Raw genomic sequence first — 72089 nt, 5'->3', positions numbered from 1 at the left:
TGTTAACCTTGGGAAGCAACCAACAATTAACGATTTAGCACAGTGGTCGTGCCGAATCTTGCTTTTGAGGCAGTGGGTTCCATGACACAATGACGTGATGTTTCTCTTTTTGCTCTTACAATACGTTCGGGAGATGTGTTTAGAGTTAGAAGTAGGATGTATGACTTATGGAGTTTTAAGATCGGTATATTTAGAAGTCCTTTAGAGGTCGTTAAAAGCTTATTCAATAAAGTGTGTACTTGTTATAGAAACTAGATATTGGGTTCTTAATTAATGAGGAGAATCAACATGCGTTTGGGAGAGGCAATTATGAGATTTTAGGGTTCTTGGACTATAGAATTAATAGTTCATTCATTCTTGTAAAATTAAGTAATTGCTTCACAGATTCAATAGATGAAATCAATTCCCTAGGACATTTCTTCCCGTTGTTTTTATCTTTATTTTAGTGCATGTTTATTTGCTTTGATTCAATTCTCCCATTTGATTTTGGTTCTCTAAATAAAATTGATCGATTGTATCTATGGTACTTGAGTGAGCAAGAAACCTAATTCAAAAGACGATATCGGTATTCACTTACCAACTATATTAAACTTGACCTATACACTTGCGATAAGCAATTTATGCTACAACATTCATTAGACCTATCAAAGTTGTTTCATTTGCCACGGGACCAGCCACGTTTACCAATAAACACAATCTGATTATAGGCAACTGCTTATTTGTCCATCTCTTCCCAATCTTCATCTCTCATCCCTGCTGGTAGATTCTTTAAAGTTTTACTAAACTTTTTGCAGGTCAAGAAATCCTTAATTTACATCTTCAAATACCTGAAATTAGCCCCATCGAACTTCATAATTCATTCAAAATCGGACTTCTCTGCTCATCCCGTGACCATCTGAACCAAATGCTCTAATACAATTGTTGGGAGAAAATATACACCAATCAATCCTCCTTTAATTTCTTCAAACAATACCTACTTGATTTTCCTTTCCACAAGTTAAAAGCATGTAAGTAACAATAATAAAGAAATAAGAGATAGAGATAGAAAATCTTAACACCATAGCGATTATATTGGCTCCCCCAATCTTGGGACTACCTCCAGTCTTCTACAAAAGTAAGTTCTACAATAATTGGGAATATTACAATGGAGATTTCACTTAATAAACACCTACAATGACTATCTTGCTTCTAATTAAGCACCCTAACAATGGCTACCTAGTGCTGAGGTTGCAAGGAGTACAAACAAAGTTTCGGATTGGTCAAGGAAGAGATTGATCAACGATATATATATATAAGGATAATTATCTCTATTGGTATGAGGTCTTTTTGGTGAAACTAAAAGTAAAACCACGAGGGTGAAGCCCAAAGTAAACAATATCATACCATTGTGAAGACTCTTGAGGATACTTGGGTACCATTACCCTCAACTAGTGGTATCATAACCATGGTAAAAAAGCCTAGCTATATGGGTGGAAAATCCTTGGATGCTGAACAAGAGTGACTGGTGAGCCTTATAGTCATTATAGAGTTGTGGATGGGGTGCGTAGTGGTCGACCTCCCACAATGTGATCCGTGATTAAGAATTCTCGATTGTCAAACAAAGAAGCCTAGTGAGCTTCGAAAGATGTAGTCATGGTGTGATCTATGGTTGAACTCTATCGAAAGCAGACAAACAGTGTGCTCTAGAGAAGGGGAGTTAGCCTGAATAGGAGTTGGATGAAAGGATGACTACTTAAGGGGAGTCTCGGTAGTAATTTGTTCAGGGAGCATTTTAGACGGATGAATGACTATTCGAGCAAGATACAAGTGGTACTTTGTTCGAGAGAAGAATTGTTGGGGTTGCAAAGAATGCAAACAGAATCTCACATTGGTTAGGGAATAAATTGATTCATGGTATATAGATGAGGACAATTATCTCATTGGTACGAGACCTTTTATGTGAAACCAAAAGTAAAGTCGTGAGGGTTATACGCAAAATGGATAATATCATAACATTGTGGAGATACTTGGGGGGTAATCGGGGTACCATTATCCTCAGCTCCTACACTAAATACAAGTCCCAACTCACCTATTTATAGGGACTTCTAAGCCAAATCGAAAAAAGACTTAGAAAATTGAAATTTGTGCAGAGTCGATTTGTGGATCTGTTCTCTCTCATGTTTTGGCTCCACTATCTCAATAGGATATATGTCTTAACTAGTTAAGCTATGCTCAAATAAAATCTTATTCATTGAAAATGATGTAAAATAATTGTTTGGCATGAAGGCTTGTCTAAACTAAGGTTTTAAATGTCAATTTCGATGAAACTGTTAAAGTCTCAATTTTATGGAAATGTCGATGAAAATATAGATAAAATGTTGATGTTAATAGATATCTGTATATACTTAAAAATTATTCGTATTAGTATAATGTCCCTGATATTCTGTTCATTATCTTTAATATTTTGTCAATTCTAATTGTTTTTTAAATTTAGCTAAAAATTAAAATGTATCTGTAAGAGTGATTAAAAACACATCAAATAAATGGAAAGGAAGTAGACATATAATTTTAAATAATAGAAAATTAAAAACAAAATTGTTGTCAAATCCGACCTAAATAATATCAAATGTGATAGCTTTAATTGGGGCATGTGTGGTATATGTTGTGTGAAATTTGAATGTAGAGATGGAGTGTACTAATAACTTTCCGAGGTGACTGGACCTGAAAAAGAGAATGAGCAAGTTTAATTTCGACGCTCAAGAGGGTAAAATTTGAGGTGTTCTTTAAACGAGTTATAAGAAATACACATAGTAATGTATGGAGGCTGTTTTTCTATTTATACTATTGACAACTAAGGTTCACTTAGTGGTTATCAGATACTACTACAAGAATTTAGCCAAAGTCATAATGATCAGGTCCGAGGTATTAAACTCCTCAACTCCCTCATTTATTTTTTCTTCTGCCACGTGGAAGGTCACCTTCCGCTACCGGTTTGGAAATCTATTATTAGTGATAAAGTTGAAATATACTGTCCACTCTTATAAAGGTTAAAAACAGTCTTATCTAGATCATTTATATCGAGTGGAGGTATAAATATGCAACATATATATGATTTTTTTAAATATGTAAATAATATATACACAATTTTGTAAGATCATTACAAAAGATACAAATATATCACTAAAATCCCTTAATAATCAACTCTTAAGTGTGTTATGAGTCATTAACTCTTGAATAGACGATCATACCTCAATCGAGAAATAAACTCTTGAATAGACGATCAAACCTCAATCGAGAAACTTATTTATTTTTTAAATTAGTATTAACATAAGTATATTTATAAAAACAAAAACAAACTCTCCCTCACAAGGCATTTCCCATATCCCCATAGAATACCAATCACTATTATTCCCCTAATTTTACCATGCTTTGGAGGTAGAAATTAAAATTGATTCATGGTCACATTTGTCTTTTCCATATATATACATTCATTCTATCAGAGGCTTTGAAAAATCAACTATATATATATATTGCAAAGGAAAAATCATTTAAATTGCTAAATAATAATGTAGAGAGAGATCTTAAGATCTGATCCAAATCTTCAAATCCCTTTTTTTCTTTTCCCCTAAAAATAAGATTTCTTGGATTGCAATATGATAAGAAAATAGAGAGAGAAGTCTAAAACACCCAAAAGAAGAAGAAGGAGGAGGAGGAGAAGAAGAAATACACAAATTAAAATGCATTTTGTGGAAGTGAAAGAGAAAGTAATGGAAATAAAGAGAGCCATCAATCTTCTTCCATTTACTCAAATTTTATTTTGGGTCTCACAGATTGAGATCGAGAGAGAGAGGCTCCCAAAAACTACCATTACAGAAACTTGAAAATAAAACGAGAAAAAAAAAGTTTCTTTTTTTTTTTTTTTTGAGAGAGAGATAGAGGGTTGAGTTATTCAAGTAGCAGACGGCGGCGTTTTGGGAAGCTGAGGGAAGTGGGCGGCGCCAGTGGCCTCCTGACCGGCCGGAGTTTGGGACATCTGAAGCGTGGCGGCGGCGGCGGCGCTTGCACTGCCAGCTCCATCTGCCTGATCACGAGCTTGCACGGAAACTGCTCCGGCGACTATTGCTCTGCCCAAGTCCAAGATCGGCGGCGGCCCTTCACCGGAAATTAGCTCCGGCGGGAGAACTTGGGAGGGCTGACGCTGGTGTCGCGACCGAGGCATAGTTTTAGAGAGAGAATGAGAAGAGAGAGAGAGATTGGAAGGTAGAGTGATAATGGTTTGGATTTCGACGAATTTAAGAAGTGAGGACTCCGTGGGAAAAATCATACGCGCCCGCGCGTGGGGAGAGTGTGCAATCATCGTCAAATACTTACCTACACACCTATCACTTAGAATTTTTATCTGACCGTTGAATATGTGCAAAGTATTTGTATTGGCTCTAAAATTTTATTGGATACATCGGATAAAAATAGACCAATAAAAATATGTCATATTAATATATCCGATATATTAGTGAGTGTTGTTATCTACAAATTTATTTGATGGTAGTAGTAAAAAGTAGGTGTTTACTCGAGTAAGTACCTAAGTATATATCTATTTTTTAATATATATCATCTTTTTACTTAAAAACTAGTCAAGGCAGTTTGAAATTTGTACCACTTAATTTTTGAATTTTAGCATTATGATGACCTAATTCCAACAGTAAAAAATCTCGATCGGTCGTGTGAAGTATTGAACTTTAGTACCATATAATGATTTATTATATATAGTTTAAAAATATAGAGATTTAATATACACCCTCAAGAAACCTCTTTTTATTTTTTATCTAAACTCTTAAAAAACTTCATTATATTCTAATGAAATTTTTTAGAATAAAAATTAGTCAAAACAATATAGACATTAATCATTATTCAAATGAAAATACAGGAATTTTGTTCGTCTTCGTACTTTTCTCTCTAAAGGATAAGGACTATACTTGAACATTTAAAAAATAAAGATTAAAATAAAATAACTCTCAAAGTTGAGGACCAAGATGATATTTTAACTTTTTCTATAAAACAAACAAAAACAACTTAACGTACGATTTTGAAATTTTGTGGACAGTGTTATATGGGAAAGATGTGACAAGATTCCGTGAGCATAATTTTTTATCTTACCATTTTTACACTAAATTTAGAAACTATTTTTTTTTTTCAATAAATCATTGTTCTAACCACTCGTAAAATAATATATAAGTTAAAAAATAATAATATATAAGTTAATACACTTTCTAACTTTTAACGAAATGTTGAAATTAAACCTAACCATTAATGATTTTTAGGGTTTTGTGAGCACTCTTAAAAAAAATTCAGAACCCTTGTATTAAATTTCCATCCACTGATTTATACAGTATCATAAAAAAATCAACAAAATATATGAAAAAAAAAAGCCAATAAAATATACTAATATAGATATAATATTAACGATTTTAACTTATTTAAAGAAATGAAATACTTATTTGTTGTTAATGTTTTATTTTTATAAAATTTTCTCAAATATCCATCGATGTCAATATTTTATCGATATTTCTATCGACGTTTTCATAAAATTGAGACATCGACTTTCCATCAACATTGACTTCTAAAACCTTTACCATTTTATGTATTGGTTTTTTGTTTTTGAAATTTTAGCTTATAAATATCTCTTCCACTTATATGTTTCTTTACTTTATTATTTATTTTTTAAAGAATGTTTTCAAAATCACAACTAAATTTTAAAAACTAAAAAGGGTAGTTTAACTCAAATGTGGAGGATGATGAAAAATATACTAAAGAAATGGAAAGAAAATAGACACAAAATAGACAGATTTTTAAAATAAAAAAAAAAACAAAACAAAACCATTATAAAACATGACCTTGAGTTTAATCTCTAATTGAACCCACATTGCCCCTAAATTCCTCCATAAACGCACCATAAATAAGTGTTTTTTTTCCAGGCAGACTAAATCGCTACATAATCGTAAAAATATTATTTTCAAAAATACTAAAAGTAGAAAAAAGACACTGATACTTTTAAATGAAACTTTATGTGTCGTTTGTTTTTCGGGAAGGTAGATGACGACACCTAGAGATGTCCGGAATTTTAGATGTCCGATATCTTCAAATAACCACGTTTTTTTCGTAGAAATGTTTTTAAATGTTTTTAAAGATATCCACGAATATTTGGATAGCCACATTTGTTTTGCACGATTTATTCTGTGTTAAATTTATAGAATGTTCCAAAAATGCCCTCACAAAAATTTATATAATTTATTAATTCATTTGATATTTGATATTTGAATTAATTTAATATTTGTATTTTTTATATGTTATTTTGTAGAACAAATTAATTCATTATTAATTTAATGTAAGTTTCATTTTCAACTTTTTAGAATAGGAAGATAATATAATTTATGTTATCTTGGATAAAATTTATTTATTCTATTATCACATTATATTTTTTTTAGGAGGAAAAATATCACGGGTATATTGGCGGTAAAAAAAAATGTTGCTTTACAATTATATATTAATGATAATAAGTATTATTAATAATGTAATTCATTCACAATATTAAAAATAAATGAAGATATTATATACTTTAATTGTAGTTTATTTTACATGTAAATATAATGTACAAATATACTTAATAGCATAAAGTTATTTATTAGATGATGAATATATTAATTTATTTTAATTATAAATTTAAAAATAAAAATAAAGAAATTTTTTAGGAAAAATTTAAAAAAATTGATGAAAGAAAATAGATGGAGAAAAAATGGGAGGGCAAAAATGTAAAAAATGGATGTCATCAATGCGAGAATCTTGGAAACCTTGTTTCAAAAGGGCATCTAATACTCGTAAGATGCCTCCCGTATGGACATTATAATATGAGATACCTGGGTATCTTACATTACTACAAAACAAACGTAGCAATCCAGATGCCCGTTTCACATGAATCTTAAATTCTCACGGTACAAACGGTCACTTATTAATTACATCAAAAAAAGAACTAATCGCTCCTCTAAAAACTCTAATTAATACTTTTAGTTTCTTTTATAAGCACTTTTCATCATGTAGCCAAGCACCATTATATTTTTTTCAAGTGTTTGAAAACACTATTTGTGCTGATTCTATGTCAAATTCACTAAAAATTTATAATTACTGCATTGTTTGGGGATGAAAAATTCTATTGCCACGTGGAGGACGGAGATTCGTCGATTGGTAGAAGACTCTAAGGAACAAGTTTATAGAGCTCCATCTCGAATCCTTCCGAGATGGGAGTCTTGCCATTTCCCATTAGGGAATTAACCTGTTGTTGCGCCTCAGCTTAATAGCTAGAGGATAAGTGCAAGTGCACACTGTCACAAGTAATAATCTGAAAATATTCCAAGTTCGTCTCCACAGGGACTAGTTTTCTTTTAAAATTGATTTTGTAAACTGCTTGAATGAGCAATCGAGTTTGAGAATAAAAATTGGTTGAATTGTTGGGAACACGAAAAACACACGAAAATAATAGAATTTAAAAGGTCAACCCCTTACTACTGTTTAGTTCTAAAATGATGAATTACACCTACCAAATGTGCCCGTAATTACACCTAATTTATGCAAACTTGTTCAACTCCTATTCCATACCGCTTTTGGTTTGTTTAGAAGTTTAGGCTAGTGTTTACATATGTCTATGCAACTCTAGAATCGTAAATAAATTAAATGCCAACTTACGTTTAAAGGGTAAGAGAGCCTATGTCTAATATCTTGTTTTAGTTCTTATTTCTAAGTAACTTCCCGTTTTACCTTGATGAGATCCGTTTGACTCTAACCTTCTCAGAATTAAATTCAAACTAGTGTGATTTAAACCATTACTTTAAATCAAGGCTTATCACACCCCCAAACTTAATATTTTGCTTGTCCTAAAGCAAAAACAACAATTATCAAATCAATAATAAGCATGCAAAATCGAAGAATAAACCAAACATCAAGCAGTCGAGTAATTTGCTCATATGGTGTCTCAGGAGGAACGTCAAAGCTCTAATCGCTACTAATCTTTTCAAGCAAAATCATCATAAAGTCACCTTTGTTTAAAAGATAAAAGCTTTTCAAATTCTTCTATTGTCCAACTCAAAAAACTTTTTCAAATCCAGTAGAGACTATGCACACTTCCTTTAATGAAAATTTTCTAGCACAAAAATGACTCGAAAACAGGACCGTCACTCAAGGGATTCTCTAGGCTGGCAACCAATCTGAGCTTGTCGATTAGTGAGTTACACAAAGTCAAGCTAGATCAAAATTACTACCATAAAATTACGAGTATCCTTAAGTGAGACTCTTTTCGCAAACAGGGTGGGAACTGAGTTAATACAAGCTTTCTTACTTTTTTTTCTCTCATTAAGTTCCCTTGCCACACATTTTTTCCTTTCACGCTTTTGTCTTTCCACTCTTATTTTTATTTTGCTTTTCTTTGCAAAATTTTCTATCACTTTTTTCTTTTGCCACTCTTCTTTTTTCAAGAACACAAAAAATTTTCTTGTTTTTCCACACTTTTTCTTACCTGCCTTAATTTTTGGCTCACTGCATCTTAACATTCTATTAGGCTTGCTTAAGCTACTCCCCCAAACTTGAAAGAGACAGTGTCCTCACTGGTTTTAAGTATGAAAAATTTGAAGGTGCGTAAAAATTTTTTACCACTAAAGGACAAGTATCCTCTTAAAAGATGTAAAAAGTTTAAAGGTTAAAACTAAAGAAGCAGAAATGAGTTTATCTTAAAACAACGTGGCAAATGACCATGAGTTTCTCTGTTCTCCTTCTGCACAACTCTTCTGCATAACAAAAACAAAAAAAACCAATGACGTGGGGAGTTACCCCCACGTCATTAAACTCCCCACTCCCCTGCTAAAATGCACGGGAGTTATTTATTAATATTAATTAATTAATATAATTAATATATATATTAAATAATTATTAATCAAATTAATAATTAAATAATATTAAATAATAATTAATTAATTAAATGTAACATTAAATAATTAACAATTAATTATTTAACATTTAATTAAATATCTCATATTTAATTAAACCATATTCTCTCTTATATAATCTATAGATTTAATGTACATCTTATGTGCATTAATTTATAACCTATAATTTTCATATGAATCATATTCATATTATTTTTATTTGAATCTCATTCAAATAATTTCTCTCATAATATATAGTTTGAATTTAGAATTAACTATATATTATAATATATCAATATACATATAATCCCTTAAGAAATTTGAACAGTTCAAATTCTTTCAAAAACTTGATCCTCGTTTTACATGTTATGAGCTAGCAAGGGGACCTAACGGACCTACAGATCTGAAGCTCCAACGATACGAGATTAATCGGTCAAACTCATTGACCTAGTTAATCAACATTCGTTAACTATGGGTCACTCCACTAAAGACCCGCAGTTGCACTCTTCTCACGACCATAAAAGACGAGTCAATCCTTCACGAGTGCTCGTAACTCAAGTTGGGTCAAATTATCGTTTTACCCCTGAGTTACATCTTACTCCTTAAATACCACTGCTCCTCTAATGAACAACCCGGTTATGGTCCGACCAATAACCGGAAGTCCCTCTCGGGCCAATGAGAGGGTGGGGCCCCTTATTCAAGTCCCGGAGTCAGCATTTAAGGGAACACTCATCTACTCCCCTAAAGTCGGAGAGAAGTGAATTCCATCTTGTGAAGTTATATTCCCAGCTCCCCACTCGGTCTCACCCATACAGATCAAAAGACGAGCCCTCACGGGTAGGAGTCCATAACTCACTCAGGATTGAGAATGAGTTGTCTGGTCATCCTAAGGAACAGCAATCTATTAGTTAACGGTGTTACATCTAAAGATTGGCTATTTCGTGGTCCGGTCTTATACAAACTCATTGTATAGGATACCCCCACTCGCATGTCTCCACACGAATGACCTGGATCGAGTCGTCTGTAACCTTTACAGAGTGGGCCGTACCCATAGTGTTGCTAGGATAAGATACCCAGCCTTATCCATATACTATAGACCCTTTAGATTATTCACGGGACATTATCCAGTTGTATATCAGGGTATATCAAATATATACCCAGTATATCAAATATATATCTAGTACATATACTGTCCCGGTTACACTAAAATAACCTCGGATGTTTAGTTTATTGGATTTTGGACGATGCAATGCTATGAATTCAACAACAAATTTATTGAATAAAACTTTATTGAATACAGATTTATTTTTACACAAAATACAAACTACGAGTTTAGGGCAACACACCCAACACCATCCTGTTCTCACAAATACTCAAACTCTAATCTCAATGACCAGTCGAAATATAAGTCGTTGACACCGGAGGCCGTGATTACGAGGGAAGAGTTCGAGACGGCCGTGTACTACTTTCTCATCGGTCTGGCTGAAGGATTGTTTTCCACTACCAATGATTGATCAACTTGTGGATGCCACGGTCTGGCACGAGCTGCTCACCTTCATGGACACATATTCTGGATACAACGAGATAAAGATGCATGAACCAGACCAAGTCCACACCTCTTTTATAACCGATCAAGGCCTGTAGTGCTACAAGGTCATGCCCTTCAGTCTGAAAAATGCAGGGGTAACCTATCAAAGGATGATGAACAAAATGTTCGCCAACCAGATCGGACGTAATATGGAGGTATACATGGAAGATATGCTTGTTAAGAGCAAGCAATCCAGGTCACACTTTGCCGACCTGACTGAAACCTTCGAGGTCCTCCGCAAGTATCAGATGAAGTTGAACCCCATTAAATGTGCCTTTCGGGTTTCGTCCAGCAAGTTTCTGGGGTTCATGGTCAATAACCGTGGAATAGAGTCCAACCCGGAGAAGATAAAGGCCGTGCTTGAAATGCAAGCCCCAAGGACACTTAAGCAGCAACAATGTCTTAACGGAAGAATTGCGGCCCTTAATCAGTTCGTCTCTAGGTCCACAGACAAGTGCATCCCTTTCTTGAAAATATTAAGGAAGAAGGGGCCTTATGAGTGAACAACTGAGCGTGAGAAAGCCTTTGAGGAACTTAAGGGCTACCTTTGCTTGACACCGTTGCTTGCAAAACCTGTGCAAAGAGACAAGCTTCATTTGTATTTGGCCGTATCAGACAATTCTGTCAGCTCGACCCTGATAAAACAAGATGGAGTGCGACAAAGTCCTGTTTATTATACGAGTAAAGTCATGACCGAGGTCGAGATGAGGTATCCCCAAATTGAGAAACTGGCTGTCGCCTTAGTCACCTCGGTGAGAAGATTGAGACCGTACTTTCAAGCTCATACCGTGACTGTGCTTACAAACCTGCCTTTGAAGCAGGATTTTCATAAGCCAGAAACATCTGCAGATTGATGAAATGGGCTGTGGAGCTGAGTGAGTATGATATCTAATTCGAACCCCGAATGGCCGTGAAAGAGCAGGTTGTCGCAGACTTCATAGTCGAACTCACTATGAAGTCTGCGACAACCTGTAATGGGTACCGTATTATTTAATTTCATGTCTCCTAAGGGATGAGTTCGATGTGAAATTAAATGGGGGCCAAGTGTGTATTAAGGCTTAGGTAAAATTCAAACCTTTAGAACTTACGAGTTCGAGGTAAGAAGTGAACTAAAGATATGCATAAAAGTGGAAAGATTCTAGCATCAGGAGCTTACGAGTTCGAGGTAAGATGTGAAATGAAACTTAGAAAATTTAGAGCATACTAGGATTAATAGGCACGAAGTACGAGGCAGAGTAAAAGGGGCAAGTTCAAAACGTGCAACACCAAGCTTAAAGATAGAATTAAAACCATTGTCATAGAAATCAAATTTTCGGCCAAGGTATTTAGGCCTCGAGGCCCGGTACATGAAGAGAGCAAGAAAAGTAAACAAAAGCATGAGTAAATTGGAGAATGGGAAGAGCAGGAACGCGCCAGCCGCTTCCGAGGTCTGACCCGAGTTCACCCTGAGAGGCCAGGATGTCAAGCTCTTGGGAGCCCCCTAGCCCAGCCTCCTAGGAAGAAATTACTCTAGGACCAGTAAGGCTAGCCGCATCGACCTCTTGAGATGAGAAGCCGACATCCTCGCCCTCATCGAGTTCGGTGTCGGAATCAACGTCTCTCAGGTATCGGTCCACCACGTCCTAGGGGTCGGGAGTGTCGTTAGGGTTCAAAGCCCATTTCTCAGCGTACCGGAGCTTGATTGGCTGGAGGTTGAGCTTTGGAGCTGTCTCCTTAAGCCCCTTCATCAGGAACTTGAAGCCTGCATCACTAAAATCCTTGGCAAATCCGTCAAAGTCGGGATGTTGGTGAAAAGTTTCCTCCAAGAGGACCCCATCGTTGAGCTTGGACTCTACAACCGCGAGCTTGGCCCTCAACGCCTCCAACTCGGAGCTCTGTGTCTTCAGTTTTTCCTCCAAGTCCGGTTGAAGGCACTCAAGTTCATCGTTCCTTTTAGCAATGCAAACTTTTCCTTCTCCAAGCCCTTCGACACCCGTAGAAGATCTAGGTGGCAAGCAGCCTCCGCCTTCACACTCTCGAGCTCGGCCTTGTCGGCCTCCGAAGTGGACTTCCATGCTTGGGCTTCGGCCCGAGCCTCCTTCAGTTCTTTTTCCAAGGTCGTAGTAGCCTCCAACACAGCCAAGGAGGCTTCTCACTCCTTTACAGTCAGCAGCTCACGACCGTCCAGCTCGACCTTCATCATGATGGCCACCTGGCAGACGGCTACGTGGGTCTAAAAAAAAGTGAAGAAAAATGACTTAGTTTGAGAAGCTCGTGCAAAAATAGCAAGGTTAGCTCTTACCTCGGCAGAGTAGTCCAGCATGCGCTGGATGGCAGACCCAGAGGCACTCACGAACTTGGAAGCCCTCCTCCAGCACCGGTCGAGGCAGAAGCTCGACATTGCCATGAACTTTTCCCTCACCCCAGCACAGGAAGGTTTGATTTTGAACCTTACATCGATGTCTAAGGTGCCACCCATCCTGGCCGCTGGATCGTCAACGAGGTCCCCAAAGGGATTGACCCCGGCTGCTGCTCGACCCTCACCCAGTACGTCCTCGGAAGAAGGGACCTGTTGTTTCTTCTTCTTCTTCGACTTCTTAGGGGAAACACGTCTTCGGACTTTCCTAAGAGGAGAAACGTCTAGAATCTCCTGATCATGAACGACGCTAACTCCCTTAGGGCTAGGAGCATCCCAATGAACCTCCACCACCTCCACCTTGGCCTCAGAAGGAAGGTCGAGGGCCACTTGGGTGGTCGCCCTCTTGGAGCCAGAGGCGACCCCCTAGCTAAGACGCTTCTGTTTCACGCCTGGGAAAATCCGCAAATCATTGCTGCACGAAAAGGCATATGCAAGATTAGGTTACTAGCCAAACGGTGAAATCAAGTAACATCTCTAAGTCAAAGTTCGAGCGCAGCTTACCGAACTATGAGTTAGACCTGTGGGCTTCAAGATGAATGAGCAGGGGATTGTAGTCGAGCAGACCTGAAGCTAAGAGATGCTTGTCGGTTAAAAAGCCACTGATTTTCCGGCCACTCTTGAATCTGTCCTTATTAAACTTTAGGATGTCGAAAGTAGCTTGAGAGAGCTGAAGAACGAGTCGAACAGCAACTGAAGGAGCCAAGTGTCAAGAATTAAAACATGAAAAGAAATAATGAAAGCAAACAAAGACTCTATTCCTTACCTAAGTTCCCAAACCTATATAGAACGTGGTGGAAAGGCTGGCCGGACTCGTCCCTAGCCAGCCATACTCCGTAGGTGAGAACCATTTTTCGACCCATTTCTTTATTGAGGTTGGACCTTTGAGGATGCCTCCTGCACCCTTCCTAGCACACAAGTAATATCGACCAGGCTTCCTAAAGATTCGTTTGACCTCGAAACATGCTAAAAGCTGGTCCACCCTAAGGAGATCTAACTATGTCACCTCTCGACACCTAAACCAAAAAAGCATGGCTAAACTAAAAACTACGCCCCACCCATTGGGGGCCACTTCAACAAGAGCTAGTCTAGTTCGAACTAGGAATTCCTGAGCCAAAGGATGAACAGGTAGGCGAAAGCCGTACTCGAACATCTTCAGGTACAAGGTCACACATCCCTCTGGGGGATTATCTGCTCGCTCCCCTCCCTAGGAAGCCTAAGGACGATGTTGTCCGGAATACTATACCTCTTACGAAGGGAACTAAGGTAACTCTGAGGCATCTGAGAGGGAAATTCCAAACCCTGGCCCGAGATGGAAGTATCACTACCACCCTCATCCTCCTCAGGGAACCTAAAATTATCTATTTCTTCCTCCAACTCGGAGTCTAGCCTACTAGCAAACTTCTCAACAGAATCGGCCTTTCCAGGGGAAGGGTTCCGATTCCGATCTACACTACCAGAAGAATTTGAACTAAAAGAGCTCGATGAAGTAGAAGAACTAGACATGATCTGAAATTAAAAGGAAAGAACGAAACAAAAGCAAAGGAACGAGACTGACCTAAAGCAAAGATTCTGATTTGATTAGGTCAGACTCCAAGATTTTAGAGAGCGTAAAGAGTGGAGATCAAGATCTAGAGGTATTTATAGTGACCCGAAATTTAATCCTCGCCACACACGTGTCCAAAAAAGGACGACCCAAATCGGAAGGAGTCCGAACGACATATGTACTCGAGTACGCGCCGGATGACGATTTCGTTTTCGAGGTCTCCAACGATAATAAACATTATGATGGCGTCGGAAGTAGCCACATGGATTGATTTCTTTACAAAAAAAAAAGAACTTCTCTGCCAGATCGAGATCGAATCTGGCAGAGAGGGGGCCAACGTTTGGGTATGAAAAATCCTATTGCCACGTGGAGGACGGAGATTCACCGATTGGCAGAAGACTCTAAGGAACAAGTTTATAGAGCTCCATCTCGGATCCTTCCGAGATGGGAGTCTTGCCATTTCCCATTAAGGAATTAACCTGTCATTCACAGGAGTGAGTCCGAGTTCGATCTACTCAAACCCGACACATCTGACCTCAAATCCGACCAAAGTAACGCCTATCGCAACCACTGTCGGAACCTAAACCTATAAATAGAGGGCTCCATTCCACCGTCAGGTATCGAATTTCTCCTCAAACCTAATATTGAGTCCGAGCTACTTATTGACTTGAGCGTCGGAGATTTTGCCCTCTTGTGCAGGTCTTCCCTTAGCGTTTCGAGTTGGAGCAAGGACCGGGTTCGATCTGGGTTAACGTTGTGTGAATTCCTGCATAAACATACATAATTTTGATCATAGCTTAGGCAGAAACCTTGTTTAGAATGCAACAATGATCTCTTATATGTGCATATTCTTCAAATTATTCATCATGGATCTCCTTTTATAAATCAAACAATTTACATGATTTGGTAATTACATACCATAAACTATGGATGAAATATCAAAGTTTCAATTTTATAAAAACGTCAATGGAAAATATTGATAAAATGTTGCTGTGAAGAGACATTTCTTGAATAATTATAAAAATAAAAAAATTCATGACAATTATTTTAATTAAGAAATATTTGTTTTCTTCTTTTTTAAATAAGTTTAAAAAATTATTAATACTATGTCTATATCAACAATATTTTATTTGACATTTTATTTATATTTTTTCAACTTTTTATGAAATATTATGGAAATTTCAATTCATCTCTCGTTTTTTTTAACGATTCTCATTATTAATATTAAACATATAAACAGATAGATATGTTAATGTAGATGTCACCATGTATAAACATAGAGGAAAATGGATCTATTACATGTTTTTAGTACAACAAATGGGTGGGAGGATTTGAACTAGAACCTCTTGACTAAAAATAGATGTCAACTACCGTTGAGATGCTCACGTTGGTATAAGGGGCATGTTGCTGGTACTGTAAAAAAATAAATATTTTTCACATAACTGACACAAAAATACTATATCTTTTGAAGTATGTATACAAAATTTGCTACATTAAATAATTACTCATGAATATTAAACTAAATATACAGAAAGTGTCATATATGCATCATGAATATTTATCTCCAAAAAAATAACTATTGGATATTGTTGTTAATTGCCGGGATATATTTTAAAATCAAAACTCTATTATAATATATTATATTCTCAGAAGCACTATCATTCAACTGTCTTATTTTTATAAAAATCTTTTACAATATACACCAAGTATCACTTGATAGTTAAGTTGAAGGTTGAAATTTTTGAATGGTGTACCAATATTTATAGTGTGTTCAATGCCTTTAAAATATGTATTTTTAGCGAAATTAATTTAATTATAAGCGCTTCAATTAAAAATATTTAATAACAAATATTTTAAGGTGGTTTTAAGCCTTTTACCTATTCAAAAAAAAAAAAGGTTTATTTATGTCCAACAGGAAAATCTATTTTGGTGCAAAGTGCTTTTTGTCCTCGTGAATTGCCAAGAGCCACTCGCAAAACATGGTGTTATTAATTTTAGATTAAACTACAAATTCAGCTCTTATAGTTGGGTTGTCATGATTTATTACTTCTTTTATATGTGTGTATACACACACGTAAGTGTCCAGTCCAGTGTACACGCACCTCTACTAATTTTATGGGACAACGGTCTGACCCTACAATATTTGGTACCGAAAATTATATAGGAATTAATTTTTAGGTGATCGTCATGGTGTTTGAACCATTCTCTCTCAATTTACCTAACCTCTGTGGACCAATGAACCCATCCCTGATGGTTCTCATGATTTAGTACTTAAACCTCATTAATCATAATTGTTATTACCATATTGAATACCTGACATATTTATTATAAACCTGACAACAAACTAACATTTTCAATTTGAAAGCTGTGTAGCTTTATTAATTTACCTATTAGGGTTTACATCTGAGTAACAATAAGGAAAATTTGATCAATTTCCTAGCGGTTAAAAAGTAGTTTGACCACTATTTATGAGTGTTAGCTAAAATATAACGACGCAACAAAACCCAAGTAGAAATCAAAAACTAACTTGAAACTTTTAAAATAATATAGACCTAGTTTGCTTACGTGGCTCGTTTTCCTCTCTCTCCTCCTAACAAAGAGTGTTCTTTGTAATAAAGAATTCACAACCACCAAACTCCTCGAACAGAACCAAACCCACACCATATTTTACTACGACCACATAAAGTTTATCCAAACAAACTTTTAATAACTACTATATATATATATATAGGGAAGAATCAGATTCTAACGGTCAAATCTAGAACAGTAGGAAAAATATAAAAAAACCAAAAAACAGCGCCACGTGTAGATGAGGACCCTCGGATTTTGGAGGATTGCTCCTGTAGGTGGTGGGAGTCGGGCTACGGTCAAGAGAGAGAAAAAAAAGGGACCACAAACAGACAAAATAGCCAATGAAACACGTGGACCACATGAACCCATGTAACTGTTAAAAGATCACCGTAAACTCTCAAATGTCTCTACACTGATATTATATTGTCCGTTTTGAACATAAACTTCACTACTTTGTTTTTTATTTCACCTAAAATGTTTTGTACCAATAGATTAATTGTCATCAACTATATATTATGAATCACTTCCTTTCCTACCAAATGTGAACTTTATTTACACACTTTACAAACCCAACGGTAATAAAATCGAGAAAATTTCTAATACTCTAGAAGTATGAATATTTTTTCTTTTAATTTCCCATCAAAATCATAGAATCAAGCCAATAGAATATGATACTATCGTATTACTAAAATTCTTTTCGAGCATACTATATATTATATATAGAACAATATTTAAGTGTTGGCTAATCAGTACCTATCTATTATAGGATATAATTAATTTTTTGACAGGTAAGGATAGAGAAATTAAAATAAATAAAAAGGGAGTTTTTTTTCATACAAATATTGAACGGTCAATTTTATTATTGGTGGTCAACATGACAAAGATAGATGTTGGGTAAAGTACCTAAATATTGTTTTAATAATATATATATGTATATTCCATTTTCATATTTTTGTATTTATATTATTCTAATTTCTATCCCACACAAAGACATTACGCAACATCTATGTTATCCACCTACCATTATATATATGTATTATTCTTTGAACCCTTCTCATTTTATGTGTTTTAGACGTCTTGTCCTTTATAACCTATATAATTTTTTGCCACATTATTCTTCGTTCTTGAGCTGATCTTCGTGATTAATGAATTTTACAATTGTTCAAAAGAAAATTAAAAATTTTCACATACGTTTGTTTGCAAATATGCCTTTTTAATTCGGATGGTCGTTCGAAGACACGTGGCAAATTGTGAGTGGTAGTCTAGTGTTGAGGTAGTTGCGTGAAGTGATATGCAAAATTAAGTTTGGTCCCACCTCTTGCATGGTCTGGTTTGACGGGTCTAGTTAAGGAGTGTTTAGGCATGTGCTTTTAGAGGACGAATGTTTTCAACCAAGATATATATATATGAGATCTTAGGAGCCGTTGTAAAATTGATGATTAAATTTCTCTTACACGTGTTGAGCTCTCAAGAGTAGTAATGTCAATATTGTCCACAAAATTTTCGACATGTGTCTGATGACGAGAGATGCAAGTTATTCTAGATTATAGGAGGTGTTTGAAAGTGATTTTAGCATTGGCTAGAATCACTTTCACTGTACCAAAATAACTTCTATTTTAAAATAGACATGCTTGGCGAGGATTTATAAGTAATTTTGAAAAAATCTAAAATTATTTCAAGTGATTTCTGGTTGTGATTTTTTGTCAAAAAAGTTAGGGTGTGTTTGGGATGGCAAAATCAATTTTGTCATTGTCAAAATCAATTCTATCTCTATTAATCTATTTGACAAATAAAAAATTTTATTTTAGAAAAATATAAAATCACTTAAAATTGATTTTTAAGGTATTACCGGGTGGTGATTTTGGAAAATCAATTATTCTTAAATCTCTTTTTCCAAAATCACTTCTTCTATCATCACTCCCAAACATACCCTAATAATAAATGGTGGTAGTTTTAAATTTTAAATTTGTCTTTTTTACCTCACCATAGATTTTGAGAAAATTTATATTTTTCCTTTAATTTTTTTTTTTGTCTATCTCTAACTTTATTTATCTTTAATTTTGTTGGTTTTCTCTAACTTTTCCTCTTTAAAATTTTTTTCATCCCTCTAAATTTTAGTTATTGATATTGATTATTATGTTATACATATATGTGTTTTTTCATCACAGATAAGTGAATTTCTTTTTTCTTAATTTTTTTAAAGAAAAATTTATATGTAGATATTCAAAATTAGATTTAAGATATAATTTTCAAAATTCAATTTAAAGCGTCAATATTTATAAAGTGGGCTTTTAGAATGCACTCTTAGTAAAAAAAAAAAAACTCCTATATAAGCCATGGTTGTTTTTGGACCACGATGTAAGGTGAGATTTTAGACCACAGATGTAGTAAAAAATATATAAATATTTGGTCTACAAACCCCGATTTTTATAATCACGGTGTAAAGGTATGCTTTAGACCATGATTTTTTTTCCAAGGCCGTGGTTCTTTTTAGGCGACTATAGTTGCATCAATTTCTTGAACATTAGATTGCATGTCATTTAAAAAAAAACATTATAGTTGAATGCCTAATAACTAGCGTAACCTATTCCATATTTTGTTGTAGTGGTATTGGTATTTGGTATCTTTTTATTTTTATTAATTTTTATTTTTTGTTTGTGCAGTAGTGGGAGGCGGATGCTCTCTAAGCTTACCACCCTATCTATTAATGGACTATGAGGAGGTAGGCGAAGAACAGAAAAACCTACCGAGAACCTAAATCACTTGACTAATTGGCTCATGAATACTCAATTTCATTGGAGTCAAGAATGGATACTCAATTTCATTGGAGTCAAGAATGGATGACACATGTGCATGAGACTCTAGTGGATAGGCATTGACCAAAAAGAGCAAATCTTTCTTTTACCAAAATATCTATGAATCACTACAACAAATTGGTCTTTTCATGACCGGCATTGCCCGTCATTAACGAGTAACCATGTCGGTCAGTAACCGACATCTATTCGAGTGTCTTTGTTTCTTTTCAATGACGGACAGTTTTAATGTCGGGCATTGCCCGTCATGTAAATCTTCTTTGCCATGACGAGGGAAGGATAACAATGACGGGCGTTGACCGACATCTTTACGAGTGTCGTTGTTTCGTTTAATTTTGCATGACGGTTTTTACCCGTCATTATATGTGCGACATTGTTTGTACGTCATCGTTTGTACGTCATTGTTTGTACGCCATCATTTGAGCGTCATTGTTTGTACGTCATTGTATCTACGTCTCGTATGTGCGTCGTGGAATGACTATATTTCATGACAGACATTGATCGTCATTATTTTGTAAATAATTTAATTAAAAAAATAGTTGGTTGCCGAGACATGGCTAACCAACTATATTTTCTTCAGATCTATGATAATATTTCAATATTGCAATTAAAATTAGCTAATTGATATGCAACTAAAACTCTTAACATGTTCATATCAAATGCAATATCTATTCTAAAACTTAACTCAAAAACTAGCCTTAGACTCAAAACACACAAATAATAAAAAGTACAAATTTCAACATGACCTCTCCATTTTAGAATATATAACTCAAAACTAACCAACCATAAATCTCCTACCAACCTAATCACACAAAGTAATATCTCAATATTATTGCAACTCAAAAACTAATATGTAACTAAAACTAACTATTTCAACATCATGATCTATTTGAAAAACTTAACTAAAAAACGAACCTTTAGATTCAAAACACAAACAATAAAAAAAGTACAAATTTCAACATGACCTCCCCCATTCTAAAATGGAACTCAAAACTAACCAACCAATATATCTCATTCGCACTTATTGACACAAAATAATATCTCAATATTATTGAAACTCTCAAAACATAATATGCAACTAAAACTAATTTCAACACCATGATCTATTCTAAAAGTACTTAACTCAAAAACTAACCTTGAACTCAAAACACAATTATTTAGGAGTTGATCAAACAAGTACAAATTTCAACATGACATCTCTACTTTAGAATAACTCAAAATTAACTTGGAAAACAATAATATACTACATTCAGCAACAATCAAACACTTCTATATTAACACCCTTCTACACATCAACAAATGGGACTGCCCGTCCCTCAAACAAAACTACATTCAGCATAACAATCCAAACTTCTATATATTATAAACAAGACCAAGTATTTCAAATCTACTAAGTACTACTACAGAAAGTAACCCGAACCAAATACTTACATCAAATAAACAAAAGTAATGAATCCATCTGTACTACACAAATCGTCCAACAAATGATGTCCATTCTATTCGAACTTCGTCGATTTCTTCTTGTTTGTAGGCATTTTTTTGTATTAAACTACAAAAAAAGAAAGATGATACTGATTAATATAAGGATAAAGCATATATAAACACATAAAGGTATATGATAATACATACAAGTTTAGTTATGGGAGTATTAGGATTCCACACTATTTCTCGTATATACTTTTGCAAATAGTATCCACACTCGATAGAACCTAGTTGCCGAGGACACTACATATAGAAAATTTGAAAAATAACATAATTATGAGTTAACAAAGATTTCAATGCAAATTTGAGCATATTTAAAATGTAATCAAATGCAAGTTTACCTTCACAGGTTTTCAAATTGTAGTACTGCGACAATGTTAAATAGAGTTTTGAGCTTGCCACATTTTCAATGATCTCTAAATAACTTGAAACATTAGAATGACATAATTATAAAAATTATAACTATAAGAGTTCAAGGCACCTACGTGTTTTTGATTCCCTTATAATTTTCTTTAATCTTACTTCTTAGAGAGTCCAATACATAAACACAATTCTCTCGAAGATGTATAACAAACAACTTCCAGTGAAAACTATTAATAATCAATATGATAATATTACATTCATGGATGGATAAAAGAAACTATAAATAAGTAAAATCAAGTTAAATTGCTAGCTTACCCGCCATTACGTGGGATGAGTACTACTTGTTCCAAGTAGGGGTGCAACAAAAAACCGACTAAACCGCCCAAACCGCTTAAACCGCCTGAAACTGAAGTCTATTCGGTTTCTGTTTCGGGTCGATTTGTCGGGTTCGGCTTGCTTTTGCGGTAAACTGATGATCTTCGGTTCGGGTGCGAGTTTGGCAGTACAAAACTGTCCACACCCGAACCGACCTGTCTCTTTTATGTTTTTTTTTTAAATTCTCCTGCTCTGTTTCTGTTCCATTCCACGAGTCTGCAATTCCGCATGGTGGGCCGCCCTGTGCGTGTGTCGTCAGCGGTGAATAGGTGAATCCGTGGTGGAGTGGAGATTTTGTTTTCTAATTCAATTTAAATTTAAACAATCCTATTCTTAATTTCCTATTACGTATTATATCACTTACCTTACCCGATTTCAGCAAATCAAAATTACAAAATAGCCAGTGAAGATTTCAAAGATTTCAATTTGAAAACTGAAAAGGAAAATACAGTACATTTTAATCTAAATTGAAAAGATATTATTTATTTGACTTTTATTTTATTTTCTAATACCAATTATCCCTCATCAAATCAAATCTTTCATCCTTATCATTCTCGACTTCTCATTCCGTCGCTCTAAGCCTCGAACTTCCTTTTGCCATAGTGCTGTTATGAACTTCTACGTGTTGGTAGGGTAAGGGTAGTGCATTGTACGTTGTGCGTTGTACTGCTTAGTGAAATCTTCTCCATTCTAAACTTCCTTCTCGACTTCTCATTACGCTGTTCACCTTGGGTCGACACTCAGCATTCAGCAATCACAAACAATCAGCATTTGACTTGGGTAAGAAAATAATATTGCTAAAGCCTAAAACTTCTAAATTTTGATGAAGGATATAAAATAGAAATTGGGTTTTAAATGTTGATGTTTTAAATTTTAACTTCTAAACTTAGTTAGAAGTTACTAATTAGAATAAAAACTTGATTTTTTTCCCAAATTGTCAATTGTCAAAGGTGATAGACAAATAGAGTATATATCATGTCAAAATCAATACGGAATGAAGAAAGTAGACGTGATTGTTGCGAGGATGAGAATGACGATATGGATGAAATTGGTGAGATGCCACCTCCACCCCTCGAAAAAAGGAGGAAAAGAACTTCAATGGTATGGGATCACTTTACTAGATTGCATGATTGTACTGAGAATAAACTACAAGCCAAATGTAATTATTGTGATACTATATATGCATGTCATACAAAAAGAAACGGGACAGGAACGATGAAATTACACATTGAGAGTTATTGTAAAAAGAGCCCCTATGTGAAGAAGAAAGATGCGTCTCAACAAAAACTGGTGTTTAAAAATAATGAGAATGTAGGAGTAAACATCTCACTAAAATGCGTAGCTTTTAGTGTAGAGGATGCAAGAAAGCTCCTTGCTGAGATGATCATTATTCATGAATTGTCTTTTAGATTTGTGGAGAGTGAAGGTTTTAAGAGATTCATAGAGGGGACCATCAATTTATTAGAACCGAAGTTTGTTCTCCCTTCTCGAACTACAATTGCTAAGGATATTTTAGAAATATATGCTAGTAAAAAATAAGAAATTAAAGAACTTTTGGTGAATGAAGGGTATAGAATTTCACTTACAACAGATACTTGGACATCTTGTCAAAATATCAATTATATGGTCTTGACTGCACATTTTATTGATTGTAACTGGAAGTTGCATAAGAAGATCATCAACTTTTCTCAAATTGATAATCATAAAGGGGAGACTATAGGTAGAGAAGTTGAAAGATGTTTGAAACAATGGGGGATAGAAAAGGTGTTGACATTGACTGTTGATAATGCTTCATCAAATGATACTGCTATTGCTTATCTAGTTAAGCGATTCAAACAAGGATTGGTGCTTAATGGTGAATTTTTGCATGTTAGGTGTTGTGCACATATTCTGAATTTGATTGTGAGTGATGGTTCGAAAGATGTGCATGAGTCAGTTAGTAGGATTTGAAATGTTGTAAGATTTGTTAGATCTTCTCCTGCTAGATTTGGTAAATTTAAGAAGTGTATTTAAGAGGAGAATATATATAGTAATAGTCTTTTATGTCTTGATGTTCCAACTAGGTGGAACTTGACATATTTAATGCTTGATGTTGCAGAAAAATTTGAGAAGGCATTTGAACGATTAGAAGACCACGACTTAGCCTATTTTAATATGAAAGATGATCAGAATCCAAAAAGTACTGATTGGGAGATTGCTCGTACATTTACTAAATTGTTATCAGTATTTTATGAAGTGACCATTAGAATTTCTGGTTCTCTTTATAGTACTTCCAATATGGTCTTCCATGAGATTTCTACTATCCAAAATTGTATAAGAAACTATTCTTGTGATAGCAGTAATCCCATTCTTGCTAGCGTAGCGACCAAAATGCAGCTGAAATATGATAAGTATTGGGGGAATACTGAAAAGGCAAATTATTTATTATATGTTGCATTTGTTCTCGACCCTCGTTATAAGATGAACTTTCTTATGTATTGTTTCACTCAACTATTCGAAGCTAATGTTGCAAAGGAAATAGGAAAGAAAGTGGAAGATGTTTTGAGACAGCTATTTACTGAGTATAATTTGTCTATGCCTAAGAATGTTTCTTCTACTTCGAAGGGTCGGATGAGTCAATCTATTGTTGCTTCTACTAGTGATAGTGTTGTACAGCCTTTCCGCTTTCAAGTCAGTAATATGACAAATTATAAAAATAATGTTGATGTGGATTCAGAGGTGGAACGTTACTTGTTAGAGCATAATACAGAAGATGATGAGAATTTTAACATCTTAGACTGGTGGAAAGTTAACTCTTCTAAATATAGGGTTCTTAGCAAGGTTGCAAGAGATGTTTTAGCAATTCCAGTGTCTACTGTTGCTTCTGAGTCTGCATTTAGTACTAGTGGGAGAGTAATTGATCCTTTTCGCTCCACGTTGGCTCCAGCTACAGTTGAGGCACTTATTTGTGTACAAAATTGGCTACGCCCAAATGCTATTACTATTGACCTTCGATCGCATTTGGAAGAAGTTTGTCGTGTTGAAGAAAGTATGAAACTTCATTAAAGAATTATTTTATGTTTTGTAATATTAATAAGCTAAATATAAATTCTTTTTATTTTTGCAGATTTCAACAAATTTACATTAGATGAAGTAACAAATAATAACAAGGACAAGACTACGAGAGAAATGATAATGTTTCATGAAATATTATTGTTTAAAGTTTAAACTTTCATGTTTAGGTTTATATTTTATTTACAATTTAAAACTTTATCGTGTCTCTTAAATTTTATTGTTTATTTTAAAATTTGGACTTATTGCTACTCAATACTCCATAGTTATTCACTTTTATTTATGAATTATGATTTGTATTTTCGTTAGCAAATAACATTATTTTTTTTCTCTTTAATTTTTGAGATTGCAGCACTTGGATTAAGGATACTTTTTAATTTTTATGATGAATTTTTAAAATTTTAATACCCAGACTTTCAAGTTTCAATTGCAATGTGTAAGACTAAGTGCCGTTCTTGTTAAATGTTAATTGTTATTAAATTATGCTCTCATAAAGAAGTTATTTTTTGTCTTCGGCTAGACAATCAAGTCCACTATAACCAAAGCAAATTTAAAATTAGAAAAAAAAAGAAGAAGTTGAAAGGCCCACAGCCCGCATCGCCAGCCCACTTGCCCTAAGCCCCAAACAAGCAAACACGTGCAACCCCGCCCGCCCCGACCCGAACCCGCGCGCATCTGCCTGTTGTGCATGCATGCGGTTTACCCGCCAAGCCGAACCGACGAACCCAACGGTTCTTTCACCGGTTTGGTGCGGTTTTCGAACAAATTATCGGTCGGCTCGGTTTTTTATTATTTATTCTATATTGTTCGGTTCGACTTTCGGTTCTGCGATAAACACGACCGAATCGAGCCGTTTACACCCCTAGTTCCAAGTTAGTCATGTCTAACCTATTGGCTAGATCTAGAACAAGTTTCTTGAGACACCATTTGTGGTACAATTTTGTCCGGGTCAACCACCAAAAACTTCTTATGTGTCTCCTCTTCACATTCATTCCAAAGATACCTAAACATATAATTGTAAAACATTAAACTTCATAGTTAGCGAAGTTAAGATATGAAATAGATTTAATATACTTACGCGATGTACGTGAGTACACACATATAGCCTATTTCAATCATCTCGCAGTATTGCATGATGTTATCACGTGTTAGACTAATGATCTTCTCCCTTCCAAATATGTAATCACTGATATTGAATTCAATTACATCCTTGTTGTTAATTGAACGCACGACATATTGATTTAGGAGTTTAATAGTCATGTGGACATCAATATGTTCAGATGATTGTGTTCTTGGCTTGGATGTTCGAGGATAAGGAACCATTGACAAATAAAATTACAAACAACATTTAACAAATGAAAAGTTAAAACTTCACTCAAGTTAGAAACATACCTTTTTCTCCTCATTTAAAATTACTAGTCGACGAGGTCATGCCACGAAGCTACCAATGGCACTCCATGAATTGTTGGACTTTGAACGTCATTATCAAATATTGTGCCAACTGCAACAATGTTCTCCACTGATCCAATAGCCAGATGACACGGTTTTCCCTTAGAAAATTTAAAAGCAAAATGTTAAATGTTATGCACAAAAAAGCTAAGTGTCGTGCCCAAAAATAGTAAGTGTCAAAACTAAAATAAATTAGTTACCATTGTTGGTTGTTCATCCGGGATAAAAACTTTAGTAGGTTCATTGACAACTTCCTTCCCTTTCTCCTTTTTCTTTGAGACATTACTGACTTTAGTTGTGGATTTTTTTGGTTGTGAGCTATGATTCTTCAATTCGGCTTGGTCTTAGAGGTTGCAATCCCAAATCTGACTTCCTTCTGGCAACATTAAAATATAGGGATAGTGAAACAAACTCACAATCCCCTCACACGACCTCTATGTTCAGGGGTGCCTAATGCTTCAGTTAAAACATCTTCGCCCTTGTGTATTGTAGCCAACTCATCCTATCACAAATATTTATCATCATATTATCATCTAAACATCCCACTTTCTAAATCTCATTGAAATAAAAAACATAGAAACTTACAATTCGAGAGACACATTCTTTAGTGGCAACATCAAAGTATTTTTTGTCATCCACGACTTATCCAGTACTAAATTTATGAAAGTTTAATCTAGAAAAAAAAAACAATGGTTAAGCTTGTGTACTTTGTCGGGCTCTTAAGAAGCAAAATAGAAATGATTAAGAAACAAAAGATTGATAAAGTGGGGTGTGTAAAGTGGTAGTTAGTAAACATGGAAGGTTATGAAAGAAACAGAGTGTATCAAATTAATTAAATTCGTGAAAAGTTAGGTGAGCATGATGCTTTAACAAAATTCATAAGTTCTCCAACTCTCTCGTAGTTACACTCCCAATAGTTTTGGGTTTGCTAGCTTACAGTTATTTCCCAGAAAAAAAAAACATTTCTCTCTTCTTTTTCTTCCATTGGACTTGCTGCCTGTTCTTTTGGTTATTATACATTTCACACCTATAGCCACACTTCAAAAATATGTTGGAGGTTGCCAATTCATTCTTTGAATGATGGGAGTAGAGAAAAATTTTAATCATATGAAAATAGAGAATACATTTGCTACACATTCTTCTTTTTCTTTTTTGTTTAACAACAGCAGCTGACAGAGGAGTTTTTAGTTTTTGGTAGGCTTACCCGAAAGCGTCACGTTACGAGAACCCAAATTTTTACAAGTGCACACCTATCGTTAATACCCTTCTTTCAAAATCCCTCTATAAGTCTCTCTCTCATTTTTTAAGATGAAAGTAGCAGGGAGGGGCAAAATTAAAATCTTGAGAAAAATCCTAAAATTTCTCTTTCCCCCGCCTTATACATCTACCAGCTTCCTCCTTTCTCTTTTTCGTATTGGTGGGTTCACAGCAAAACTAAACATAACATACAGAAGGAGAGAGAAAGTAAAAGAACCATCTTTTCTTATACAACTTTCACACTTTAGCCAAATCTAAAAGTTTTTTTTTCTCTCATACTCCATCTGCGTTACCAACAAACAAACAAGATTAATGGAATGTGTGTGAACAAGATTAATGGAATGTGTGTGAACAAGATTAATGGAATGTGTGTGAAATGGGTCTTCTTCTCGGTCCAATAAACAAGATTATCCCATTCCCTTCCCTTCTCATCTAAACTCAATCGATTTTTTTTTTCATTCGTGAAAAAGGGCACAACAGAGAAAGAGAAAAAAACTAGAAGTTATAGATAAAATAACCCAAACTCAACCCAGAAGAAAATGAGAAGTTACCAAACTAGAAGGAGATGAAAACGAGCAAATATTAGGGAAGATAAGAGAAGGAAGAACGGAACCTTCGATGTTGTTGCCGCTGCCTAATATATTCGCTCGTTGTCGCCGTCTACCGCAGAATCGTAGCTCACCGCTGCCGAAAAATCACTCCTCACTGCTGGACCGTCGCTCGCGCCGCCGTACGTGGTTCTTCGTTGGCCTTCCACAGCAATAGAGCTGGGTTCACAATGATGGTAGAGAGAGTTTCGCGTGCGGCAAAGGGAGGTGGGAGGCAAAAAAATATCGAGTGTAAAAAGAAATTTTGAAGTTAGGGTTAAAATCACACATTATCCATGTCGGGCCTGGCCCGCCATTAAAACTAAACTTACAATGGCAGGCTAGGCCCGACATGGATACTTTAAAAAATAATAAAAAAAAATTGGCGCATTTTTTACCTTGTCCGACATGGTTTCCTCCTTGTTTTTTTTGTCCGACATCATTTCCTCCGTGTTTTTTTTTTGTCCGACATTAAAACTAAGATTTGTTGTAGTCGAAAAGTGTGATGTTTGATTCAACTTAGTCTCCATTTAGAATACAAAGAAGATGAGCTTCCACAAGTGAGAACTTTATAATTTATTTTGTCATGGTTTCTTACCTCCTTTGATATATTTTGACTACAAATCAAAGTTTTCTCCCACAATTGAAATGGTCATCCTCAAAGGAGAAATTAGAATTGATGTGAACCAAGGAAGCACCATTGTCATGCCTCAAGGACCCATAACGAGATCAAGAGCCAAGAAGCTACAACAAGCTTTACTTTCTCATGTTCAATACTTGGTGAGCTCGGCTAGGGATGATCAAGAGAATATGAGCTTCCACAAGTGAGAACTTTATAATTTATTTTGTCATGGTTTCTTACCTCCTTACAATTTTCTCAATTAATTTCCAACAATTTGTTGTTCAAATGCTCATGATATTTTTCTTGTGTAACTCATATCTGTTATAAAAGGCTGAATTAAAATGTAGCCTTAATTGTTCAAGAGTTACATTTTCTGGTCTTTTACATTTTCATCTTGTTCCATCTTAATTATTCTGATCATGTTCTTTCTTAAGCTTGTTTCTGATTTGAGTTTTGAATTTACTCCTATATCAAGTTATTTGAGTGTTTTCTTTGTGTGTCTTATCTAATCACTTGAGTTGCAGTCTTTCTCATCGGCTTACTTTTCAATACTGGAGTGTACTTTGTTGAGAGGGTGAGATTGAGCGTTTGTGAGGGAGTGATTCATTGTTTGAGTGTTAAACACGAGTGAAATTCATTAATGAGTGGAAACACGTGAGGGAGTGCTTGTGAGGTCCATTTCTTATTACTTTAACTTGTTTTGTAGCATGTCCAATCCTGAAGATAATACCATTCTCGATGCCCGAATGAGAGAGGCACTAGAAGGAACTATGGAACGATTGATTCGTGGCATGGAGGCTTTGACAAAATGGATAGGAATGTTGGAGGATCAAAACCAAGCTCCGGAGAGAATTCCACCACCACGTGTTGTAGATGAGGATGATTATGAAGGTGATGGATCTGATCATTGGGAGGACGATCAAGTTATCGTCTTGGCGGCTCCAAGATGGGGAGAGAGACATGTTGGTCATGGCTTAGATCGAGGCCGAGGCCGAGGAAGAGGTTACCATAATCTCCAACAGAGAGCTCCACGGGAGGATGCTCAAGTTGACCAAAACTTGAGAAATATCAAATTGAAGCTTCCAAAGTTCTATGGTAAGACTGATCCAGAGGCTTACATTCAATGGGAGAAGGAAGTGGAGTACGTATTTGACTGCCACAATTTTAGCAAAGAAAAGAAAGTAAAACTATGTATTGCTCAATTTAAAGATTATGCAATAACATGGTGGGACAAATTGATGTCAAGTAGGAGACGAAATCTTGAGGCGCCAATCGATTCATGGTATGAATTCAAGGAGTTGATGACAAGGCGGTTTGGTCCTAGACATTTCCAAAAGGACACGACGCAACAACTACAAGTGTTGAGACAAGGTAGCAAGTCTGTGGAGGACTATTACAAGGAGATGAATTTGTTGATGGATCGACTTGATCTTGAAGAGGATATGGAGAATCTCATGGCACGATTTCTGAATGGCTTAAACAAGAAGATTGCTGATATGGTTGATCTACAACCTTACTTTAACATTGAGGAGATGTTGCATATTGCCATAAAGATCGAGAAGCAACTCCAACGAAAGTCTCAAAGGTATTCTACTAAACCTTCTTCAAGTACTTCTACATGGAAAGGGATAGTAAGCATGCTGAATATAAGTCTAAGACCCGAGAGTTAAGTGAGAAATCTAAAGATAAAGGAGAGACTTCTTATAAAGGGAAAGAAAAGGTTGATGAGACTAAAGAAATAAATAGAGATATTAAGTGTTGGAAATGTCAAGGGGTTGGTCACTATAGTAGAGATTGCCCTAATAGGAGAACTATGGTCCTTAGAGAGGGAGAGTTAGTGACGGACGATGAGGAGGAAGATGAGGTAATAGAGAAAGAAAATGATTATTGTGATAGTGAGGAGTATAGTGAAGAGGACCCTACACATATGTCCTTAGTCACTAGGAGAGCTTTAAGCACCCAAGTTAAAGGAGGATAGCTTAGATCAAAGAGAGAATTTATTTCACACTAGGTGCCTTGTTCAATCTGTACCTTGTAGTATAGTGATCGACAGCAGTAGTTGCACCAATGTTGTGAGTTCAATTCTGGTCAAAAGACTTAATTTAGAGACTACACCACATCCTAGACCGTATAAGCTTCAATGGTTAAGTGATTGTGGGGAGGTAAGGGTGAATAAGCAATTTCTTGTTTCTTTTACCATTGGAAAGTATGCTAATAATGTTTTGTGTGATGTTGTCTCAATGCATGCCGGAGATATTTTGTTAGGGAGACCATGGCAATCTGATCGTCGGGTAATGTATGATGGATATGATAATCGTTATTATTTTACTTATAATGGTAGAAAAACTACTCTTGTAGCTTTGTCTCCAAAAGATGTATATGTTGATCAATGTAAACTTGAAACGAAAAGGCAAGAGGTCGATGAAAAAGCAAAAGAAATGAAAGAAAAAGAATTAAGAGAAAAAAAGAGTTTGAGTGAAAAGCAAGAGAGTAGCAATCGACCTAGTGAGAAAAATGAGAGAAAAGCCAAATGTGTGAGCTTGTGTGCTAGAATGGGTGAGGTTAGGAATGCTTTGATTGCAAAACGAAATATCCTTGTACTTATGTACAAAGGATCTTGTTTCCTTACTAACGAGCTTAACCCTTCTTTGCCTAGTGTTTTTGTTGCCCTTTTGCAGGAATTTGAGGAATTATTTCCCGAGGAGATGCCAAGTGGATTGCCACCACTTAGGGAGATCGATCACAAGATTGACTTCATTCCGGGAGCAACCATTCCAAACCGTCCGGCGTATAGGACTAATCCTAGCGAGGCCAAAGAGATACAAAGGCAAGTAAATGACCTCCTTGCCAAAGGGTATGTACGTGAGAGTTTGAGTCCATGTTCTGTTCCGGTTATTCTTGTACCTAAGAAAGATGGGTCATGACATATGTGTGTTGATTTTAGGGCTATAAACAAGATAACTATTAAGTATAGGCATCCAATTCCTAGATTAGATGATATGCTTGATGAGTTGCATGAATGTAGTCTTTTTACTAAGATTGATTTGAAATCGGGTTATCATCAAATTAGCATGCATATTGGGGATGAATGGAAAACTGCTTTCAAAACTAAGTATGGTCTTTATGAATGGTTAGTTATGCCTTTTGGATTGACTAATGCACCTAGTACATTCATGAGGTTAATGAATCATGTCTTGCGTGAATACTTAGGGAAGTTTGTGGTTGTATATTTTGATGATATTCTTTTTTATTCTAAGTTATTAAATGAGCATGTTGAACATGTACGTTATGTTTTGACTACTTTAAAAAATGAGTGTTTGTATGCAAACTTAAAGAAATGTAGCTTTTGTATGGCAAAAGTTAACTTTCTTGATTTTGTAGTTTCATCTAAAGGTGTTGAGGTTGATGAGGAAAAGGTAAAGGCTATAAGGGATTGGCCTACACCTAAAAGTGTAAGTGAGGTAAGAAGTTTTCATGGACTTGCGGGTTTCTATCGTAGATTTATAAAAGACTTTAGTACAATTGCTTCACCTTTAAATGAACTTGTTAAAAAAAATGTTACTTTTGTGTGAGGAGCGGACCAAGAACGTGCTTTTACCACTTTGAAAGAAAAATGGAGTTCCGCTCCACTACTTGCATTACCTAATTTTGACTTAACTTTTGAAATTGAATGTGATGTTAGTGGGGTAGGTATAAGTGTTGTTTAAATGCAAAATCAAAGACCTTTAATGTTCTTTAGTGAGAAGTTGAATGGTGCTTCTTTGAAGTATCCCACTTATGACAAAGAACTTTATGCTTTGGTTCGTGCATTACAAACATGGCAACATTATCTTTGGCCTAAAAAGTTTGTTATCTATACTGATCATGAAAGTTTAAAACACTTGAGAGGTCAAGATAAGCTCAATCGTCGCCATGCTAAGTGGATGGAGTTCATTAAGACATTTCCTTATGTCATTAAGTATAAACAAGGTAAAGAGAATGTAGTTGCTGATGCTTTGTCTCGAAGGTATGCTCTTTTTAACACTTTGAATACTAAACTACTTGGATTTGAGCATATTAAAACCTTGTACCATGATGATCCTTCTTTTGGTTCTATTTTTTATTCTCTTGAAAATGGTACTGTTTTGGATGGGTACAATTTGTTTGATGGATTTCTTTTTAAGAAAGGTAAGTTGTGCATTCCAAATTGCTCTATTCGTGAATTGCTTGTTAAAGAAGCTCATGGAAGAGGATTAATGGGGCATTTTGGAGTAGCAAAAGCATGTGACATGCTTTTTGAACATTTTTATTGGCCTAGGATGAGACATGGCATTCATAAAGTTTGTAAGCATTGCATTTCATGTAGGCAAGCTAAATCTAGACTTAAACCGCATGGCTTATATTCTCCTTTGTCCTTTCCAATTGCTCCTTGGTTGGATATATCAATGGACTTTGTCTTAGGTTTACCAAGGACTAGGAAAGGTAGAGATAGTATATTTGTGGTTGTTGACAGATTTAGTAAAATGGCTCATTTCATTCCATGTCACAAAATTGATGATGCTAAATACATTGCGGATTTGTTCTTTAAAGAGATTGTTCGATTGCATGGCATTCTTTACAACATTGTTAGTGATCGGGATGTAAAATTCTTGAGTCATTATTGGTGTGTCTTATGGGGAAAGTTAGGTACTAAGCTAGTCTATTCTACTACATGTCACCCTCAAACGGATGGTCAAACTGAGGTAGTAAATAGAACATTGATTACTATGCTTAGGGCTGTTATTGATAAAAATATCAAATCTTGGGAGGATTGTTTGTCATTTGTTTAATTTGCTTACAATAGGGCTGTCCATAATACTACTAAGTGCACTCCTTTTGAAATTGTTTATGGCTTTAATCCTATAACACCTCTTGATTTGCTACCTTTGCCACCTACTGAATTTGTGAATTTTGATGCTAATGCTAAGGTTGAATACGTTCATAAGCTACACAAGGAGGTCAAGGAGAGTATTGAGAAGCAAAATGCCAATATTGCTTCCAGAATTAATAAGGGACGAAGGCATCTTATATTCAACCCGGGAGATTGGGTGTGGGTGCACTTCGAAAGGAGAGATTTCCCGTCCAACGACATTCTAAGCTCAATCCTAGAGGAGATGGTCCATTTCAAGTTCTCGAGCGCATCAACGACAATGCTTATAAAATTGATTTACCAGGTGAGTATGGTGTTAGTGCGACCTTTAATGTTGCTGATTTGAGTCCTTTTGATGTAGGTGATGGCTATGATTCGAGGACGAATCCTTCTCAAGAGAGGGAGGATGATCTGAACCAAGGAAGCACCATTGTCATGCCTCAAGGACCCATAACGAGATCAAGAGCCAAGAAGCTACAACAAGCTTTACTTTCTCATGTTCAATACTTGGTGAGCTCGACTAGGGATGATCAAGAAAGAGATGAAACTTTTCAAGTCAATATCTTCCAAGTAGAGCTTAAGGAAGGCGTTGCATTAAATGAACTCTATGTTTATTTAAAGGAGCTGAAATTGAAGTGGAGTTTAACTTAAGTTGCATTCAATAAAGCCAAGTTCAATTCAAGGAACTCAATTTGCATTAAATTAACTTAAGTTGCATTAAATGAACTTAAGTGCATCTCAAGCTTCATTTATTGCAAGTCATCCATCAATTAATGGAACTACACTTCAAACTACTTCAAGTGAAACTTCATTTACAATTGGGAGGTTACAAAGACTTTGAAGGGTGACCAAGACTTCAATTCTCGGATTTAAACCTCTTTTTATTATATTTTCAGTTTTAAACATTTCATTTATGTGTTTTAAGTTACATTTTAGCTAGTGGATGTTATGGCCCTCATGTAATTGGGAGTTACAACCTTCCAAATGCCTTTAGGTTACTTTTAGGGTTGTTTTGGAGGCTATAAATAGCCTAGCTTGTTTTCCTTTGAAAGAAAGATTTTATGATTGAATGAAAGTTGCTATTTTGCTTCAAAAACCTAGAGCTTGTTTTTCTTTGCAATTCTTGGATGTTAGATTTTCATGCTAGAATCATTCAAGTAGCCTTGATCAAGCTATCTTGTGGAGTGGTTCGAATCTTGAGTTTAGAAACAAGTTTTCTCTACTCTTGATATTGATCATCAAGGTAAATCCGTTCTAACTTCTTCCTTGGGTTGACATCATCTCGATTTGGAGGTTTTAGCATTTGTGATCTAGGGGTTTGCATAACCATAAGGGTTCTTAGATCCAATTAGCTATTGTTTTCTTATCAAGAATGCATATGTAGAAGCTACTAAAGGTGAATTATTTAAGTCCAGAATAGAAAGAAGCTCTACAAGTTCATTATAAGACCAATTTCAATCCAACCCTGTAAGCCTTATGAAAAAGAATTGTTTTTAAATTCTTCTCAAGATACAATAGTGTGACAATAGAACCAAAGCTCAACAACTTTTAACCCATGTTTATTGTTGGTGGTCAAAAATCAACTCGACATGTGTAAACATATGTTTAGCTGGGGATAATACAGATTACGGATGAACCGTCGGAATTCAAATACTCACTATCGAGCTAAGATGAGGAAGTGAAACCGACTTGAGAACTCCGACCTCAAGTCCGACCACCAACCTGGAGGACCCGACAAGCATAACCGCATGTCGTAACAAACTAACGGCACTGTCTCCCCCCAGCCTGCCTATAAAGGGACACTCCATCCACAAACCAGGTAGGCAATTCTCTCCGAGAACGACCTAAAACTTCTGAGCTCGTATTGCTTGGGCGTCAACATTTATGAAGAAAATAAAAGATTACTTAAAGAGATAGAGAGAAATAGATTAGGGTTTTTTCTTCTTCCAAAGGAACATTACGTTTCTGTTTCCTTCTCAATCACCAAATTTTTAGAACACTCCTAAATATAACATATTTAATATTCGAATGAAAATGTTCTGTTGGGAAATTTACTTACCAAAAATATTTTTCCCTTCCACAGTTCGTCAGTGAAAACTAAGCCACACACAATAATAAGAGATGTAGGTAAAAGCATAGAAACGATATAGAGAATTTATACTATAAGTTCACCCCAACTATGGGCTACGTCCAGTCTTCCGCGACAACAGGTTCTACTATGATATTCGGATAAATACAATAGACATCACAAACGCTCTACAAGCTCTCTCTAGATGTCACAACAATGACCAACTAGCTTCTAAGCACTACACCAATAGATACTTAGGAATACAGAATGAAAAACCTTACTAACCTCAAGAGAACGGGTTGCCGACAATGCTCTACAAACCTCTTTTCTCTTCTCTTTCTCTACCAAGGAACCACTGCCGCCGCACTCCCAATTTTTCTTCTCTTTGGCCAGTAAAACCAAACAAAGGATGCTTCACAATATGTATATATATGGCAAACTTAGGTTTTAGGTTTGGGCCTTTTTGTTCAAGTTTCTAGGCCCAATTATATTCATTGTTTTGGCTCAAACTATTTTCCTAACAATCTCCCACTTGGAGACAAAACAACAATATCGCCCCCCACTGCAACAACAGTTGTCCCTCATAACTTAGTTTTTACTGCACCAACAAATTCTAACTGATCAACATCCTCTTGGCACCAACCAAGGCTCAACTCCCACTGCACCAACAGCTTCTAACATCTTCTTGGTACCAACCAAGGCTCCATCTGTGATTGCTCTGAAACTGAGCAATCCTATGTAGTTTTGTCTCCCAGACGTTAGAGACATAGTCACGTGCTCCCACCTAAGTGGTTCCTGATGCTTCCTTCTTCACTCGCACCCAACGACTCCTGAAGAAAGATTTCCCATCTGATGAGTTGGCACTCCCACCCAAGTCTGTTGCCACTCTAGAGACACCACCCTCGACCTCAGCACCAACTGTAGTCTTTCTCAATGCACTCTTTCGCCTACGCGACTTCATCAGCTCGCTAATCCGTCTGACAATTGGGGCTCGAAACTGACAGTCTGTTGAATGGCTTACTGAGCTATTCCTCTTTCTCTTTTCTTTACTTCCCAGATGTTGTACTTGAACCGATGGCAGATTCTCCTAATCTGTCCTGACTGTCAATGCTACTAGTTCTTTCAAGTCTCCCCCTTAACTATCTGCAACCCTGTACATAACTTGTCTCTCTGATCCTCTGGCAACGTTAAACCTCAACACGTACATTGAAGCTTTTCTATGGCCAACAACCACTACCTCGGATCCCCTCATGAGTTTCCATTTGTTTTCTACAAACTCACTTCTGTAGCCTTCGTCATCCAGTTTTCCCGCTGATATCAAATTCATCCTGAAACTGGGTACATACCTGACACCATGCAAAACTAACTCGGTCCCACTGTCAGTCCTCAGACGAACATTCCAAAGTCTTCTGATCTTGGAGAGTCACCTATTTCCCATCCTCACCGCGCCATGACTTCCTGCAGTAAAGGACGTGAACCAACTCCTGTCTGAAGATACATGCACCGAAGCTGCACTGTCCACTATCCACTCTAATGACCAGTCTACAGGTGTTATGTTACCCTCAATACAAGCTAACACTTCCACTGACACGTAATTTAGAATGTCATCATTTTCCTGATCCTTTTTAAACTTCCTGCAGTGTTTCTTGAAATGACCCTTCTTATGGCAGTAAAAACATTTAACCTCGCCGCTCCCATTCCTCTGGCTATGTCCCTACTGTTTCCCATATCTCATCTTCCCTTTGCCTTTACTCTACGCTATCAATGCTGACTCTAAATGGTTCTCACCTCCAGAAGTGGATGCGGAATTCTTCCCACTTCCTTTCCTGCGAATCTCCTCAGCAATTGCAGTGTCACAGATATCTGAAAATTTCAGATTCTTGTCCCCCAACTAATTCGACACCGCCGTCTTCATCGTTTCCCAACTGTCAGATAAAGAAGACAACAACTTTATAGCCTTCACCTCCTCTGAGAAAGTGATCTCCATCGACTCCAATTGGTACATCAGTTAAGTGACCTCATTGATGTGGGAGTTCACCGACGTGTCTTCCTCCATATGAATGTTAAAGTATCTTGTGATGAGATACACCTTGCTCTGATACCACTTGTTGGGAAAATTTACTTACCAATAATATTTTCTCCTTCCACAGTTCGTCAGTGCCTTCATCAATCCCATCACAGTTTTCTGATTTGCTACGAGACTTGCCACATTCATTGACAAGCACAACCTGATGATCGCTACGACCTGTTCATCCATCTCTGCCCAATCTTTATCTGTCATCTCAGTCTGTCGTTTCTTCAAGGTCTTGTGTATCTTCTTGTATGTAAGAAGATCCGTCACTTGCTTTTTCCAAAACCTGAAATTTTTCCCGTTAAATCTTAAAACTCCCTTGAAGTAGTGATGTGGCTTTCCATTGGATCCCATGACGCTGAATCTTACAGCTCAGATACCACTTGTTAGGAAAATTTACTTACCAATAATATTTTCCCCTTCCACAGTTCGTCAGTGAAAACTTAGCCACACACAATAATAAGAGATATAGGGAAAAGCACATAAACGACACAGAGAATTTAAACTAGTTCACCCCAACTATGGGTCGCGACAAAAACAGGTTCTACTATGATATTGTGATAAATATAATGGACCTCACAAACGCTCTACAAGCTCTCTCTAGATGTCACAACAATGACCAACTAGGTTCTAAGCACTACACCAATAGATACTTAGAAATACAGAACGAAAAACTTTACTAACCTCAAGAGAACAGGTTGCCGATAATGCTCTACAAACCTCTTTTCTCTTCTCTGCCAACCAACCACTACCACCACACTCCCAATTTTTCTTCTCTTCGGCCCGAAAAACCAAACAAAGGAGGCTTCACAATATGTATATATATGGCAAACTTAGTTTTAGGTTTGGGCCTTTTTGTTCAAGTTTCTTGGCCAACTACATTCATTGTTTTGGCTCCAACTATTTTCCCAACATATTCATATAGGACAACTAATTTTAGGTGGGTTTTGTCTCGAAGTTTCAAAACTAACCTCATGTTTGGCTTCGAGGTTGTGCCGCTGCCGTTGTCGCTACCCGAAATGGAAAACCGCCAGATATGTTTGTAGTGCCACAAGACACTAGTACAAATTCGAGCTTTAATGACAGGCATTGCCCGTTATTGAAAGGAAACGACATCATTTCGAGTGTTATTGTAGCTTTTTATGTCGGACGAGTACTAATGACGGGCCTTGCTTGTCATTGTAGGTGACCGCCATTGTTTCCTACAATGACGATCATTATGATGTCAGTCGTGGCTTGACATCTATTCTAGTGTTATTGTAGCCTATAATGTTGGTTATTATATGTCCCTCATTAAATATTTTCAATGACGGACAATGGCCATCATTGTTTGGTTAATAATTTAATAAAAGAAATTTTGTTGCTTGCTCAGCGGACTAACCAACAATCTTTCCTCATTTCTCAACCTATGTACAAATCTCAATAGTCTTTAAAAACATGTGCGTACTTACCCAACATACGTGTCGTGGTAAACAACAACCTCCTTGTTTATACATAACTCAATAGACAATAAGAATTCAATACTAATTCATCCAATATATAACTCAAACAAAAAAAATGTCAAAATAAGCATGACCTCTACTAAAATATCTTAGACTACTCCTAAAATACAATAACATATAACATATATTTAAATATAAGTTATTTGATGATTTATCTTTGTTATTATGTAACAAAGAAGAACCGGAGAGGTCCTGCTGTGGCAGGTAAGATAGAATAAGATTTCAAGAGTTTAATGTGAAACTATATAAAATATAATAATATCTTGGAATTTTGGAATTGAGATCAAATTTCGATTTTGATGATTAGCTCATCAACCTACGTTCACTAATTAAGAAAAACACAATCAATTATTGTTTCACTGTGGAAGCATTATCCATAATATTGAACATTGGGAGATACTACATAATATCCTATACATATCCTAGTTCATTCTGAAGAACAATCGAGAAAAGAACCAAGTTCTAATAGAGGAGCAGGGGATGATACTCGTGTACATTTTTATCTTTTATCTGATATGCATGAATTTATATATGTCCTAATTTTTATGCTGCAACTGTTGATTACCTGTTCGCACCACGAATGTTTATTATTCTTGATTATAGACTCTCTCTCTATCACACACAAAATAATGATAGTTTTTTCCTTGAGTAAATGTTAATGATATACACGTGTTCCTGAAGCCAACAATGAGCTTTTGGAGTTCATGGGAAAAGTACAATCTGATTCTTGTTAAGCTGTTGATATATGATTTTAGGTTTTGGATTTTCAATACCTGCATGATTTTGCTTCCTCTTTCAGCTTCAGCATCTACTTTAGCCATTATCTTTTACTTAACTATTTTGTCAAATTTTGTTTGAATGTTATAGTGTATATAGGTTAAATTTTGGGGGAATCTTTGGAATACTTTCTTTATGTGTTTGATTAACGTTTTACTGAACATTTTTTATATCATTCATCATATGTATGAAATTGTACACATTCATGTTGGATTGAATATAAAAATTTTACGAAGTTATTGGTTTACTTATTGCAATCCATTAAGAAAATTGATCTTTGTAACTTGTTTATCAATGCATTATACGACAGTAATCAGTAATAAAAATTCCAAGTGTGACACTGTAAAATTAGAAACGACCCTACCAAAAACTCTCGTCGAGGAAGAGACAAATGCCTAACCATACTCTACCCCAACATAGCTTGAGATCCTTTGGAATTGATTCTTTTCCTTGAATCTCTCTCCAATGAAATCTTCCTCATTCTTGCCTTCAACGTCAAAAGAAATTTCTAGCCTGTACAGATCAGAGTCTCATGACAGACTAGCAGCAGATTGCTTGTAACGCCCCAGAACATTTTACACTATTCTAGGTAACGTTATTCATTTTCCCTTGTCAAATATTATTTTTTAAATTCGAAATAGACAACTCCCTGTGAACAAGTTATAGAAACATAGTTCCAACTCAATTCGATACATCAAACTATAACAAAAAATAAAAATAAAACATCAATTCTATAAACTTTCTATAAACTTTCATCCAAGCGTCCCCCGGGACAACACCACCAAGGCAACATCCATTATTCCAACTAAACATTTTCAATGAATGGAAGAAAATAAAATAAACACTTATTCTGAGTCAAGTTTAAACAATAGGTGGGATCTCCCCTCAATTCACTTGAAACAAACATTTATTTTGCAACAATCATGCAAAAACCACCTAATCCTAAACTAAGCAAATATCACTATGCAGCCTATGGTCCTCTCCTGTCATGTCTCCTTTACGTCATCACCATGGTCGCCAATGAACTCTCCACCTGAAAACAGCAATTATAGAGGGGGGTGAGTATATGAAATATACTCCGTAAGTAGCCCTCATCAAGCACACACAAACATCACGCTCAAAAGCCACAAAGAAAACATACATCGTCATGCTCAAAACATAAGGGAAACATGCATCGTCATGCTCTATCATTACAGTATGCGAACAACTATAGACATGCTATACAATGACGTTATACATTCAACCATAAACGTGCTCTATAAGACCCGATGCTAACCACAATAATATACAAATCAACTACAGTCCACATGGCACCCTAGCACTTCAAGCAACTCTAAGTTCATCTCATCCATCCAAGCTTTCCAAGTCCATTCTGTTGGTAGTGTCGGCCCTTGACCATTTATGCGCAGAGCCCCGACACTAGTGCATCGACCCTCGACCATTTATACCCAAGGTCTCGATGTCTTTTCAACTATTGGCGTATTGGTCATTGGCCTCCAAGCAACTCCTAGCCTATCACACTATGTTAGTCCTTCAAGTCTAACTCTTCGAATCGTATCGACCCTTGCCATTTATCCCCAAGGCCCGACATTCATCTACAGAGGTTTGGCGTTCGACCTTGCCATTTATCCCCAAGGCTTGAACTGTGCATCACAATATGTTAGTTCCCCAAGTCTAACTCCTCGAATCGTATCGGCCCTTGCCATTTATTCCCAAGGCCCGACATTCATCTACAGAGGCTTGGCGTTCGACCTTGCCATTTATCCCCAAGGCTTGAACTGTGCATCGACCCTCGACCATTTATACCCGAGGCCTCGATGTCTTACAATCTATTGGCCCTTGACCATTTATACCCAAGGCCCCAATAGTTCTCCTTTCGAAAGACTTCTCACATCGACCCTTGACCATTTATACCCAAGGCCTCGACGCTCCTCTTTATCCAATATTGGCGTATCGACCCCCGACCATTTATACCCGAGGCCTCGATACCCAATTAGTGACGTATCAGCCCCCGACCATTTATACCCGAGGCCCTGACACTCACCCATTCACTTCATAACTTCCAAAACTCCACATATCATTTCTAGCCTCCAACCAAGATTCCAGTACTAATTCCCTAATAACACCAACCACGACAACGCTCATCAACAACACTACCACTAGTATGATTTCAATGCATCTCTCAGCTCACCAACACAATTCAGCATGCTTCCACAACATAAACATCATTCTAATAGCAAACACAATAAATCAAACATGCCTTCACAACATATCAATTCTTAACAACAGCGCCACAGTGAGTTCAGTTATAACAGAGCATAGTCAACAATTTTTAAACGACAGCAGTCCAACACAAATCACCCAAGCACTCATTATCCAACATCCGCAAACATTAAGCATTGCTAGATATAATAAAAACTCATAAGACATGCCAAACACTTCATACAGATTTCAAACAACAAACATCCCCACCACAATATTTATTTTAACGAATATTCCCTGCAAACACACATCATTCCACGACAGATCTCAACAGCTCAACAATAAAAAGTTTCTACTATTATCACCAACGAACATTCAACACTACCTAGGCATACAAACCAACATAAACGAGAGTTACACCGCACAACATCGTATCAGAACCATTTTCAAACATCATAAGTAGTACATCGACAACTAATTAATAAACACCAACACACACACCCACCCCCGTGCTACTTACCAACACTTGTCCTAAAGCGCTACTAAGCTCGTCGAAGGGTTCCTAAATCCAAAAGCAAACCAAACTTGATCAGAATTCATGTTAGAAACACTTATTTTGCATAGAAACTAAGTTCAAATGATCTGTTACCTATCATCTCACCATAATACCTCTTGGGTTAGAAGTGGGTCGACGCCGAAGATGTTCAGGCGCCCAAAAAAAAGGCTGGGCCTTGTGCTTGCTGGTTCGACGCTGGAAATCAATGGGTAATGCCGATTTGGGTTTGAATCAGAGTGGGTAACTCAAATCTAGTCCCGTTTGGGTATGGGTTGCTCGAAACCATCTTCGAACAAGAACGGGTCAACACCAAGTGTCACCGGAACAAGGAAACCTTCGCTGTTGGCATCGGGATTGCAAGAACGGGTCGCCGGGGCTTCGATTCGTGTGCTGGTCGCGGCTGCTGAGAAGTCGCCGGAGAACGCCCAAATCGCCGCTGCCATCCACCTTGCTACGCCGCCGTGGGACGCCGGGAAACGCGAAGACGCCGCCGCTTAACACACTGTACCGCCGTCGGGGTCACTGAAATGCTGCGTCGTGGTCATGAGTTGCCGCTGGTCGTCGAGCTTCTGCAGATCCGACCTTCGTGTGTTCGGGTCGCCGGCGAAGGTCGTGAATCGACGAGGGCTGTGGCGTGGGTCTTGAACGTCGATGCTCCATATTTGTCGGGGGAAGAACAGGTCATCGGACCTGCTCGAGAAAGCCGCCGCTCGTCGCCGTCGTGGGATGCCGTCGAAGAAGAAGAAGAAGAGAGTGGTGGGGAGCGGCGGCTACAACGGGAAGAAGGAGAAGATGAAGAAATGAAAAGAAAATAAAAGAAAAGGAAGAAAAGGAAAAGAAAGGGTTTTGGTTTTGGTTTTATAAAAAAAAACCAAACCAGACCAACTAAAAAAATAAACTCATCCCAACCTGAGATAAAACCAATCGTGCGGGATTCGATATACATAAATTTAATTAAAATTAATTTAGAATTTAATGAAAACCTCATAGTTCGAGTTTTAAACTAACTTGAAAGATACGAGGCGTTACATTGCTTCTCCTTCTCAATCTTCTATTTTTGGTACACTGACAATTATCTTTTCAGCATTCATTACAATGACTGCTCTTTCCTTTCTTGTCTTTTTTCAATTCCTTCTATATGTGTCCTTAGTAGCCGTTGTTTTCCGTTGTTTTTATTTTCTCGTGTAATCAGTATTTAGTTTACATTTTGGGTGTTTGATGGAAAAACACAAGGGAAAATATCAGCCTACTGTCATTTGATTTGTCCAACGAGCTAAAACTTTGATTTTGAATTCTTTCTGACACTACAAATGATAAGTTGTTAGGTTTCTTTATGTTGTCAGGGCGCATCCCGATGAGCTTAATTTTGTTGTGGTCATTTCCATCTTAAATCTACTATAACAAAGGTAATCTATTAACTCTTGTGATCATTTTTAATTTCATATTGTAGCATCAAAATCTTAAATAAATTTGAATCGGACTTGTTATGGGAAGATAAAAATGGCGTGGACCAAACGACAAGGTAAGAGATTGGGCTGGGGGAGAAGCACACGAACCAGGTAAGCGTCGGGCCAACCAGGGGCGACCCGTTCGGGGCCGAGACCTTCTCGACGTCTAGGTGTTCTCGGCCAATGGTCAAGAACCCTCTTTTGTCCTCTCTCGACCTCTATGCCGCCCGACCCGAACCTATCTTGTTTTGACCCCGAGTCACCATTAGGCCCGCAACGAAACGTATGGGCCCAGGAGTCCAAATCTCCTGAGTGCCCTAGGATTCGACTCCTATAAATAAGAGGGTGAACCAAACCCTAGAGGCAAGTCAAAAACACCCTATTCTCTATACGCGATTACTTCGATATTGACTTAAGCATCGGAGCCCATGTGATAGAAGTCATACCGGTCTTAGGGTTGTTTTATTTTTCAGGTCACGTCGATCCCTTTCACATTTAGAAGATTTGTACAAATTTGGAAGAATTTCGAGGAGCCAAATTTCTACATCAACAATTGGCGTCGTCTGTGTGGGGACGATTGAGTTCTAAAGTTCAAAGCGAATTTGACTGAGAACCGCTCGAATCTGAAGGAGTTAGATTAGGATTTTACTTATTCCAAAACATATTTGACACTTTCTTCCACACCTATGTTCATCAAAAGCGAATCCAAACATAGTTCTGTGAAAGATACGTCTATCGTCTTTCATGATGATTTAATTTTCACTCCACGCAAGGGTTAAACATAAAAAAAAGGAATCCTAAAGTCCATAATAACCATCATAAGTACTTGTATTTGAATTCTTCCTCACCCAAAAAGTAATCTATTAAAAATTTCGAGATCAACACCTTTTAAGTCCAAAAAACTGTAATCTCGAGCTCTTAAACTAATTTATTTAGTTGAAATATTTCATTACTAGTCAAGAACACATGGATCGTGTGCTACTACACAATAGAAATAATACTCCATAATAATGTTTAAGTTGAAAAGTAATCAAGAGAAAAAGTTCAAAAAAATATTTGGATTTTTTTTTGTAGTTTAGTCCCTTGTGTTGTAGTATTTTTCAATTATGTCATTTTAATTGGCAAATGATAAAATTTGTTGATGAAAGCTGACTTGATATGATACTAATTTCAAGTGAATAGGAGGAAAGGATTAAAGTTTCTAAAAATTGGGTCGAAAATTCCACCTTTCTTTTTATAGTAGTCAATAATTGTTCATCTTAATTTCTGCTAACTCAATCATATTTGAAAATTAAAAAAATATTAAAATTTTTAACCCTGACAAAATACTCGAGATTGAGATTAAAACCTATATTTAGAAGGAAAAAGCTCACACGTGCGAGTGACAGCCCAAAGAGACCAGATCTTGCCTAGGCAAGGAAGTTTGTTGTTCAAAGCCCAGCCCACTACTAGCTCATTCTTTATCCAACTGGACCTTACTTTCACAAGACAATTTCGAATAGGTACACGACATTAAACTTCCGTCTATAGATATTTTCATGCGTCTACGAGTTGGATGTTAATACGAGAGTTCATCCATATTTTTATAGTATCACAAAAAAATCGATAAACTATAAAAAAAAGAAATCAATAAAATATTACTAATATGAACATATTATTTATTAATAATTTTTAACTTATTTAAAAAGATAGTTTGTGTATTTTTCTAATAAAATATTTGTTATGAATTTTTTATTCTAGCTCAATGTAAAAAAGTATATTAATATTTTTCTTCTTCATATTCTACTTTTGTTGTTTACCTCTCCACAAATCGAAGATTCAAATCCTCACCTCGTTCTATTTCTATTTTGTACCAAAAACAATGTCAAAATTTATCATTTAAAAGCTAAATATATTAAATAGTCAATTATCTTTTGGGGTTTAATCTATTTGTGCGTAAGTCTTCTAAAACTCTCAAATTTACCTTTAATGAATTAAAAATTCTCAATTAAGTTATTCCAGGAAAAAAACATGTTAAAATTTATTAAAAGGAATTTGATATGTCATTGAATTAGTATTTTGTTAACATATTTGGATACATGGGGCATCAATCAAACATGTCACCGGTAAGAAATGAACTTTGTTAATAAGTTTGCCGTTTTTTTTAACGAACAAGTTGAATTTCATGTGTCAACTAACATCCAAATGGCATATCCACCCGTTCAAATATGTTAACAAAACAAATAATATAGAGATACATCAACAATTTGTTAATACATTTTTAACAATTCTTAAAAAAAAAAAGACCAATTGATTTTTTTGTTTTAGCCTCCATCTATCAAAACGTCCATTCTGGTTCCCATATTTTTTAAAAGCCGCCGTTTTGGTCCTTGTTTGCCAAAAATTCTAAAAACATCGGAAAACTCTTTAATACAAATCTACAATTAATTGAGTGCGATATCGTGCTGAAATTTTTATAGAAAAATGACATAAAAATCAAATAAATTAATTAAAATAGTCACTTTTTCAAAGCGCAAGAGACCACAATAAATATTATAAATTAAAAAAAATCATAATCAAAATTAAAATTACACAGTACCAACCAAAATAATACGTAAACGAAGATCATTATTTACTCACAAGGATAAATTTGAGATCAGAAAACATTTAAATAAAGATATTATATATAATTATATATATGTTTCGTTGATATAGGAGCACTCCAAAATGGTACAATTTCCAACAAAAGTTGATACATCCAGCCACCCCATGTTCCCCATAGAACCAGATGTTGGGCGATGAGTCAACAGGTTCTTTCAATGGCAAAAAGGTTCCATCCGTCCATCAGCTTCTTTTGACCAAATTTAATTTATTAAAAAATAAAAAAACAAAATGCCACAGCCTAGGCATTTAGGAGCGTGGGGCCCACAGAGTCGGCCAATGGGGTTGCGACAGGTGTCCAGGTCAGCCCTAAAGATTGGACAGATTGCATAGCATGCGACCGCTGGGGTTTAGGTTTAGGGCACAGGCCCTTACAAGAAAGGACCATCACTCATCACTCATCACTCATCACTCATCACCAAAGCAAAAAGCAAAGAAGCATGCAATTTCATGCCCACCTAAAGCCTTTGACCCTCTGCCCACTGCCATTATTTATGATTCTTCTCATGCAAACTTATTCATTACCCTTTCTTTTATTTTTTAAATTAAAAAAAAATTCACACCGATAAAAGAAAAGACCTTACATAAGTTTATAATAGACATGTGCTATTCCTCTCATTATCAATTAGTTTTGAGATGGAACCAATGAATATTAATATAGTATCAGAGATTGAGATGGAACCAATGAATATTAATATAGTATCAGAGAGACATGAAGAGGCATGTTAAGGATCTTATATTGAAAAAAAAACATTTCATTGACAAAATATGAAAAATAATAATAAAATATTACTAATATAGACATCATATTAATATTAATCAAATTTTCATCGATATCGATATTTAAAATCTTGTTTTAGATATGTCTTAATTAGTTAAATTGTACTAAAATGTCAGCACTTTTAGTTATTTAGTTTTTATGTTTCATAAATGTAGCAACTTAGTTTTATAATAAGAATATGGTAAAAAGAATTTGGATGAAATGAAAGAGTTCGGTGAGAATAGTCTTGAAAGTTGAAATTTTGGTTTGAATCTTATTTCTGAATCAACAAAAGACCAAAGGGGTGAGACTCAAACTCCACTTTTAAAGGGGTTATTGGACTTTTGCTAGTTTCTTTTTTAGTACAACGATATGTAGAGTAAAGATTCGAACTGATGATGACCTTTTAGTTGGAATTATATACCTTAGTCGAATATGCTCAAGTTAGCGTGCTTTTATCAGTTGAGTTGTGCTTAGTTGGTTACAACAAAATTGTTAATACTAAAGACATACTTATTGTAACATACATGTTTTTTAAATTCCAAGAACTAAATTATTAAAAATCATAATCTTAAATAACTGTCGGGTATATGCATTTGGTGTAAAGAAAAGATCGTGTGATGTCCTGGGGCAAAATTCTAGAAATTTTCTAGCAATCATATGTTTTAAGGCCCTACAATTATTGTTATGTTTGATTAATCGAGTTGCACGTAAGTTGACTATGACATGCATCTAATATAAAAATAAAAGTAAAATATACGATACATTAATCATAGTTTTGACTACATATACATGCACAACAATTTTTGTACTTTCCAGACATCAAATAACAGAGAAAAAGAGAATAGAATATCAAAGTATGAACCCAAAAAAAATGCTTGAATTTGCACAGTGGATTGTTTTTTAACCCAAAATACAAAACAGCACATCATTGTCGTCTGATATCTCTGTGTACAGTCAAATGATAGTGCGTGTGTAGAATTGGAAGAGAATACCACGAAACCGAACCAGAATTAAAATATCGACTTCAGTGGAAATGTTGAAGTTTTAATTATTTTTAAAAATTGATATTTATGTATGTTTTGGACGGATACCAGTATCTCGATTATAGTGATACAAAGAGCTATTGGTTTCTTTCCTGGAAAAGGTTAGGAAAATAAAAAAATTTGAAAAGTTATTTGAATTAATCATTACAGGTGTAAGCTATAAATCTTATTATTAGTATATTTATTTTCATATGGATGATCTTTTTGTTGATAGTTTTTTTCTTTTATATTTTACTTATTGTTGCCATCTTAAAATTTTAATTTGAGCCCTTTCGTTACAATCAAACTTTTTCATTATAGTTTTTATTGGTAGAAGTTTGAAAAATGCACAAACCACCCCTGAATTATGACAGCGAGTATAATTAAATCTTGAATTTATATGAGCACGTAGGTAGACTTTGAAATTCTTATTTTTGAAACTTTTTTCGTTAAGAATATCTATTAAAGATTAAATATACTGTAATTTTATCTACCTCAGTTTTGGATTAGCGATGATTTAAAATGGTATCATAGTTGATAGAACCTCTCGGATATTATTTTTCACCTATTTGATATCCAAGTCCAAGAGTAAGAGAATGTTAATAAAATATAAAAATAATTAAATATGCTATAACCTATCAACTTTTGAGTGTAGTATGCTGAACCAATAGTTGTACTCGGGCCAAGATTTTAAATAAGTTAAGGAGCTCGGTTGATATAAGGGAATGGTTATATTACATGACAAAATTAAAAGCTTTCATATCCAAATTGGTACGGATGTAAGAAACAAAATTTGAGTAGTTAAGGGCCAGTTTGATAACATTATTGTTTCTTCTTACTCATTTCTACTTTTTTAATAAATAAAATGTTACAATGCTATCTTGGTTCTTCTATTTTACGCTTTGGTTCGTTTTGGTCCTTGTACTAATGTTCATTTTGGTTCATATACTTTTAACTTTAGTGCATTTTGGTCTTTTTACTTTTAACATGTTTGTTTTGGTCCTTACCTTTAAAATGTGACTATTTTGGTTCCTATTTGAAGAATTGTAGTACAAATTCTATAGATAACGAAAACTATTTAATATAAAGTCGTGATTATGCCTCAATAAATATATTGAGTGAGTGTCATGTTGAAATTGTGATAGGAAAAATGATATTAAAAATAAAATTAAGAGACCAAAATGTTCACTTTTTAAAAGTATAGAGATTAAAATGAATATTGTAAGAGTAGGACTAAAATGAACCAAAGTTGAAAGTATAATGATCAAAATGAATATTTGAAAATACATGGACCAAATTGAATCAAGGCTCAAAGTAAATAAGCCAAAATATTATTTTAACAAAAACATAATTACATTTGATAACTATTTTTTGATAGTTTCTTTTATTGAAAAAATAAATAGAAACATTTTTAGTAATCATTCTTCGGTAAATTTGTAAACTAAAAAGTAAAATTTTTATATTAAATATTTATATTTTATTTATTGTATTTTATAAGTCAATAATATGGTAAAATAATGCCTTTCATTTTGTTTTGAAAATAGCTAGAAATCGAAATAAAATAAGAAACTCAATTTTGTTGTTTCCAAAATATTTATATAGTTTTGGACACGATTCTTAAAAATGAGAAACGAAAAAAAAAATAATTATCAAATACTTATATTTCTCAAAATCTATAGCGAACAAACGAGAACATTTCTAAGAATGAATAGAATGGAGTAGTTAGAGGCCAACTATGACTTCTTCAATTCCCCATCTTCTCCTTTTGTACACTAGACAGTGACATCTCTCTTCACACCAAACATCAATTTAACTCCTAAATCTTATCCTTCTTTTACCCTTCTAAGCTACCCTTCTGCCCCTCTTTATGGCTACATACTTTTTTGGATTTGCTCTCTATTGACCTATTTTGACTTCTAAGACCGACTCACGGACTACACTTTCGATAACTTTAGATTAAAAAGTCGAGTTTATGATTGATCTGTGAGTTTGTGTGTTTATCTTAGATTATACGTTGCTAATATCAAAATTTGTATTGAACTAATATACATATCATATATAAATATAGTCAATAACTTATGAGACCGACCTTCTATATTGCATACTTTTTGTAACCTTTACGAATTATAAACTTAGGTTATATAAACCTAGGTTTTATACTTATTTGATTGTGTCATTCAAACACATATTATATAATTTTAGAATTTATAAGCCTAAGCTTATTAAAATTGTAATGTTATCAATTTTGTATGCAAGTAGCTAGTTTAATTATGTTAAATGGAATATAAAATTTAATTGTAAATACCTAAGCTGATCGGGGAATTGCACGGATGTTTTAGGGGTATAAAATTAATATATTAGAAAGTATAAAGAACAAATAAAAGTAAGCATGACTAAAATAAGGTTTAAATTTAAATTTAAATAATTCTTACGATTTAAAGAACCCAAATTTATTCGAAACATTGATATATTAACATTTGTCCATATACTATTACCAAAATATATTATACCATTTATATTATATTTTTCTTGAAAACTTCAAAATATATTATACCATCTATATTATATTTTTCTTGAAAACTTTAATTGTTAAAACATTACATGCGAAGATTAAATAGTTTTATATATATATATATATAAAATAAGAAATAGAATAAGTACGAAAGTTTAGAGATTAAAATAAAAATATTTTGATGTTGAAATCTGTATGGTCTATATGTCCTTCGATAGGACTGTCGAACAAGTTAGCTTGCACAGACCTTGACACCAGTGTCGTGCCTTGTATAAAGTCATTGACGGTCAAGTTAGTAAATCGGAAGAAAAGAGTAAAATGAAGAGCACTTGGTGTATTGAGTCATAGCTTTTTTGCTATTGAGTGATAGCTTTTTTGCTTACTTTGTGAGGTGGGATCCTGTCCCTTTTATAAGTGACAGAGTCGACCAAGGAGGACGCCTGGCATTGGATGTGATGAGCTTCATTCGCATACGGGTTTTGGTGGGTCGTAAGGGAACATTCTCAGTGTGGGGTATCGCCCCCATCGCTTGCCATCCCGACCTACTATAGGTGCTGCACAGTAGGGCGTGTTGCGTAGCAGTCTGTACGCCACTGCCAATTCTGACATTGCGCCCTCCACGGGTCGTACTCGGTAGTGCGGTTGGTCCCGCAACTCAATTTCCCCCAACAAATTATATTTTCAACCTATTTTTAAATTTTAATATTCAAAACATGATTTTGCACATGATTTTAGATTTGGTTATCAATAGTCTCTTTTCTAAAACACTAACTTTATAATTAAGTATCATAAATATACAAAATTTATTTTCACTTACTATAATTCAATACATACCAACTCATAGTCACCTTTTATCCAAAAAGTATTTATTGTTTGGAAACTTGTGTACATTTCAAAACTAGTACTAAGAAAGTACAATATACAACCAAATATTATTCAATACTATTTATTTGAGTTACCATACCATGTAATAAAAAAAATTAATTGCTCTTTGCATATATTTGTCCTTCTCTCTCCTCACTTTTGACCTTCTCTTTGACCATTTTTCCTTTTTTGAAACTCTTTTTTGACCAATCTTATGCCATAGGAAAAGGCAAAATATATTATTCCCTCGAAAGAAGGATCTCTATAAACCATTTGCCAAAGGGTTCATTAATTTTTTTTTGAAGTTGGAGTGCTGAAGAAATGAAATAAATAGATCAAATGAATTGGATTAGTTTAAATAACACACAAAATGGTCAATCTAACTATAATGGAGGGAATAAGGTAATTGTTACCAAGGTTCAAAATATCAATGTCGATGGAAATGTTGAGATCCCGAATTTACGGATATGTCGATAGATATGTCGATGTCGATGGATATTTCGGGAAAAAATACGGAAATTGTGGATATTGATGCAAACTTTTTTATTATTAAATAAAACTTTAATTGTAGCTTAATTAGTTCATAATTGTTCAATTTTGATCATCATATCTAAATATATCAATATTATACTTATGAAAATATCGTTGCGATGATAACATTATAACAAAATCATGATACTTCCATGTAAATTATTTGAATTAGTAAATTAAAGTTATTGTTGATTGATTATGTTCTATCAATAATTTCTAATCAAATCTAATAATAATTAGACAAGATATGTGAAATAGGTATAAAATTTGAAAAATAAAATTTATTATATACAAATAGTGGTAATATAATTTAACTAATACTAAACATGATCTTTTCTTTTAATTCAAATAAACATAAAATTTGAAGGGGAAATTTCCTTAATTTGTTTTAGAAAAGATTTGATTTTTTTTCGTCAGATTTATTTATTTGCTACTAGGTTTATCTTTTGATAAGAAATAAAAAGATGGAAACAAATGAATTTGGTGTTTTTGTGAGCTAATGAACAGTAAGAATTGTTGAAAACCAAAAGAAAAACGTCACAAAAGGTAAACAAAACGCGTTTTGGTGGGAAAAAAAATCAATTCCTACTCACCCAAACAAACTATACATATATTTTTAAATTATTTAACCGAAATATCCCTCTATACCACTAGTGGTTATATCTTTTCAAATTATTAAAAAAAAAATCAATTTATAGATTATAAGTAAAAAAAAAAAAGACATTTTCTCGTCATGTTGACATTTCGTCGACATATCGTCGACATTGGGGAAAAACGACATTCTCCCCTGTGTCGATGTCGAGATGCTCGATAGGTCGACATGTCGATCTGCTTATTATCATTTTAAATATCGATAATTTTATCATCTCCCGATTAAATTTAAATATATATATATATATATATATATATATATATATATATATATATATATAATAAGGAAAAAAAGCATGGCCATAACTCCAAAAGCAAGTTGGTAAAGTTTTCATGAAAAAAAATGCACTCAAATTTATCATTTTTTTTTTTTGTTCTAAAACGTCTCACGATGGATTTATGCCAATAATCTTTTTTTTTTCGGTCGGGAAATATATCGTTACAAATATTCTTGTAGTGGGTTGCGTCATACTAGTATTTATGAGATTTCATCTCAAAACCAATTCACAATGGGAGAAGTAGCTCATGTTTATATTGTTAGATTTTTGTTTTCAATGTAGGATCCTTAACATGCCCCTTCAAGATTGTGGCTTTTTTGGCTCATCAATCTTGGTCGGATTCCATTTTTGGACCGCATGCTCGTTTAAGCTTATTGGGCTCTGATACTATATTAATATTGGTGGGGTTTTATCTCAAAACCAACTCGTTGTGTTAGATATCCATAAATGAATTAAATTTACCAAACCTATCCGCTCAAGCTTTTGGGTTGAGTGGTGGTTTATTTATCTTTAAGATGGTATGAGAGCGCTTTTGGGTTGAGTGCCCACAAATGAGGGGAGTGTTAGATAATCATAAATGAATTGAATTTATTCAATCCATCAACTTAAATTTTTGGGTTGAGTGGTGGTTTATTCATCATTTAACACGTTACAATCGCCCTTTTTTTATTAGTTTGTTTACCATATATTTAATAAACAAATCAATCTAATTAACTTTTTTTAATTTGAAACTAAGTAAGAATATTCTTTTTTTTATGCGGAGCTTGTTTTTTCTTTCTTTTATTAGATGGATTGAGTATTAACATGAACTTAGAAAGAGCTCTTTCATAACTTTTCTAATGAAGATGGTATATAATTTTCTTTTTTAAATGTCAAATGTATATCTAAACAAGGGAAAATAATTAGAAATCAGAGAATAATTTGAAAATTATAAATGAAGGAAATTTAAGTAGCAATTATGGAATAACCAAATTGGAAATAACTATTGCCATTTGAGTAATACTAAATTAGAGAAGAGTTTGGTCACACAAGAACTTTTATGCTTGCTAGGTATTACGTACCTATGCTTAATCACTTTAAACTATGCTTAAAATAAGTACATAATTAATCACTTTAAGACAATTACCTTAAGTTTAGAGTACAAAAAAATGAAAGTTTATATTATTATTATTATTATTATTATTTTTGCATTTTTCTATTTTTCAAATTATAAGCGAGTGTTAAAAAATTGATGAAGAAAAGGTAAAATAAAAATGCAAAAATCACCCTAACTTATAGAATTGTTCTAATTTGCACACTCAAATCTTTAACTTGAACAAGCAACCCCCCTAAATTGAAGAAAATCATTGCATTTAAATCTTCTAATTGCACTCATAACCTTTATGTTATAAATAAAATTGCAATCAGAAGATATAAGTAAAATTTACTGGCAACAACGAAATTATATAGACCTATTTGGTAACATTTTTGTTTCTTATTTATGTTTCTTCATTTTTAATATGAAAAAAATGAATTGACTAGCCTCAAGACCCATAAATTCAAGTATGATAAAATAATTTTTATATTTATACTTTGGAACAAATTAGAAATGGAAACAAGGAAGGAAATTTAATTTTGTTGTTTCCACAATTTCTATACAATTTTTAGAATGTCTCGAAAAAAGAGAAACAAAAAAATATAATTAGATACAAAATAATAGTTAGATTTCTTAAAAGTTTTGAAAATGATAAACAAAATACAAGAACGTCGTCAAACGTGTCCATAATTACTCAAATTGTAAATTTGGAAACCGTATGACACTATAGGAATATTGCTGTTTAGCGACGAAAATTAGAGACAAAACTAATTTTCGTCGCAAAATAGGCGACGAAAGGAAAATTTCGTCACTCCAAAAGCAACAAAAAGAAAATTCGAGCGACGAACAAGGTTTTCGTCGCCCCATTTTGGGTGCTCAACAAAAAGAAGGGCACGCCCCTCCTTTTTGTGAAAAGGAACAACACAATTTCGTCGCTGCAGCGACATAAATATTTACATCACCACAGTAACGAAAACCATTTTGGTCGCCAAACTTTGCAACGCGCTCCCTTTCATTGAGCAACACCCAGTAGTGACACTTATTCAACAACAAAGCATGCGACATTTTTCTTTTCATTGTTGAACGTGTTGAACGACGAAAATACTACTTCAACGACGAAAATGAATGTCTTTTTTTTTTTTAAGTGTGACAAGAACCCATAATTCAAAGTGCAATTTTTGTATTTTTTTTTAAAGGGAAAAGTATACACAAAAAGAAAAAAAGTATAAAATGGGTTAGGTTTAGGACACAACTAAAAAGTGAAACAAAAAGAATGTCATATGTTCACAAGTTAATAACCACTAGATTGAACTCTAAACCCCTACAACAAAATCTCCATTTTTTTTTCCTACCATTCAGAAACAAGTAATTAAAAACAATCAAAGAAACACCAAATTAAACCAACTCATTAATTGACATACCAATTAAAATGAACAAAAATTCCCAATTAAGCCCTCCCTAAAAAGACCATCATCATAATTTCTCTCATTTTTACTTGATAATAATCAGTATCACCAAAACCAAACCAATAATGTTGAAAAGACAATATGGGGTGTATGTTTTTGTTCAGTAAGAAGATCGAGAGTTTGGCCCCCATGGCATTGCCTGATCCGGAGATGCTGCATTGTAGACGCACACCGACATCGGCGTCGCAGCGGTGGCCGACTCGTCGGTGCCTGGCTTTCCTGTCTCGACCATCTCGTCCGCCGTGTCGCTCGGCAGCCTGTGGAACACTGGGTTTATAAACGTCGCTGCAACAACCACGACGAGACTCGCCGCTGTCACCTTCCCTCCAATGATGCCTCCAAACACCTTGTTAAGAGCATGAATGAAAGACATTAAAATGACGTAATCTATTAACTCAGACATTAGGACACATGTGTCCCAAATAAGATATTAAATTTTCGATTGAGATGTCAACATTATAAAAGATTAACAAAATAAAATAAAAAAATCTTGTATTCACTATCGTTAATTTCAACTTTAAAAGAAATATTCTTTAAATAATTTTCTACGGATTTTTAAAATTTACAACTTTTTTCAAAATATGATAATTATAATATTTTAAAGATATTTGATAGATATTTCTATCTACGAAAAAAAAAGGAAAATAAATAAAAGGAGAGGTTTTTTTTTTTTTTTTGGGGGTTTTTGGGTATTTGAACAGACCTGACCTTGGGCTCCGGCGAGGCAGATACCGAAGGAGGGAGATGGGGAGGGGGATGGGGACGACGTCGTATTGTGGAGGAAAGAGCCGGAGAGAGAGACGAGGCTGAAGGGTCCGTGAAGGGAGAGGGAGTGCGACATGGGGTGACGCAGGGTGACGTTGGAGACGGAGCCCGAGCCGCTGAGGACGCTGAGGCCGACGTGTCGTTTGCGTGCGAAGTGAAGGAGGGTCTCGACGACGTCGTTTCCGGCGGAGATCTCGATGACCACCGGCTTCATTCCCCCCTCCTCCTTCGTTATCACTATCGGCGGCTTTGGCTTGTTCTTCGACCCCGGCGGCCTCCCCCGCGGCTTCTTCCCCGTCCCCGTCCCCGTCTCCGCCGCCGCCACCTTTTTCGATCTCTCCGCCGTCCTCAGGGGGCTGTGCTCGTCGGAGGACTCGTCGGAGCTCGGTGGTTGTTGGGACAGTGAAATGCCTCCGCCGTACTCCGCCATTGCTTCTACACACACGCAGCCAAAGACCCAAACAGGGGTTTCTTTAGATATAGCAGGTAGATTTTTTCATTTTTTTCATAGATGTGGACCCATTTTTGTAGACATCAAAACTGTGGGACCCACCTTCGAGGGTTTTATGTTATTTTATTTGCTTTTTAAACCATCTTTTTATCCATTTTATGAAAATGTCCCCATATTAAAATGTATGTATGTATATAAACAGAAGTCCTAAAAGTTGGGTTTTTGTGATGGAAGAGACCCTGTCACTGTGGAAGAACAAGATCAGCTAAATCGTAGTATCAAGAAAGCCAAAAGGGCTCGGATAAGGCCTCGGGTTGGTGATGACAATCAACGAGTTCCTCTGAAAGATTGCTTTGGAAGTACCGTGAAATGGTTTTGGGAGATACGGATGAAGACTTTGAGATGGGGGCTGAAACTCCCCTGGAAGATGCTTCCAGTAATGAAGAGGTAGATTCGTATCCCTCGGATGATGTGAAATTTTCGAAAGTACAATGGAAGAATTTTAGGGCACCGTGGAGGTCTGCCTTAATTATAAAAGTTCTAGGCAAGTCTTTTGGGTATCAATTTCTTCTCCGAAGGTTAACCGCAATCTGGAAACCGAAAGGGGATTTCAAGTTGATCAACCTTAGTAATGAGTTCTTTACTGCGCGTCGGACTTGAAGGAGGATCGAGACAGGGTTCTTATGGAGGGCCCCTGGAAGATTTTAGACCACTACCTTGCGGTTCAGAGTTGGTCTCCCAAATTTAGGCCTTCAACAGTGTCACTGACTATTGATAGGGTTGCTTTGTGAGTTCGTATCCCTGATTGTCTGATGGAACTTTATAATGAGACAGGAATGAAGGGAATCAGGCATTTCATAGGCAAGACTCTAAAAATTGATTTCAAGACCCAATCCGGGAAGATGGGCCACTTTGCGAGAATCTACGTTGAGGTGGACCTTACGAAGAAGCTTCGACCTGACTTTACAATTTTACGAGAAAGGTATGGAATCCAATATGAAGGGAATACATTTAGTCTGTTTCAACTGTGGGGTGTATGGGCACAAATTGGAGGAGTGTCCCTTGAGATGCAACACTGAAACGAAGGTTAACGATAACTCATCTGGAATTCTTGATTCCGTTGGTGCAGATTCGAGGGTTCCAAAGGAAAGCAATATCCCTGAGTTTCCTCAAAAGCCTTTCATACCAGTGACAGTTTCTCAGCTAAATCCTTCACCTGGTCATGGGCCTTGGATGTTGGTAGATCATTCCAAGAGAAATGGGGGAGGTAAACCACCTCGTACAAGGTCAGGAAGAGGTTTCATATCATCTAAAAACTTGAACACTAAGTGGAATTTAAATTCGGACCCAAATGAAGAGCCCATGAATGTTCTTGACACAATTGTTGATCCAACTATGAAGCGTGATCCTATAAAGTCTTTCCAAATTAAGTCAGTTGAGAGGGTGAGGTTAGCAAGAGATCAAGACTCTTGGAGGTTTAAGAACAAGATTCCTTTTGCTGGACCTGGGGCAAATTTTTCAAGTCTTCCTTTCGATTATCAGGGGACCCTTGTAATTCAAGATACGGATGGAAGACGAAAACCTCGTTGGATGGATCAAGATTATGACCCTGGGGACATGGACTCAGAACAGGAAGATGATACTGATCCAAAATCACCAATTCCTCGCAATGGATATTTTGATTCGGCTGGGCCTCAACAAGTGAGACTTTGTATAGGAAGAGTATTTCTCATAAGGACCAGATAATGAATTTAGGAGATGACAATGTTGTTAGGAATAAGAGAGACGAAAACGCAGCTCAGGGAATGGAGTTTGCTTCAAGAAAACAAGGAAGGGAAATTTCTACAGCAGGGGACATCTCCCCATAAGGAAGTAACTCTAAACTATCATAGTTTTAATGATTTTTATGTCCTGGAATCGTAGGGGGCTGGCAGCCCCCGTTTTAAATATGTTCTTAGGGATATGATCCAAGCTTATAATCCGGATGTGCTAGTAATCTTAGAAACCAAAGTTAGTGGTATTGTGGCCGATAGAGTTTGTGGTAGTTTTTTAAGATTTTCTTATACTCGCATTGAAGCTTCGAGATTTAAGGGTGGCATTTGGGTGCTGTGGAAACCTAATCGTGTTTCACTTGTTGAGTCAAATAGACACAATCAAGTCTTTCACTTTAGGATCACTAAAGGTAGTTTCTCGGGTGTGTTTACTACTATATATGGGAGCCCGCAGAGGGCCACAAGAAGGGAATTATGGATTTTTCTCGAGTCAATCGCGTCTGAAATTGCTGAGCCTTGGCTACTATTAGGTGACTTTAATGAGATTTTGGTGAGCAAGGAAAAGTTGGGTGTTGCCTCTTTTAATCCGAGTTTAGCGACCCTGTTTATCAATATGATGAATAATTGCCAGCTATTGGACCTTGGCAGTACAGGACCTAAGTTTACTTGGAGAGGGCCGCTGTTACAAGGGTGCTCTAGAATTTTTGAGAAGTTGGATAGAGGTTTCACAAATACGGAATGACAATTAGCTTTCCCTGAGACATCCATTAGAGTTCTACCTCGAGTTAAATCTGACCATCGCCCTATTCTGTTAGACACGGCTGGATTTTGTGCCAGTAGTCATTCTCAAAAACCTTTTCGGTTTATGGCAGCATGGCTAACCCATAAGATGTTTCCCTCATTCCTCGAAGAGATTTGGCCCAAATCTGAACCTCTAACAACAGGGTTAGCAACTGCCCAAGGGAAATTTTCGCATTGGAATAAGGAAATATTCCAAAGCATTTCTAAAAGGAAAAAGGTAATTCTGGCCCGACTAGCAGGTATCCAACGAAGAATTCCCCATAGTCGCAATTTATTCCTGTTAACTTTAGAAGTTGAGTTAAATAGAGAGCTTGATAATATTCTCCTACAAGAGGAAATCACCTGGTTTCAAAGATCTAGATGTGAATGGGTGTGGTTTGGGGATCGCAATACAAAACTTTTCCATACTAGGGCTATAATATCCTGTAAAATGATTCACATAGAGACTTTAAAATATGTCAATGGCAATTGGGTTTCGGAGGATTCAACCTTTAAGGTGCTGGCAGTTGAGCATTTCTAGAATCTGTATGAAATCTTAGATACGAGGGTTAAATTAATTACGGATACGACCTTCCCTATCCTTCCAGCAGAAGCTATGAGGAATCTGATTAAACACGTTTCTTTAGAAGAGGTTCATTCAGCAATGTTTGCCATTCTGGTCCAGACGAATTTCAGGCTGTTTCTTACCAACAAAATTGGTCTACTATTGCCTCCTCGGTGGTTGCATTTGTGAAAGATATTTTGGAGAAAGGAAATTCAATAGAAAAGGCGAATAACACTTTCATAGTTCTTATTCCTAAAGTTGAGCTCCCTGAATCTATAACTCAATTTAGACCAATTAGTTTATGTAACGTTTCCTATAAGCTCGTCACTAAGATGATTGCCCTTAGACTGCGAGACTATCTAGGGATGATAGTTTCTCCCAATCAAGCTAGCTTCATTCCAGGGAGGCATATACAAGATAATATCATTATTGCACAAGAGCTAATTCATACAATGGAAAAATTAAATAAATCTAGGAAATTCATCTTAGTTAAAGTAGACCTAGAGAAGGCGTATGATAGAATTGCCTGGGACTTTTTGGAAGAAATTCTAGAGTTGGTAGGTCTCCCTAGGAGTTTGATAAAGGTTATAATGGATTGTGTAAGTTCGGCGAAGATGTAATCCTTTGGAATGGGGAACCCACTTCCGTCTTTAGTATGAGGAGGGGTGTTCGGTAGGGTTGTCCTTTATCTCCCTATTCGTTCGTTCTTTGTTTAGAAAGACTTTCCCACTATATCGAGGACGCGGTTAGATAGAGTAGGTGGAAGCCTAATCCTGTGGGTTCACATGGGCCAGCCATCTCCCATGTGAACTTTTTATTGTCTTTTAGAAGCTTTCAACACCTCTCTCGTGCTCCCTACTCGAATTCAAGACTTTATATGAGAATCTGTGGATGTCTTTGTGCTCTGGTCTAATGCATTTGGTTATGTTATTTCGAATATATGACTAGAAAGAAACAATCGTACATTTCCTTTTGAAAGTCTCTAGATCAATAACTCATCTTTGGGACGATATTATATTAGCTGCCTCTTCTTGGTCGGCTAAATCAACGGTTCTTTCCTTCTAATTATGATATATTTATCACCTCTCTAAGTTGGATTCCTTTTACTTAGCCTACTTTTTTATGGGCATCATTTTTATGTTCCTCACCTACTTTTTGAATAAAAGATCTAATGTCTCTTCCAAAATAAAAAAAATAAAAAAGTTTATAGGTATATAAGTAAGGGACAACATCTTTATCACGGTATCTCAAGTATCTTCTCATGCTCAAAGTAAATAATATATTGTGGAGATATTTGAGGTGCTTGGTGTTGGGATAATTGAGCCAAAACAAGAAACCCATGTCGTATGAAGAAAATGATTATAATATTGTTTTTCCTATAAGGATTAGGATATTTGACCTCCTATAAATAGAGTCATTTTGTTTATGTGTTGTTGCAAATCAAAGTGGCCATTGAACGTGAACGTGTACGTGCACGAATTTTCAGAGGGCAACGACAGTGGTATTTAGTAGAGTTTCAGAGGCGAGATCCAGAATTGTAGAACATCGTCAACAACCTATTCTCGCGGGTATTTGGTGAGGTTTTTTATTTCAGTTTCTTAGGATTTCTGTTGTTGTAGTCGTAGAAGTTAGGTGGCTTTTGTCGAGACCTCTAGATTTGAGAGATTATTGTATTTGCCCATTGTATTATCCCAAAATCATACTAGAACTCGTTGTCGCAGAAGACTGGACGTAGCCACAGTTGTGGTGAATCAGTATAAATGTCTTGTGTCGTTTACTGTGTTTTCCCTATATTTCTCTTATTGTGTGATTGACTTAATTTTCACTGAAGAACTGTAGAAGGGAAAAATATTTTTGGTAAGTAATTTTCTCAACAAGTAGTATCAGAGCCGTCAGGTTAGCTTCATGGGATCCAGTGGAAAGTCATATTACTATTTCAAGGGAGTTTTGAGGTTTGATAGGGAGAATTTCAGGTTTTGGAAGATGCAAGTGACAGATCTTCTTACATACAAGAAGATACAGAAAACCCTGAAAGAACGATCGGCTATTGGGATGATAGATAAGGAATGGGTGGAGATGGATGAACAGATCGTAGCGATCATCAGGTTGTGCTTGTCGATGAATGTGACAAGTCTTGTAGCAAGTTAGAAAACAGCGATGAGACTGATGAAGGCGTTGCCGGACAAATATGAAAAACCCTCTACCAACAGCAAGGTGTATCTCATTACGAGATACTTTAACATTCATATGGAGGAAGGCACGTTGATGAATTCCCACATCAATGAGGCCACTCAACTGATGAACCAGTTGGAGTCGATATAGGTCACTTTTTCAGATGAGGTGAAGGCGATAAAGTTGTTGTCTTCTTTGTCTGAGAGTTGGGAAATGATGAAGATGACCGTATCAAATTCGTTGTAGGATAAGAGTCTGAAATTTTCAGATATTTGTGATGCTGCAATTGCTGAAGAGATTCGTAGGAAGTGAAGTGGGAAGAATTCTGCATCCATTTCTGGTAGGGAGAACTCTATGGAGTCAGCGTTGGTAGTGTAGAACAAAGGCAAATGGAATATGAGATATGAGAAATAGTAGGGACATAACTAGAGGAGTGGGAGTAGTGAGATTAAATGTCTTTACTGCCATGAGAACGACCACTTCAAGAAACACTGTAAGAAGCTTAAAGAGGATTAGGAAAAGGAAGCCTAAACAAACGTGATGTCAGATGACATGTTGTTAGCATGTGTTGAGAACGATGGAACATTTGTGGATTTGTTATAAGAATGGGTAGTGGACAGTGCAGCTTTGGTACATGTATATTCAGACAAGAGTTGGTTCATATCTTTCACTACAGACAATCATGGAATGGTGAAGACGTGGAATGAGAGACTCTCCAAGGTCATAGGAATTGGGGAGGTGCATCTGAGGACTGACAGCGAGATCGAGTTAGTTTTTCATGATGTCAGATATATACCCAGTTTCAGGATGAATTTGATATCGGTGGAAAAGCTGAATGATGAAGGCTACAGAAGTGAGTTTGCAGAGAATAGGTGGAAACTCATGAGAGGATATGAGGTAGTGGTTGTTGGCCACAAAGAAGCTTTAGTGTATGTGTTGAGGTTTGGCGTTGCCAGAAGATTAGAGAGACAAGTTATGCATAGGGTTGCAAACAGTTTAAGGGGGGACTTGAAAGAACTAGCAGCATTGACAATCATGACAAATAAGAAAAATATGTCATCAGTTCAAGTAAAATAGCTGGGAAGTAGATGAAAAGGAAAGGGGAATAACTCAATCAGGTGTTCAGTAGACTATCAAGATAATACCTCAGTTGTCAGACAGATTAACGAATTGATGAAGTCGCATAGGTGAACGAGTGCATTGAGAAGAAAGACTACAGTTGGTGCTGAGGTCGAGGGTGAGGTCTCTAGAGTGGCAACAAACTTGGATTGGAGTGCCAAGTCATTAGAGGGGAAATCTTCCTTCAAAGGTCGTGGGTTCGATTGAGGAAAGAGGCATCAGGGACCACTTAGATCGAGTGGGAGCACGTGACTGTGTCTCTGACGTCTAGGAGACAAGACCACGTAGGATTGCTCAGTCTCGGAGCAATCATAGGGAGAGCTTGGTTGGGGCCAGACAGTTGTTGATAAGTTATTGTTGGTACAGTTAGATCTGAGCCTTGGCGAGGTTACCAAGATGAGGGGACATTGTTGGTGCAGTGGGAGGCAAGATTAATGTTTTGTCTCAATGTGGGAGATTGTTGGGATAATGGAGCCAAAACATGAAATTCATGTCTTATGAAGGAAATAATTATAATATTGTTTTTCCTATAAGTATTAGGATATTTGACCTCCTATAGATAAAGTCCTTTTGTTTAAGTTTTGTTTATGTGTTGTTGCACGTCAAATTGGTGGTTGAACGTGTAGGTGCATGAATTTTCAGAGGACAACTGTAGTGGTATTTGGCAGAGTTTCAGAGGCGAGATCCCGGGGTTGTAGAGTATCGTCAGCAACCTATTCTCATAGGTATTTGGTGATGTTTTTCATTTCGATTTTTTAGGATTCTATTGTTGTAGTTTCTAGAAGCTAGGTGACTTTTGTCGAGACCTCTAGATTTAAGAGATTATTGTATTTGCCCATTGTATTATCTCAAAATCATAGTAAAACTGTTGCCGTGGAAGATTGGACATAGCCCGTAGTTAGGGTGAACCAGTATAAATCTTTCGTGTCGTTTACTATGCTTTCCCTATATTTCTCTTATTGTATGATTGACTTAGTTTTCACTGAAAAATGTGGAAGGGGAAAATATCTTTGGTAAGTAATTTTCCAACACTTGGAGGTCTCGTAAGGAGTGGAGATGTTTTCGCTCATATATATACCCATAATCTTCTCAATCCCCTAATTAATATGGGACTTTATTGGTACCCTTCTCACAAAATTAATTGAGATTTACGGCTTGAAGGGAGTCTAACTTGACTGAAATCTTCCAAAGTTCCATTCGACTCGCCAATTTGAGTCCTTCCAAAATAGCACCGGAAATACTTCTCTTATTTTTCTAACTCTGATTTTCTTTCTTTTTTACAATGAAATTAAAAGTCTTTCAACCCCCTTTTAAAAAATGACCATAAATATATTTTACTAACCAATTTACACTAGATTTAAATCTTGAAATTCTCTGTGTCTTATAGAATGTTATTACTAATAGTGCATAAAATATTATTAAAATTAACTGTACTTTCCAATTATGTCAAATTAAAAGAGTTAACAGTATTACCTATTTGAAAAAGAAATTTTTAATGAGGTTAGATTGTTAAATTTTAATCCATAATTTCGAATTTGACCTTAAAGATCCAAATTATCTCTAAGCACCATTGTACCAGTGTATTGATTCTACTTCTTAGAAGCATCGTAAGTTCAAATTATCATATTTGTATTTGTAATGTGTTATATTCTACGAGGAATAAATTTCTTCTTGATAAATTTGCATCGATTTGGTGTAAAAAATTAATTCAGTAATTATTATTACATTTATAATAATTATTTAAAATATATATATATATATATATATTGAAACTAAACACCCACTACATGTAGCTTTTAAAGTACTAGTTCACGTAAACATCTCTAGAGAGTTTATTAGACATTTAAATTTAAGCAAATGAACAAAAACATATGTTTATGTTAAGTTTATGTGAACTAATTTATTAAAAAAATTAATAATAACAATTAAAATAATTGTTTTACACATAGTTTAGGAATTAAAATGGAAAATTTTAAAGTTTTTGGGATTCGTTAGATATTAATTTTGCTCAATTAATCACACCGTTACTTTATCTCTGAAAAAGCAAAGATTAAAATTTTCACACCTTTTGTTTGTTATATATACATGTTATTAGATGAATCTAAGGCGATACGCGTCCAAGATCCAACCGAGTCACGCAGACTGGATCAACGAAGAACTAGGCAGTAACCAAACTTACACTGATTCAAGGGACTGAGCGCACTTACCATCATCGACAATCAATCCTTTCGTACAATCCAAACACATACCGTATAAATCCAAACTTCGCACCGGTTCATGCTCAACAAACATAAAGTTATTAAAATCGTGAGTCGAACATTCGCTTGGAGGTTAGCCCAAACAGCCCGACTCCAAATCTAAAAAGAACAGTGGTACTTCATTTGAAATTCTTTGAGTCTAAGGCAGCTTACAAACCAAAGAAACATAACACACGAGGCAAAAAAACAACACATGCTAAAGTTTACTTTGAAGTTTACTTTTACATAAAGGGCATTTGAGAAGGCATGCTAGAAATTTTCAAATGTGAAAAATTGGTTTTTCTAAATTCCAAACAGTAGCCAAACTACCTTGGATTCCTTGACTAATCCAACAATAAAAACTCTTTTCCATTGCAGTTTCAAACATGAGAGCACTTTGTGTTGACAAAACATGGCCCCTCTCTGCCCCACAACCCCACTCCCAATGCATAAATTTCAACAACCTTAATCATACTTTCCCCTTAACCTCTCTTCTTTTGTCTTCCCTTTTTCTCACAAGATAGATTGTGTCAAGATATCATGTATGTAATTAATGTGTTAATAAATACCTTTGGGTTCTAAATACAACTCAACTCGACCGAGTTGAGAAAAACTTTTGACATATGTAAAAAGTTAATCCCTAAATTTTAAAAAGTGTATGATAGGTACTTAAACGGTTGACTTTGTATCCAACAGGTCCTGGATTTTTAAAACGATGGCTAAGAATTGAAAGAGAAAGACCTATTAGATACTTTAGCTCATTTTCATTCTATCAACTAAAAAGTATATCACAAATGGTCGACATGTTCTACTTTATAGTAAAAACTATAAATTACCAATCTTTGCCATATGCCCTGAAACTAATGCAACTTTTAGATCTTAGAATGGCTGAACTCGTCGGGGCCGCAAGGGAACAACATAAACTTGAGGAAATTATGGATGATTTTTGTGTTAAACCAAATATTAGAAGCGTGAACTCTCCTATAAATGAACAATATACAGTCAGGTTTGCAAGAAAAGTTGTTGAATCAACAGAGAAATCATAGAGTAGAGAGAGTATTGTTATGTAGCAAATAACCAAACACTGTGTTAGTACAGCTTGCTTGGATACAATCACCATGAAATGGTCTATACATTCGCAGGAAAACGAAATTCTAATCACAAGAAAAAGAATGTCATTTTGGCATCATGACTATATGACAGATGATTTAGTAACTACTACTCTCTTTAATAAGAAGAGTTGCATGCTAAAAAGATTGAAAAATGGTACTGAGGATTAGTCATAAATACCATTAGAGTGTGAAGCCAGGGGAATTTAAATAGCTCCTGATAAGTTATAAGTTCCATACCCTGCCAGAAGTGTCAAATTTGCACCACCTATGATGAGGATCAGAAGAATGCCCTGCTACCATAGAAAACCCGGGATCCGTCCCTTTTATTTTGGTCGATTTCTGGTTTTGTGTTGTGGCTTTGAGTCACAATACCTCGGTGTTCATGCTCGGGTTTATCAAGATCCATTGGAAGTTTCATCTTTGCCAAAGACTCTGTGAACTGCTGCATACTCTTCATGTACATGTCCACAATTTGCTGCTGCATTGCAGATTGCTCAGCTTCAAGATTAATGTTCCCTAAAGGAGCTGATAACACCTGACCAAATTTAACAGAAGGGATATTTCCTTCCTTTCTTAAGGTAGTCTTATCTTCCTTGTTCGAAAATTTTGATTCCTTTTCCTCCGCAGCTGTCCCTCCGCTCTTCCTTGAAGTTGGAGTATCAGGACAAGGACTAGAGAACTGATTTCCAGCTTCATTAGTAGTGACTGAAGCATTGATGGAATTCGACGACTCACCTCGGAAGCGGGTTTTCTTTTCTATGGAATCAACAGAGTTTCTATCATCACTCAAACTTGTCGTTGTGGAGCTTAAGAAGCTAGAGTTTTGAATGCTGCTGTCGTTCGGGGAAGCCGATCCAACTTGGTGTTCTTCAGATAAATTTGCAGTCATTTCAAAGTCATAAGCTGGTTGGGGAGGAGACGCACCGAGACGGAGAAACGTGGCGATCCCAGGCTGGGAACAAGAACCATTTCTTTCCAAACCAAAGTACTCGGAAACCATTTGTTGATTCTCCATCACCACATTAACATCAGGGAACTCAATCCTTGAATACTCAGCTGGATCCAACATGACTTCTGATATTTTCCTGTCCAACAACACAACTTCTGAAGATATTGACGAACTTACAGGCAGATCCGATAACGAATTCAATGCATCAATAGGAAGCGATTCATCCAAAGAAAGACTCAACCGAACTGTCCCGGCTGGGGAATGGAAGAGATCCGTGGATGAGAGGCTATAATTCTCAGTCACTTTCCCTTTACCAACAACTTGTGAAAGAGGGACCAAAGCAAACCCCAAAAGCTGATCTTCCAAATAGTTTCTAGCCCTACTAAGCATCCAAATCTCACATTTGAGCACAGAATCAGGCTGAGTAATTTTCATCCTCAAATTCTCATTGAAATCAGGATTCTTACCACCTCCATGAATGACTCTAGTAGACAAAATCTGGTCTGGATTATAAGTGAGGGAAAACTTTGCATAAACATCCTGGTTTTCATATATGCAAATATTGTGAATGTTCCTAGCATGGTGAACAAAAATTTCAAGAACCCCAGAAGAGTCAGAATCACAATCACCCATGTTGAATCGAAACCCAGAATTATGATTGAAAGAATCCATCAGAAAATTCCCTCAGCAATTCCCTTTAAATACCTCCTCCACTCTAACCAACAAGACAAGAAGCCATGGCAAAGGGAGAAACCAATCAAAACTCAACAATCTCAAGAAAACAAACAGAACCCATTTCAATTCCTACAAATTTCTCCAAAACCCAACGAAGGAATCAGAAAGACAGAGAGAGAGAGAGAGACTTACATGGGAAAGGAAGAATGGGGTCCGATTGATGGGTATGGGTAAAACGAAAGGGAAATGATCAATGATGAAGAACTTTGAAAACTTTTTGAAGGTTTTGGTGGGAGGAAGAAGAAGAAGAAGAGAGGGGGTGGGGGTGGGTGGAATTTGGATTTTGGAATTTGGAATTTGGAATTTGGCTTTTGGGGTTTGGGGGTTTGCTTTTGCTTGACATTGCAGCTTCCACTTCCGGCGATAATTGGGTTTTCCACTGACGCAATTTTGGAGGCCCCCACTCCACTCGGTCCACAATTCCTCTCATCGCCAATTGCGCGGCTGAAACAAACATACATATGATATGATCACCTACTCCATTCTCCATAACTCTTAACCTGGTTTTATCTATTCTTGGAAAAGTTTCGAACATTGTTTTATATCAACATTTTACTTTTTGTTACATGTGATAAATAGAATGTTATAAATTCAAAGCTACACTTGTAGGAACTTGTGTATGTATCTTGTTTTCATTTTGTTCTTTGAAAGTTTATTGGGGGTAGAATTGTCAACATAAACCATTATTCAGCTGTCATTTTGTTGCGGGGAATCAAAGATTTTCATGGAGAGGGTTTTTTTGATATTTAGATTTCTGGTTTCTCATTTTTTTTAGAAACATTCTTAAAATTGTATAGAAATTTCATAAACAACAAAAACAATCAAATGTTTCCGACTTGTTCCGACGTAAATACAAATTTTTGCTTTTATCATTCTTGCATCTACGTGTGTTGGGTCCATGCAATCATATTTGAAGGAATATAGACAAAAAGTTACGAGATGGACTCTTAGATTCTTGTGTTTATTTGATAATATTGGACACCTGGACTGGACACTTTTAGATGTTCAGGGATCTTAAAATATGACATATGGCTAAGTAATTTCAACCAGCTTTTAAGATTTTTATGTCAAGGCATCTTCTTTTCACAAGTTTGTTATTCACTTTTATTCTATATTTAGTTTTCTTCATTAATTTTCTTAACTTCTCATTTTTTATTTTAAAAATAAATTAATACATTGATCCATGGATTAATTACTATATACAATTACATTTATATACTACATGTAGATATAGAATAAATTGTAGTCAATAATATAATCCAAAATATCAGGGTAAGTAATACCACAACACTCAAGATCCTTACCACTATGTCATCCCAAGGGATTATAATTCTTTACCACTAGTAGGAATATTTGATAAGCTTTCATAAAGAATGATAATAAAATGAGTGTAAATAAAAAATTGAAAATAAAAAGATCCCCAATGAGTAATTATGTAAATTTAACTAATATTAATTCTTTCCATAACTGAGTAGATAGTTGTTTCAAAAAATAAAAAATTTTAAAGAAATTTATTATTGTCTCAACCAATTGATTTATACTTAAATTAACACTAAATATCGCAATCATTTTTATTGTCTCATGTGGTTAAATCAACTACTTTAAAAAAGTGATTTATGATGTCTTAGCCGATTAGTTATATGTTCAGATCAATGGATGTCATCCCAATTCATTAGAAAACTTTCAAACAAATTTAAATCTAAAAAAAAACTCCATTTTCCTTATTTAAAACTACAATCTTCTCAAATTAAGAATAGAAGACTGCATCTGCTCCATTAGAAAATGGCAAAGAAATTTTTAATGACCATAGAAGAAAAAAAAAAAGAACTATATGACCATTGTGAGATGAAAGAAAGACAATGGAGAATTATATTAATATAAATGTTAAAATAATTCTAGAAAAACGAAGAACTTTCAAATAAAATACATTTTTCTCATTTAATAATTTAATAATTAAATATTATATTATAGTCTGATTGGTCCACAAATATACCATATAATAATTTAAAAAAATAAAAAATTTACAAATTGACAAAATGAATAGGCCACCTTTTGGAGATTGGCCAATAGAAATTGGGCAAAATATTGAAAATCAAACCACCTCTTGGCTTTTCTCTCACAATGGTCTATAATACCATGCTAAACATAAAAGTCCAATTTGGATAGGTTCAAAATTTTATATAATTTACCATTTGTTCTAACTAACCAATCAATTATTTAAGTTAAAATTTTCTTTAAACTCTTAAAACTGTTTTCATTTTCACCGACTTTCAAAATATTTATTTTAATTCATTAAAACTTTTAAATTTATTTCATTTTGGTTCTAGAACTTTCAAGATAACCATATTAATTTCTGTCAAATTGAGTGAGTTGTCAGTTTAATCTCTTGTAGAGTCGTATAATTATTGAATTAAAAACAACTTTTAGTACCTAAACTAATAGGAAAATAATAATTATTTTGGTTATTGTTAAACTAATAGAAAAGCTAATAATTACATCATCACAAAATTTACACTAAATCAAAAAAGTCTACTTTGACATTACATCATTACTTTGTCAATTAATTTCAACGTTTCATTACCAGAAGAACTTAATCGAATTTTTTTTAACACATTAAGGATTAAATTAAAACTTTTAATAGATCAAGACCAAACTGAAAAAATCTTCAAATATCAAAGACCAGAACTCATATTTAGTCTATATATATGAAAATGTGTACACATGTTGCAACACTCTACTATTTGTATATTTTATAGAACAATATATTTATTTACATGCTAGTGTGCCTACCAGGATATTAAATATCCGTCTATGTGTCGATATTTCTATCGATATTTTCATGTATTCATGGGTATGTCATCAACATGAGGTGTAAATCGGCATTTCCATTGAATTGCAAAAAATTCGAAAAAAAAATATCACTAATATAGACATAATTTTAATATTAATCCTTTCTAATTTATTTAGAAATGGTGAAATGCTTATTTTTTAATTTAAATATTTTTTATGAACTTTAATTTTAATTTTTATAACATTTCAAGAATATTCATCGATATCGAAATTTTATCGATATT

The 72089-nt window shown here is 35.4% G+C and overlaps 2 protein-coding genes, 2 long non-coding RNA genes and 2 pseudogenes across 4 annotated transcripts; 2 read left to right on the top strand and 4 right to left on the bottom strand.

The window, feature by feature from the left end:
- Positions 1 to 26017: 26017 nt before the first annotated feature.
- On the bottom strand, positions 26018 to 28832 carry LOC148210662 (uncharacterized; annotated as a pseudogene).
- A 919-nt stretch (positions 28833 to 29751) lies between these two features.
- LOC148210661 (uncharacterized) lies at positions 29752 to 34583 on the top strand (annotated as a pseudogene).
- A 6481-nt stretch (positions 34584 to 41064) lies between these two features.
- On the bottom strand, positions 41065 to 43928 carry LOC148210660 (uncharacterized). Its single transcript, XR_015791258.1, has 3 exons — positions 43222 to 43928; positions 43073 to 43114; positions 41065 to 41383 (listed from the first exon to the last, which is right to left on the bottom strand). It is a non-coding gene; the product is annotated as an uncharacterized LOC148210660 (long non-coding RNA).
- Positions 43929 to 56362: 12434 nt separating this feature from the next.
- Positions 56363 to 57645, bottom strand: LOC111020791 (AT-hook motif nuclear-localized protein 28-like). The gene is made up of 2 exons (XM_022297562.2): positions 57062 to 57645; positions 56363 to 56704 (listed from the first exon to the last, which is right to left on the bottom strand). Exons 1-2 carry the CDS (start codon positions 57551 to 57553, stop codon positions 56459 to 56461), a joined length of 738 nt encoding a protein of 245 aa, XP_022153254.1. The 5' UTR covers positions 57554 to 57645; the 3' UTR covers positions 56363 to 56458.
- A 459-nt stretch (positions 57646 to 58104) lies between these two features.
- On the top strand, positions 58105 to 64916 carry LOC111020790 (uncharacterized). Its single transcript, XR_015791716.1, has 2 exons — positions 58105 to 58556; positions 58704 to 64916. It is a non-coding gene; the product is annotated as an uncharacterized LOC111020790 (long non-coding RNA).
- Positions 64917 to 67239: 2323 nt separating this feature from the next.
- Positions 67240 to 69467, bottom strand: LOC111020804 (Calcium-dependent lipid-binding (CaLB domain) family protein). Its single transcript, XM_022297586.2, has 2 exons — positions 69148 to 69467; positions 67240 to 68995 (listed from the first exon to the last, which is right to left on the bottom strand). Exon 2 carries the CDS (start codon positions 68950 to 68952, stop codon positions 67609 to 67611), a length of 1344 nt encoding a protein of 447 aa, XP_022153278.1. The 5' UTR covers positions 68953 to 68995; positions 69148 to 69467; the 3' UTR covers positions 67240 to 67608.
- Positions 69468 to 72089: the final 2622 nt, after the last annotated feature.

Source organism: Momordica charantia (genome assembly GCF_013281855.1).
Source record: "Momordica charantia cultivar OHB3-1 chromosome 6 unlocalized genomic scaffold, Mcharantia_2.0 BLBB01000006.1, whole genome shotgun sequence".
Taxonomy (NCBI): Eukaryota; Viridiplantae; Streptophyta; class Magnoliopsida; order Cucurbitales; family Cucurbitaceae; genus Momordica; species Momordica charantia.
This window is presented reverse-complemented; position numbering and strand designations above follow the sequence as displayed.

Bases quoted from the DNA above. Each gene is read 5' to 3' on its own strand.
- LOC111020791 (XM_022297562.2), bottom strand. From the start codon at position 57,553: ATGGCGGAGTACGGCGGAGGCATTTCACTGTCCCAACAACCACCGAGC. The intron at 56,705-57,061 runs GTCTGTTCAAAT...GCTCTTAACAAG, and splicing joins TCGCCGGAGCCCAAGGTCAG to GTGTTTGGAGGCATCATTGG.
- LOC111020804 (XM_022297586.2), bottom strand. From the start codon at position 68,952: ATGGATTCTTTCAATCATAATTCTGGGTTTCGATTCAACATGGGTGAT.